Here is a 60948-nt window from a genome sequence, read left to right on the forward strand (position 1 = left end):
AGACGCCGGGCCCTGAAACATCCAAAATTTCTCAAAAAACGTTGATATTAGCCTTCTATTTTGGAATTTTTTAACTATATTTCGCCCGGAAAGTAAAATTTCCAAAATGTTTACCATGATCCCTAATACCCTCCGTGAGTCCAAATGGGTGGGTGGAACAATCCAATTTGCCTTTAAACTACCAATTTACCGATTTACAGCTTACACTGATTTCATTAATTCAAGCCAACCAGGAACATTTATGACAATAAATAATGATCATATATAGTTCCAAAAGGCATTATATGACCCCGAGATGTATCCCTGACAATATCAAGACTTTTTGACACCGGTTCCTGAAACCTCCAAAATCTCTCAAAAAGCGTGGACATTAGCCTTCAATTTTGGAATTTTTTGACTTTTTTTCGCCCTGAAATAAAATTGCTGAAATGTTTACCTTGATTTCTAATACCATATAGGAGTCTAATTGGGTGAGTGGAACCATTCAATTCTCCTTTAAACGACCAATTTACCGATTTACAACTTACACCGATTTCATTAATTCAAGCAAACCACGAACATTTATGACAAAAAATAATGATCATATATGGTTCCAAACGACATTATATGACCTCAAGATATATCCCATAGAATTTCAAGACTTTTCGACACCGCGCCCTTAAACCTCCAAAATTTCTTAAAAAGTGTGGATATAACCTTCAATTTTGGAATTTTTTTGACTATTTTTCGCCCTTAAATAAAAATTTCTGAAATGTTTACCATGATCTCTAATACCCTCCGGGAGTCCAAATGGGTGGGTGGAACCATGCAATCTACTTTTAAACGACCAATTTATCGATCTACAACTTACACTGATTTCATAAATTCAAGCCAACCACGAACATTTATGCAACAAATAATGATCATATATGGTTCCAAACGGCATTATATGACCTCAAGATATATCCCATAAAATATCAAGACTTTTCGACACCGCGCCCTGAAACCTTAAAAATTTCTCAAAAAGCGTGATATTAGCCTTTAATTTTGGATTTTTATTACTATTCTTTGCCCGGAAATAAAAATTTTCGAAATGTTTACCATGATCCCTAAGCTACTCCGGGAGTCTAATTGGGTGGGTTGAACCATTCAATTCGCCTTTAAACGACCAATTTACTGATTTAAAATTTACACCGATTTCATTAATTCAAGCCAACCACGAACATTTATGACAATAAATAATGATGATATATGGTTCCAAACAGCATTATATGACCTCAAGATGTATCCCATAAAATTTCAAGACTTTTCGACACCGGGCCCTTAAACCTCCAAAATTTCTCAAAAAGCGTGATATTAGCCTTTAATTTTGGATTTTTTTTACGACTCTTGGCCCGGAAAAAAAAAATTGCCGAAATGGTTACCATGATCCCTAAGATACTCCGGGAGTCTAATTGGGTGGATGGAACCATTCAATTCGCCTTCAAACGACCAATTTACCGATTTAAAACTTACACCGATTTTAATTATTCAAGCCAACCACGAACATTTATGACAATAAATAATGATCATATATGGTTCCAAACGGCATAATATGACCCAAAGATGTATCTCATAGAATTTCAATACTTTTACACACCGGGCCCTGAAACTTACAAACTTTCTCAAAAAGCGTTTATATTAGCCTTCAATTTTGGAATTTTTTAACTATTTTTCGCCCGAAATGAAAAATTTCCAAAAATTTTACCATGATCCTAATACTCTCCGAGAGTCCAATTGGGTGGGTGGAACCAATCACTTCGCCTTTAAACGACCAATTTACCGATTTACAACTTACACTGATTTCATTAATTCAAGCCAACCAGGAACATTTACGTCAATAAATAATGATCATACATGGTTCCAAACGGCATTATATGTCACCGAGATTTTTCCCAGAGAATATCAAGACTTTTCGACACTAGGTCCTGAAACCTCCAAAATTTCTCAAAAAGCATGGATATTAGCCTTCAATTTTGGAATTTTTTGACTTTTTTTCGCCCGGAAATAAAAATTGTCGAAATGGTTACGATGATCTCTAAGATACTCCGGGAGTCTAATAGGGTTGGTGGAACCATTCAATTCGCCTTAAAACGACCAATTTACCGATCTCCAACTTACACCGATTTTTTTAATTCAAGCCAACCACGATTATTTACGACAATAAATAATGATCATATATGGTTCCAAAAGGCATTATATGTCCTCGAGATGTATCCCTTAAAATATCAAGACTTTTCGACACCGGGTCCTGAAACCTCCAAAATTTCTCAAAAAGCGTGGATATTAGTCTTTAATTTTGGAATTTTTTGACTTTTTTTCACCCGTAAATAAAAATTGGTGAAATGTTTACCATGATCCCTAATTCCCTCCGTGAGTCCAATTGGGTGGGTGGACCCATTCAATTCGCCTTTAAACGACCATTTTACCGATTTAGAACTTACTATGATTTCATTAATTCAAGCCAACCAGGAACATTTATGACAACAAATAATGATCATATATGATTTCAAACGGCATTATATGACTTCAAGATGTATTCCATAGAATTTCAAGACTTTTCGACACCAGGCTCTGAAACCTCTAAAATTTCTCAAAAAGTTTGGATGCCTTCAATTTTGAAATTTTTTTGACTACTTTTCGCCCGTAAATAAAAATTGCCGAAATTTTTACCATGATCCCCAATACCCTCCAGGAATCCAAATGGGTGGGTGGAACCATCCAATCTACTTTTAAACGACTAATTTACCGATTTACAAATTACACAGATTTCATTAATTCAAGACAATCATGAACATTTATGACAATAAATAATGATCATATATGGTTCCAAACGACATTATATGACCCCGATATGTATCCCAGAGAATTTCAAGACTTTTCGACAACGGGCCCTAAAACCTCCAAAATTTCTCAAAAAGCTTGGATATTAGCCTTCAATTTTGAAATTTTTTGACTATATTTTACCCGGAAATAATAATTGCCGAAATTCTTACCACGATCCCTAATACCCTCCGGGAATCCAATTGGGATGGTGGAACCATTCAATTCTCCTTTAAACGACCAATTTACCGATTTACAACTTACATCGATTTCCTTAATTCAAGCCAACCGGGAACATTTATGACAACAAATAATGATCATTTATGGTTCCAAACGGAATTATATGACCCCAAGATGTATCCCATAGAATTTCAAGATTTTTCGACACCGGACCCTAAACCTCCAAAAATTTTCAAAAAGTGTGGATATCAGTCTTCAATTTTGGAATTTTTTGACTATTTTTCGCACATAAATAAAAATTGACGAAATGTTTACCATTATCCCTAATACCCTTCGGGAGTCAAAATGGGTGGTTGGAAATATTCAATTCGACTTTAAACGACCAATTACCGATTTACAACTTACACAGATTTCATTAATTCAAGCCAACCACGAACATTTATGACAACAAATAATGACAATATATGGTTCCAAACGACATTATATGACTTCAAGATGTATCCCATAAAATTTCAAGACTTTTAGACACCGTGCCTCGAAACCTCCAAAATTTCTCAAAAAGTGTGGATATTAGCCTTTAATTTTGGTATTTTTTTTACTGTTTTTCGCCTGTAAAAAATAATTGTTGAAATGTTTATCATGAACCCTAATACCCACCAGGAGTCCAAATGGGTGGGTGGAACAATCCAATTTTACTTTAAACGAACAATTTATTGATTTACAACTTACACCGATTTCATTAATTAAAGCCAACCACGAACATTTATGACGATAAATAATGATCATATATGGTTCTAAACGGCATTATACGACCCCGAGATGTATCTCATAGAATTTCAAGACTTTTAGACACCGGGCCCTAAAACTTCCAAAACTTCTCAAAAAGCGTTGATATTAGACTTCAATTTTGGAATTTTTTGACTATTTTTCGCCTGAAAATAAAAATTTCTGAAATTTTAACCATGATCCCTAATGTCCTGCGGGAGTCTAATTGGGTGGGTGGAACCATTCAATTCGCCATGAAACGACCAATTTATCGATTTACAACTTACACCGATTTCATTAATTCAAGCAAACCACGAACATTTATGAAAACAAATAATGATCATATATAGTTCCAAACGACATTATATGACCTCGATATGTATCTCATAGAATTTCAAGACTTTTCGACACAGGGTCTTGAAACTTCCAAAATTTCTCCAAAATCGTTGATTTTAGCCTTCAATTTTGGAATTTTTTGACTATTTTTCGCCCAGAAATGAAAATTGCCAAAATGTTTACCATGATCCCTAATACCCTCCGGGAGTCCAATTAGGTTGGTGGAACCATTCAATTTGCCTTTAAATGACCAATTTACCGATTTACAACTTACTCTTATTTCATTAATTCAAGTCAACCACGAATATTTATGGCAACAAATAATGATCATAAATGGTTTCAAACGGTATTATATGACCTCAAGATAAATCCCATAGAATTTCAATACTTTTCGACACCGGGCCCTGAAACCTCCAAAATTTCTCAAAAAGCGTGGATATTAGCCTTCAATTTTGGAATTTTTTGACTATTTTATCCCGGAAATAAAAATTGCAGAAATGTTTACCATGATCCCTAATACACTCCGAGAGTCTAATTGGGTGTGTGGAACCATTTAATTCTCCTTTAAACAACCAATTTACCAATTTACAATTTACACTGATTTCATTAATTCAAGCCAACCACGAACATTTATGACAAAAAATAATGATCATATATGGTTCCAAACGGCATTATATGACTTCAAGATATATCCCATAGAATTTAAAGACTTTTCTATACCGGGCCCTGAAACCTCCAAAATTTCTAAAAAAATGTGGATTTTAGCCTTTAATTTTGGAATTTTTAGACTATTTTTCGCCAGGAAATAAAAATTGTCGAAATATTTACCATGATCCCTAATACCCTCCGGGAGTCTAATTGGGTGGGTGGATCCATTCAATTCGCCTTTAAACAACCAATTTACCGATTTACAACTTACACTAATTTCATTAATTCTAGCCAATCACGAACATTTATGACAACAAATAATGATCATATATGGTTTTAAACGGCATTATATCACCTCAAGATGTATCCCATAGAATTTCAAGACTTTTCGACACCGGGCCTTGAAACCTCCAAAATTTCTCAAAAAGCGTGGATAGCCTTCAATTTTGAAATTTTTTTGACTATTTTTCACCCTTAAATAAAAATTTCCTAAATGTTTACCATGATCCCTAATACCCTCCGGGATTCCAAATGGGTGGGTGGAACCATCCAATCTACATTTAAACGACTAACGATTTACAACTTACACCGATTTCATTAATTCAAGCCAACCAGGAACATTTATGACTACAAATAATGATCATATATGGTTTCAAACGGCATTTTATGACCCCGAGATGTATACTAGAGAATTTCTAGAATTTTCGACACCGAGCCCTTAAACCTCCAAAATTTCTCAAAAAGCGTGGATGTTATCCTTCAATTTTGGAATTTTTTGACAATTTTTCGCCTCGAATTAAAAATCGCCGAAATTTTTTATCATGATCCCTAATACCCACCTGGAGTCCAAATGGGTGGGTGCAACCATCCAATTTGCCTTTAAACGATCAATTTACAACTTACAACGATTTTATTCATTCAAACCAACCACGAACATTTTTGACGATAAAACATGATCATATATGGTTCCAAATGGCATTATATGACCCCGAGATGTATCCCATAAAATTTCAAGAGTTTTCGACACCAGGCCCTGAAACCTCCAAAATTTCTCAAAATGCGTGGATATTAGCCTTCAATTTTAAAAATTTTTGACTATTTTTCGCCTAGAAATAAAAATTGCCGAAATTTTACCATGATCTATAATACCCTCCGGGAATCCAATTGGTTGGGTGGAACCATTCAATTCGCCTTTAAACGACCAATTTACCGATTTACAACTTACCCCGATTTCATTAATTCAAGCCAACCACGAACATTTATGACAAAAAATAATGATCATATATGGTTCCAAACGACATTAAATGACCCCAAGATGTATCCCATATAATTTCAAGAATTTTTGACACCGGGCCTCGAAACCTTCAAAATTTCTCAAAAAGCGTGGATATTAGCCTTTTATTTTGGAATTTTTTTACTATTTTTCGCCCGGATATAAAAATTGCCGAAACGATAACCATGGTCCCTAATACCCTCCAGGAGTACAATTGGGTGGGTGAAACCATCCAATTTGCCTTTAAACGACCACTTTATCGGTTTACAATTTTTACTGATTTCATTAATTCAAGCCTACCACGAACATTTATGACAACAAATTATGATCATATATGGTTCCAAACAACATTATATGATTCCGAGATTTATTACCTAAAATTTCAAGAATTTTCAAAACCGAACCCTGAAAACTCAAAAAATTCTCAAAAACCATGGATATTAGCCTTCAATATTGGATTTTTTTGACTATTTTTGCCCGGAAATAAAAATTGCCGAAATGTTTACCATGATCCCTAAAACCCTCCTGGAGTCCAAATGGTTGGGTGGAACCATTCAATTTACCTTTAAACGACCAATTTAGCGGTTTACAACTTGCACCGATTTCATTTATTCAAGCCAACCACGAACATTTATGATAACAAATAATGATCATATATGGTTCCAAACGGAATTATATGACCCCGAGATTTATTCCCTTGAATTTTAAAAACTTTTCGACACCGGGACCCGAAACCTCCAAAATTTTTCAAAAAACGTGGATATTAGCCTCTAATTTTGGAAGTTTTTGACTAATTTTCGCCCGAAAATAAAAATTTCTGAAATGTTTACCATAGTCCCTAATACCCTCCGGGAATCTAATTACATGGTTGGAACCATCCAATTTGGCTTAAAACGACAAATTTACCGATTTACAACTTGCACCTATTTAATTAATTCTAGCCTAAAACGAACAAATAATGATCATATATGGTTCCAAATGGCATTATATGACCCCAATGTATATCTATAGAATTTCAAGACTTTTCGACACCGTGCCTCGAAACCTCAAAAATTTCTCAAAAAGCTTGGATATTAGCCTTTAATTTTGGTATTTTTTTTACTATTTTTCGCCCGGAGATAAAAATTGCCGAAACATTAATCATGGCCCCTAATACCCTCCGAGAGAAAAATTGGGTGGGTGGAACCATCCAATTTGCCTTTAAACGGCCAATTTACCGGTTTACAACTTGCACCGATTTCATAAATTCAAGCCTACCACGAACATTTATGACAACAAATTATGATCATATATGGTTCCAAACAACATTATATAACTCCGAGATTTATTCCCTAAAATTTGAAGAATTTTCGAAACCGAGTCCTGAAAACTAAAAAAACTCTCAAAAAGTGTGGATATTAGCCTTCAATTTTAAATTTTTTTACTATTTTTCGCCCGGAAATAAAAATTTCCGTAATGTTTACCATGGTCCCTAATAATCTCTAGGAGTCGAATTGGGTGGGTGGAACCATCCAATTTGCCTTTAAATGATAAATTTACTGGTTTACAATTTTCACCGATTTCATTAATTCAAGCCTACCACGAACATTTATGATAACAAATAATGATCTTATATGATTCCAAACAACATTATATGACCCCAAAAAGTATCCCATAAAATTTCAATGCTTTTCGACACTAGCCCCCGAAACCTCCAAAATTTCTCAAATAGCGTGGATATTAGCCTTCAATTTTAGAATTTTTTGACTATTTTTCGCCCGGAAATAAAAATTTCCGTGATGATTACCATGGTCCCTAATACCCTCCGGGAGTCCCATTGGGTGGGTGGAACCATCCAATTTGCCTTTAAACGATAAATTTACCGGTTTACAGCTTTCACGGATTTCATTAATTCAAGCCAACCACGAACATTTATGACAATAAATAATGATCATATATGATTCCAAACAGCATTATATGACCTCGAAATTTATTCCCTAGAATTTCAAGACTTTTCGACACCGAGCCCTAAAATCTTCAAAATTTCTCAAAAAGCTTGGATATTAGCCTCCAATTTTGGAATTTTTTGACTATTTTTCGCCCGAAAATCATAATTGCCGAAATGTTTCTACGGTTCTGAATATCCTCCGGGAGTCCAATTAGGTGGTTGGAACCATCCAAATTTCCTTTAAACGACCAATTTACCGGTTTGCAACTTTCACCGATTTCATTATTTCAAGCCAACCACGAACATTTATGACAACAAATAATGATCATATATGATTCCAAACGACATTATATGACCTCAATATTTATGCCCTAGAATTTCAATACATTTCGACACCGCCCCTAAAACCTCAAAAATTTCTCAAAAAGCGTGGATATTAACCTTCAATTTTGGAATTTTTTTGACTATTTTTCGCCCGTAAATAAAAATTGCCGAAATGATTACCATGATCCCTAATACCCTCAGGGAGTTCAATTGGGTGGGTGGAACTATCCAATTTGCCTTTAAACAAACTATTTACAGGTTTAAAACTTACACCGATTTCATTAATTCAAGCCAACCACGAACATTTATGACAACAAATAATGATCATATATGGTTCCAAACGAAATTATATGACCTCGAGAAGTATCCCATAGAATTTAAAAACTTTTCGACACAGGGCCCGAAACTTTCAAAATTTCTCAAAAAGCGTGGATATAATCTTCAATTTTGAAATTTTTATAACTTTTTCACTCGGGTATAAAAATTTCCGAAATGTTTACCATGGTCCCAATTACCCTCCGGGAGTCCAATTGGGTGGGTGGAACCATCCAATTTTCCTTTAAACGACCAATTTACCGTTTTACAACTTGCATCGATTTCATTAACTCAAGCCTACCACGAACATTTATGACCACAAATTATTATCATATATGGTTCCAAACAACATTATATGACCTCGAGATTTATTCCCTAAAATTTCGAGAATTTTTGAAACCGAGCCTAAAAACTCAAACAATGCTAAAAAAGCGTGGATATAGCCTTTAATTTTGGATTTTTGACTATTTTTCGCCCGGAAGTAAAAATTGCCGAAATGTTTACCATGGTCCCTAATACCCTCTAGGAGTCCAATTGGTGGGTGGAACCATCCAATTTTCCTTTAAACGACAAATTTACTAGTTTACAACTTACACCGATTTCATTAATTATTCATGCCTACCGCGAACATTTATGACAACAAATAATGATCATATATGGTTCTAAAGGGCATTATATAACCCCAATATGTATCCCATAGAATTTGAAGACTTTTCGACACTGGGCCCCGAACACTCAAAAAATTTCTCAAAAAGCGTGAATATTAGCCTTCAATTTTGGAATTTTTTGATTTTTTTCGCCTCGAAATAAAAATGCCAAAATATTTACCATGGTCCCTAATACCCTCCAGGAGTTCAATTGGGTGGGTGGAACTATCCAATTTACCTTTAACGACCAATTTAGTATTTTACAACTTACACTGATTTCATTAATTTAAGCTTACCACGAGCATTTATGAAAACAAATAATAATCATATATTATTTCAAATGGCATTATATGATCCCAAGATTTATTCCCTTGAATTTCAAGAATTTTCGAAACCAGACCTTGAATACTCCAAAAATTCTCAAAAAGCGTGGATATAAATTTTGGGAATTTTTTTACTTTTCTTCGCCCGGAAATAAAAATTGGCGAAATGTTTACTATGGTCCCTAATACCCTACAAGAGTCCAATTGGGTGGGTGGAACCAACCAATTTTCCTTTAAACGATCAATTTACCGGTTTACAAGTTACACTGATTTCATTAATTCAAGCCTGCCATGAACATTATTGACAACAAATAATGATCATATATGGTTTCAAATGACATTATATGACCCCGAGATGTAATCCCTAAAATTTCAAGAATTTTCGAAACCAGGCCCTGAGACTCCAAAAATTCTCAATAAACGTGGATATTAGCTTTCAATTTTGGAATTTTTTGACTTTTTTTTCACCTGGATATAAAAATTTCCGAAATTTTTACTATGGTCCCAAATACCCTTCGGAAGTCCAATTGGGTGGGTGGAACCATCCAATTTTCCTTTAACGACCAATTTACCGGTTTACAACTTGCACCGATTTCATTAATTCAAGCCAACCACGAACATTTATGAGAACAAATAATTATCATATATATAAGGTTCCAAACGGCATTAAATGACCCCGATATGTATCCCATAGAATTTCAAGACTTTTTGACACTGGGTTCCGAAACCTCCAAAATTTCTCAAAAAGCGTGGATTTTGGGATTTTTTGACTTTTTTTTTGCCCGAAAATAAAAATTTATGAAATGTTTATCGTGGTCTCTAATACCCTCCGGGAGTCCAATTGGGTGGGTGGAACCATCCAATTTATTTTTAAACGATCAATTTACTAGTTTACAACTTACACCGATTTCATTAATTCAAGCATACCATGAATATTTATGACAACAAATAATGATCATATATGGTTCCAAACGACATTATATGACCCTTAGATGTATTTCCTAGAATTTTCGAAACCGGGCAATGAAGACTCCAAAAATTCTCAAAGTGCGTGAATATTAGCCTTCAATTTTGAGATTGTTTTTGCTTTTGTTTATAATATTCCCTAATACTCTCCGAGGGTCCAATTGAATGGGTGAAACCATCCAATTTGCCTTTAAACGACCAATTTACCGGTTTGCAACTTGCAAAGATTTTATTAATTCAAGTCTACCACGAACATTTATGACAACAAATAATGATCATAGATGGTTACAAACGGCATTATATGACCCCGAAATGTATCTCATAGAATTTCAAGACTTTTCGAAATAGGGCCCCGAAACCTCAAAAATTTCTCAAAAAGTGTGGATATATTAGCCTTCAATTTTAGAATTTTTTGACATTTTTTTTGTCCGAAAATAAAAATTGTTGAAATGTTTACCATGGTCCCTAATACCCTTCGGGGGTCCAATTGGGTATGTGGATCCATTCAATTTGCTTTTAAACTCCCAATTTACTGGTATACAACTTCCACGATTTACCGGTTTACAACGGTCAATTTAATTAACTAGCATCGAACCCGACTTGAAACGAAATTGACCCAAACCCGTTTTAACCTGTCAAAACCTGAATTTATCCAGACTTGTAACTAACCTGACCTGAATTCAACCCGACCTGTTCCTAATAACCTGACCCGAATTTAACCCAACCTGTTACAAACCGACCCAAAATCAACCCGACTTTTTATTAACTTGACCCAAATTTAACCCAATTTGTTATTGACCCAACCCAAATTTTACCATACCTATTACTTACCCAACCCAAAAATTCAACCCGATCTGTTACTAACCCGACTAGAAATTAACACGACTTGTTATTGATCCGACCTAAATTCAACCCAAATTGTTCCTGACCCAATTTCAAATCACCTTAAATGCAATTTAGATCATGCCTTATTATTGTCGATCAAAGTATTTTTCTTGGGAGACCTAGTCGGTCCAGGCTAGCAAATGAAAGGAGCGTCATCCTCAAATTTAAGAGTTAAATATAGTGTATATTTGTTGTATGGTCAAAGGAGATAATTATCATCTTAAATTATAGACTACAGTTCCCTAGTATATTGCCATATATATTATAGTCAAAGGAAATAATTAGCTTGATAAAAATGATAATTATCTATTTATAGTTAGTTGAGCCCGAATATGACCTGACTTGAAAATGACCCGACCTGATTGTAACCTGCAAATTTTTTACTTGAACATAACCCGACTTGAATCCGAGAATGACCCGACTTGGAAATGACCCAACCTGATTATAACTTGAAAATTATTGACTTGAACCGAACCCGACTTGAACCCGAGATTGACCCGACTTGAAAATGACCCTACCTGATTATAACCCGCAAATTATTGACTTGAACTGAACCCGACTCAAACCCGAGAATGACCCAACCTGATTCTAACCCGCAAATTATTGACTTGAACCGAACCCGACTCGAACTTGAGAATTACCCTAACCCGTTTCAACCTGTGAAAACCCGAATTAAACTTGGCCTATTGTTCACCTGACCCGAATGTAACCCAACCTAAACCCGACCCAAACCCAATAAGAAGTATGACCCGACGTGACCCGACTCAAGCATGAACCAACCCAAACCCGACTCTCTTATGTTATGGAATTAATCTGAATTGACCCGACCCACTCTTACCCTATCCAAACTCGACTCGTTTACCCGAATTAACAGCTGTACTTAATATACTATTGATAAGCCAAAACACATATATCGTTCAACCTCAAATGATAAAACGCTATTGAAAAAAAGGCAGTACAAAGAATAAGTAATACAAAGTATCCAATAGATAAAACAGTAGTAATCAGAGCGTTTCCCTTAAATAAGTCATTCTTCAACTTGCGAATCAAGATCCACAAGGAGTGATGGGCCGCTATCAGGTATGGTCTATACTAAGGAACAAAAACAGTAAAAATCAATTAACATAATAAAATTAATAATAATAGTATAATAAAAACTACACTCTTTTCTTTACCCTCTTTCTTCGTCGAAAATCTCGCTGAAATAATAACAGTATAGAATAAAAAAATAATAGTATAAAATTAACAATTACAGTATATTTATCATAAGCAAAAAACAAAAAAAGTATTGGTATGAACCATATCAGATATGGGCTTATAATTTACTGAAGATCCACCATACCAAATGACAACCAAACACATCCTCTCCAACTTAACCATCCTCCTATGCCTTTCCATTTTCACTCTGCAGTAAGTTCATTTGGACTTAGTCATACTACCTCAATTTCATATTATTTGCGACGATTAGATATTTTTTCTCTCTAGTTTATGTTAAATCGTTGTAAATAATATGAAATAGAAGTAGTATATTGCTTGATAATAGTTTTTTCAATGCCTCCTAAAGCTAAGGCCAAATCAAAATTTCACAATGTTGCCTATTTTATGAATTAAAGTTATGTACAATTCTAATTTCTAAAGCACGATGTATGACTTATTTGACTTGGTAATTGGTTTGAATGGTTTCCATTGTTTGTTTGGATGCTAATTGTAGTAGACTTGTCTTCTTTCATTCAGACAAATCTCTTCATGTGAATGTGTGATCCACATGATCCTATTTGGATCGAGATCTTTCTTATTAATAGAGTAGATAATCATGGTGAGCATGACTATTTTATTTAATACGAGTACTAATTATAATTAGAGGATAGTCTCAAATAATAATTGTAATACTCGTGTCAGCTCTCACGTGATGATGCCGGCCTTTCTACTGATTTGTTCAGATTCCCTTCGTCGTTTACCATCTCTATTGACACGTAGTATTATTGTTATAAAAACAGTTGTTTAAAAACGTGTTTTGAAACCGTAAAAAGTTAAATAAGATAAGGTATAGGGATGGAGGGAGTATCATTATATACTTAACCCACCAAATAGAGAAAAACTGTAATAGGCATATCTTCTTTGGTGTAATTGATTTGTTTCTACAATTGGTGTAAATATTAGAGATGGAAAGAGTATCATTTACACTTATCTTAACCCAACAAATTGGGGTTGGAAAAATTGTAATACACATTTCTTTTGTTATTTACCATTTGTGTAGTTCTTTTGTCCTCACTAAAAGTTTTAAAAAGAAAGAAAACATGTTGACAGTGATGCATTTGTTAACAAGACAATAATTTAAGAGAAAATGTGTTAATTGCATCCATTTAAAGTTTGTATTTTGTAAATTGTAAATTGTATTTTAATTCAATTTTTTCATCGTTTTACATGTCAAAAAATATTCGGCCAATATTTTAGCGGCCATTTTAGTTTTCAAGGTTACGAAATGTGCTCGGAATTTGCAAAAAAATAACATAAGTACCTCGTTTTGCGTAACAAAAATATATCGATATGTGGGAAACTATTTTTTGATGTATAAACGAGACACTTACGTTATTTTTCTGCTGATTCTGAGCTCAATTCGGAACTTTTAGAAGTAAAATGACCTTTAACAGCTTAACCGAATATTTTTTCGACACATAACCTGATGAAAAAATTGAATCGGACTACAATTTAGGATTTATAAGAATTTTTGGGCTGCAATTTGCAATTTTTTTAAAATAAATGCAATTTGCAAAATATTAACTTTAACTGAATGCAATTTGAGTAAAATGAATACGAAGTAGCATATTTAATTATGAGGTGCGAAAACAATGTCTCTTTTATTTCCGATTATATAAAAATACTGGAGTACTTTATTATTTTGATCGGTTCTCTACCAATTATCTAGGTCCAACATTAAAAAAACAATAAAATTAGAAAAGATCTATTCTCCTTATTAAAGTGTTGCAATTATCACGAAAACACAATATCCCACTAAATAATAAAAGGTGCTATAATTAACCCGTCAGTATCCATATCACAAGGAGCTAAAACTGATCCATCAAAATAACATCAATCGCACCTCTATTCCCACCAACGAAGAGAGAGAAATTAACAGCCAACACTCATCAGCAACAATGGCGAGAAACCCTGCGTTGTTAAACGCAATAATCTTCTTATCCTTAGCTCTGATCGCTCGATCTGTATCGGTAAGTCTAAATCCAATCACACATTTTACATTTGATAAATTTCTCCAAAACATTTCTAATCAAAAATTAAATTCATTTCTTTTGCACAACAGGCTGGCGACGAATCAGAATGCGTGTACACCATATACGTCAGGACAGGTTCCGTCATAAAAGCAGGGACGGACTCTAAGATCAGCCTCGAATTGTGGGGTCAAAAAGGCGACGGAGTTAGAATTACCGACATCCAAAGCTGGGGCGGGCTAATGGGCCAAAACTACGACTACTTCGAGAGGGGTAACTTGGACGTGTTCAGTGGGCGCGGCCCATGTCTGAATGCACCAGTTTGTGGCATGAGGGTGATCTCCGATGGGTCGGGCCCACACCATGGTTGGTACTGTAACTATGTTGAGGTTACAACTACTGGGCCCCATGTTAAGTGCGCACAACAGAAGTTTGATGTTGAGCAATGGCTTAAATCTGATTCTTATCCTTATGAACTTTCTGCTACTAGAAATTATTGTCCTGTTTCTTTGTCTAACCAAGCTGTTGTTCCTGCTTTGAGATCTGTTGCTTCATCTTGAATAAGATTTGTGGTTTGTGATGAGATTGAGAGTTTGAGGTAAGATTAACTTGGTTTTGTAAGTTATTTGTGATATTAATAAAAGTTTTGTTGAGGGGTTTTTGTGTGAATTTGTTGATTATTTGCTTGATTTCATTATAATGTTGTATAGTTGGATGGGTCAAAAAAAAAAAAAAAAAAAAATGTTGTATAGTTGGAAAGACTTACCATGTTACTTGCTGCTTCTATTCAAATTTGTCGTCTATTTTGATGTATTTTTAAGATTATTGATTTTATCTTTAAGATTGAACAACCAAACTTGATTAGACAATGTGTAATTAAGCAAGTTAAAACAGAGTAATTGAGTATTGACATTTCACATCTGAAATCAGGTTAACTACTACATCCAACTATCCAAGAACAATGATAAATTTGGCGAAAACAAATAAAATGAGGTGGATCATCTCAAGTGACAACTCAGGTTAATCATGATGTATCTTTGACTAATAGTGTAATAGGAATGGGTCCATTGAAAAACATGATCAATTGTCTGATTTGTTAGCTTGAAGAGAAGCGGAAAATGGGTCGGACAAAACTTTAATTCAAGTAATTGTATAATGGTGGGACTAATATACTCCGTAATAAAGTTTTAAGTCCATTTTACGAATTCTTGTTCAACAGTGAGGATGCCTCAGATTGTTGTTTCATCTATAACGACTTAGGAGTATGAACTGGTGAACTAATCTGTAGTCTGAACTCTGAACTCTGAACAACTCTTGTAATCTACGAGTAATAATTAGATAAATAGATACGCGTCATACCGGTCATACGAAGGAACACATAAGAGTGCGAGAAGTGGTAAGCCTTACAATATCTGAAGTTATTACATGAAGAGTGCAATTCAACTACAAAACAAAGTAATTTAGTCCAATATAATGTAATCAAATTCTGTTTGGAAATTAGGCAAGTAACCAATCAGCCTATCACGATCAAGAATTCAAGATGGTTATTGATATCAGTATCCATCTAAAATTTTTAATGAGCAACGATCCATGATTTTTTACAAAAAACTGACCGAAAAGGATGAAATTTCACATCAAATCCAGGATATTATACAAGTAAAGGACATAATGTCATAATTTATACTTGTATTAGTACTTTAGTAGTAACCCTTCAATCTTTTCTTGGCACTTGGCATTACAATATCTACATAACCATCAAAAACTTCACTATCCAATTCTTATGGCCTATGGTTGCTCTAGCCCAGAGTCCAGACCCATTAGAAAATGACAATAGAGACTCAATGAAGATTGAACACCATGGCCCATGGGTAAGTTCTATACAAATTACTTCGTATTATTCTTTTGTCAACATGTCTCATGTTAGGTTTTTATAAGACCGCCTCATACTAAGTTTTGCCATTTTTAAATCATACTAATCCCGCCTTCTAATTCCTTTAGGAATTACTTTTTATAAGAGCACTCGTGACATTCTGTGTCTCGCAATATGATTAATATAAGATGGTTTTACACTTTACCCTAAACTTCATCTTACAAAATACATGGAGTTCACAAAGTATATCTTTTTTATTTTCTGCAAAAGTCATCCCACAAAATGAACTGATACAGATATTTGCTGTGTAAGCTGGCAAATTAACAGGATCAAATCTAAATTGAAACAAAATGATTCAGATTGCCCTGCAGTTCCCTCCTTTCTTTTCCTTCCTGCCATATTTGTTACCCTAGTCATGGAAAGCTGTATCTTAAGAAACTAAACTTTTCTTGACACTCCAACCAGGCACTATAATATAGCCAGAAAAAAAGAAAAATTATAAATTAATGAAAGAATGACGAACTTTCTCTACAATGCTTTTCTCATGTATGCTAGCTTGTATACTCTTTGATTGAGCACTCTAAGGACTCATGCTCTTCTCCACGGATTTCTTTAACCCTCGAACCACTTTGGTATATCTTGAAGGCTGGCAATGAGCCAACAACCTCGGATTTCACCAAGCTTTGGTAATCTTCAACTTCGACCTGAATGTAAAGCAAAGATTGAAATTCAGATGATCATTGGCAGTTTGTGCAATATGGCCTATATGGGCGCATACTTTAACTAATAAAAACTGAGTGTCTGACTTGGCCCTAAGTTTCAAAAGAGTAACATCAACCAATCAAAATTTGAGACCGACCTTGAGAAATTTTACGGTTTGGTATATCTTGCAGAGTTGTTCAATGAATTGCAGTGTTTGTCTCTCGCCTGGCTTATTGCAGAACAAGGCCACTGAAAGACCTGCATAATGATCCATCATATATACAAATTGTTAAGCATATATTATGAACTTCAATATATAATCAGGAACACTAAATAATAGTTAGTTTACCAACCAGGCCAGGATGTCACACTTTTGAAGTGTTCGTCACTTTGGATTTTAACTAGACTGTCATTTCCAAATTTCAAGTTTGACACATCTTCTCCCTGCTGTTTCTTGAGCTGCACCTCTACCTTAAAAAACGCCTTTGCCATGTCCTCGTCTCCCGGTGATTCTTGGAATAGGATTTCATAATCCCTTACAGCAGCTTCCCATTTTTGCAACTGACAATATTTGCAGAAAACAAAATTTAATCATGTATGCACAGCCTTTGTCCTTTGATATGTAACACTCAAGTACTCAAACACCAAAAAGATGTCTTCTTGTGTTGGAATGAAACATGGTAAATTCCATATGACTGGATTACGTGAGCATTATTCTTCTTCAATGTGTCAATTATTCAACTAATCAGGCAAGTGTTAAAACAAAACAGGTAGTATGCATCATCTATTAAGGATAAACGACAATAGCAACCAGTTAAGGGATTGCCAGGAAAGAGCCTTTCCCAAACTAATCTAGAACAGTTTTTATGCCCAAAGGAAGACAATCAATAAAAAGGATTGCTGAAAGTAAAAAGTGGACGAAAGTATGCAAACATTTGCTACTTTTTCATTATTCTTGAACATAACATTAAAAAAAAAAGGAAGCATAGTTAACTAGCACTCTAATGGGATTGCATCAGAAAAGAAAAACCATATACCTTGATATTACAGTCGGCTCTTCTTAGTCTAGCCTTGGTATAAGAGGGACGTGCGTTAAGTGCAGCAGTACAGTCCTCTATTGCTTTCTCAAACTGCCTGAGTTTGGCACGACAAGCTGCTCGGTTGCAAAGCAAGACTGAATTTTGTGGGTCATGCTCAAGTCCTTGACCATAAGCAACACAAGCTTCTGAGAACCTGCCCTCTTTGAACAAGTCATTCCCACGAGCTCGAGCATTGGACACAGCTCGAGCCCTTCGAGTCACTACACCCACCTCTCTGTTGGACGGGTCTAATCTACCTGCATGTTGAATTGCTTCCATTGCATCATCAAACCTGCAATCCCCTTTAAGAGTTTAAAAACTACTCTTTCTTACACTATGAAGATTAAGAATTTCCCATAAATACAGTCTGAATTCAGAAATGAAGAAAAACTTGTCGTGTGCCTGTATTAACAGCCAAATCAGGCTGTATTATGAAACATTAAAATAATGACAAAATTCCACAGAAATGAGAAATTTTGAGTTTGTGCCCACAACCTAATATGACATTATAACTAAAAGTTTGATCCTTCAAGGTTATCAGGAGAGCTTAGATCATACATGTCACATAACATGAGAGCCATTCTTTAACAAGTGTTCAATAAGAATAGTCAATTAAGATTAATTTGCAAAGAGTCCAACCATAGCCAAGCATGATTGTAGGCCCTGCTTATATATCATAAAAATGGCACACTATTAGACTTTTTACTTAACTTAGAAAAGAATCAGTGAAATTAACTTCTTGGTATAGTGGTGGACTAGAGAGTAAATAATCTCAAAAAAAGAAAAGCAAAAGAATAGTATATCAGCACGCAAATGGTAAGACATGACTGGATGTTTATTTAAGTTAACAATATCTAAGATTAGGACAGGAGTGAATATTGGATTAAAACAATAGTAACAAAGATTAACCGCCCCCAGTATGACAGAAAGTTCTACAGCACTAATGCACTATCAAAAGAAAAAAAATGATTTGACAATGACGAATTTATTTATTTATTTTGAATTAGAAGCTTGCTAATCTTGGTTGACAAGTTTGTAAGTAGAACACATTAAATAAGAAATAATGCACACGACGAATTCACCTAAAGCAGTTTTTAAAAGCATAGTTGGTGTAATTGGTTGGGATTACTAGAGTAATGTACAGTTAACCCCCTATCTTCAACCAACATTTTGAGCTGTCTTACAGTACATTTTTAGCAAAATCATCATGCTATCAACTAATTAATGCTACTAATTGACTTTTATGGTTAAATTAAATCATTCTTTTACCCCTCGTTTGTAATTACATTTACTTATATACTAGCAATGCCTGAAGAGGGAAACAAAAAACGACAATCAAGATTTGACAATATTTTTTAATGGGACAGACTAACCTTCCTGCAACCATGTCAACCTGAGCCCTGATCAACAATAACATAGCATTCCCTGCAGAGCCATAGAACTTAGTACACTGATCCATATCAAAATCTGGACCGTTTTCCCATGTTGTTACGGCATCTTGAGGCCGATGGAGCTTTAGATATGCCTCAGCTTGTAACGCAAATATCTTTGTTCAAGTAAACAAAAAAACATCAGCAATGTCAATAACTTAAATAGCAGTATTTGAAATTTGTATATATTACGCTTATGTTGAACAAATAACTAGTCACACAATGCAAAAGATACTAACCATAGGTGCAGAATCTGCTCCTGCAGCTATGGTATTCCCAGATTCTCTGAGCACGGTGTGCCAATCCTTCAACCTCTTAGCCTCCTCACACTTCTTCATGTGTCCTAGAACAAGCTTTGCTTTACTCATTGTATCTGGGTCGGCTTCTGGCCCGGCTCGTTTGAAGTGATAAGTAGCCTTTTCTGCTTCTCCTAATCTGAAAAAAATCGTACAGGTTTTTACATGAAAACATATCCAAGAGTAGAATAGAACCAATCTTATGGCTGATGTAGTTCGGTGAATAAAGTGACATTGTAATTATGTACCTTAGATAAAGATTAGCCAAACGATGGTGAGCCCTGTGGTAATTGGGCTCTATAACAATGGCTTCTCTGCACTCAAAAACAGCCTCAAGAAGCCGCCCTAGGGCTGTCAAAGCAGCACTCTTATTACTCCTGTAGGAAGCCTTGGAGGGGTCCAAATCAATGGCTCGCTCATACAAAGCTAAGGCTTCTGCAAAGTTGCCATTCTTATAATCTTCATTCCCCAATATCTTTAACTCCTCAGGGTCCATCCTACAAGACAATGCTCGACATAGAGAAGTCCCACCTGTTGCTTTCTCCCCGTTTTCTATCTGCTTCTTGTTCACAATGTTCCCCATCCCACTATTCGAATATTTTGATGAAAAGTTTATAACATTTTTAGGTGCTTGATGTTCTTCTGGCTTGCCATTGGAGGCTGGTTTTGTATATGTATAAGGGGATCCCCCAGGCTGCCTCAAGTTACCTAAACTACTATGGACCATCACATTGCCAGATGAAGCTCGGACAAGATTAATACCTCCTCTACCCTTCTGGTGCTCGGCTATCATCATCTCTAACTCACCGGATATCCCCAATGCTTCCTTTGGAGGCATCTTCTTTGTATTATGACCATTACTTCGATTCTGATTCTGTGTTGGTGTCAGGCTTCTTGAAGCTTGCACTACACTTGTGTCATTTGAGGATGGTCTTCTAACATGATGTTGCTGTTGCTGTTGCTGCTGATGTTGCTGCTGTTGCAATCGAACAGGAGGGCATTTTTGTTGAGGTTTAGGGCCACCGCGGCTAGAGGAAGGTTGAGAGGAGACGCTGCTGTTAGCATCAAGGTCATCAAAACTGCCTCGTCTCTTCTTGGAATTGTGGCCAACACTCGGAATTCTCTTGGGGCTGTCTACGTCATTGAGGCTACCATGTTGGCTAGGAAGGGAACCCGTTGACGTAGTTCTTCTAGGCCAAAACTTTTTTGTTCCTCCAAAAACAGCCCCCAGCAGCCCACACCCTGATTTCTTCTGATCTGGTGATGACGCGCCACTGCTCATGTTTTCCCTTGATTTTTTGCCAAACAACATGTAACAACGATGACTTATTCCCGACGATTTTCCGAATCAAACACCATCTATTTCAGCCTACTCCAGGAAGAATTTCCAGCATCCATGCATGTGAAATTGTAAAAACGAAATTGAAAGTTTCAAAAATGAAAAGGATGAGGGAAAAAAAAAAAAAAAAAAAAAAAACCCACCCTCCCTTACAAAGCAGGGCTGTTCATTTTATGTTATCATCAATCATCTCATTTTATCATACAAAAAAGAGATGAGACCAAAAATGCCAAACTTATTACCTTTGATTTTCTCCTAATTTGATCACCCTTTTTATTCTTTGTTCAAGATATTCAACCAAACATTGACAATGCAATGCTGGAGAGAGAAAGAAAGAGGAGGGGGAAAAGAAGGTGGGAGCCAACTTATGTTTTGAATAAATAATAAAATAATTATTTCAAAGATTTTGCTAAAAAAGTTTTTTACTTGAAGGATTTTTTTTAATATAAAATGTTTATTTTATTTTTCCTTTTTTTCCAAATTATTTTTCCTCACTTGTCAACTTAATTTCCATTTGGAAAAAAAAAAAAATTTGGAGTTGGTGGATGGGAAGGAGAAAAGCTAGGAGACCAGGTCATTTGGGGATAATCAGGATCTCTAGATTTTTAGAAACCAATGTATATTTCTTTTAAATTTAATAAACAAATTAAGAAAAAACAACCCCATAATTTTTGGCATTGAGTCCTTGTTGTCCTCAAATTACACACAGAAAATATAGGAAAATACTTTATTAAAAAAGATTGGAGGGAGAAAAAGGAAGACGTAATTACGTAAATTTTATATTAACTCCAGATATGATTACTAGCTCCTTTACTATATGATTTCTCTCAAAGAGCTGTCAAATACAAGTAAAAATAATTTTTAAAAACCTACAGCAGTTTTTTTTTATGGCTCATTTTCAATAAAAAATATACTCGGTACTTTGTAATAATTTTTGCCGTAATACAAAGTATATTAAAGTCATTAGTAATTTTTGAACCATAAATTAATGTGCAAGAACATACGGAGTAGCATTATTTTTTTTTTAAGGACACATAGCAGTTTCAGACTGTACTACTTCAGTAAAAGGCAATAAAATCCTAGTTAATGTTCTATTTTTATTTTCCAGCTGGAAATTCAAATCCCAATCAAATATGACGTGTATTACCTTATAAAAAAAATTTCTTATCACATATGACGTGTAATCAGCTAATCTGATAATTATCTTCACCTGGCCACATACTTAACAATTTCAAGATTAGAGCACACGAGATTTCACACTACTCCACTGCTATTTGTCGCTCCCAAATTACCAGGTAACGCTCCCTTTTTAACTTGAATGGACCACTATGCCCTTTATGCAATTTGGGTTATAAAAATGACCTTGTTCCCCATTTGGACACAATACATGAAACGGTCCCCTCACTTCACGACATTGCTGTCCCGAGCTTCCCAAAATCGGTCCCCACGACCTTGCAACCAAATCGGTCCCCACAACCACCTAAATTTTCTATTTTCAAAAATCGTTAAATTTTCCGACGGGTCTTGGGCCATGGACGGCGAGTGGAACATACGTACGCCGGAGAATGCGTCGGATCATTCTGTAAGTTTTTTTTTTTATTTTCGGTAATTAGGACATCCGCCTAAAATTTCCGGATGTCCTAGGTACATCCGCCTAAAATTTCCGGATGTACCATGGAACATCCGGAAATTTCAAGCGGAAGATGGGATCCGCCTAAAAAATCCGGATGTTCCATGGTACATCCGGAAATTTTAGGCGGATGTCCCTATTAATTTTTTTTTAAAAATGTTAAGTACGTTTATTTAATTTTTTATGTTTATTAAGTTTTTTTTTTTTATGTATTTTTTTTTCGTGGTCTTGTGATTATTGTTGTGATTTAGTATTTGATAATTAATGTAATTTTGTTGTATTAATATGATTATTAGTAATATGTTTATTTTTTGTTTCATTATTATTATTATTATTATTGTTATTATTAGTAATACGTTGATATTATTGTTGTTGTTGTTGTAGTTGATATTATTATTGTTGTTGTTGTTATTTTTATTGTTGTTGTTGATATTGTTATTATTAATTAGTAGAAATATAATTTTAATTTTAATATTATTATTATTATTATTGTTATTATTATTATTTTTTATTTATTAATTAATGTTATGGTCTTATAAATTGTTTTGTAGTTGTTGTTATAATTTTTTATTATCATTAATATTGTTATTGTTTTGTATTTGTTGTTATTATTATTAGTATTGTTATTAGTATTGTTATTATTATTATTATTAGTAGTAGTAGTAGTATTGTTTTTATTATTTTTATTATAATTATTATTATTATTTTTGTTTTTATTATTATTATTTTGACATAAAGCATGTTTTGTTTAATTTGTATAGGATATGGAATCTGAGGAAGGCGGTGACGGTGTGAATTATAGTGAGAATTTTGTCACCGATACGTTTTTCCCTACATTTGACGATGCTGTTACATGGGCTGATGGTTTTTCCATAAAATTGGGATTTATATTGGTGAAATCGTCTTATACCAAAAACCAGAGATGGTCGGACGTATCGGTATTTGCGATGTGATCGGTCACGAAGGAGCAAGCCGAGAGATTTGGAGAACGCAATAAGGAAGGACACCAAAACCAAAGCTAATGGTTGTCCATTCTACATCAAGATATATTATGATGTCAGCACCGAAAGTTGGAAGATCATTGCGAAAAATGATCACACCGGGACACATAACCACCCAATGATTGTGTACCCAGAGGGTCACCGTAAAGTGAGCGGATTGAGTCCGGGTGCAAAACAGGTTGTGCGGGACATGACAAAGTCCAAGGTTGCTCCCCGTAACATCATGTCCACTATTGCCGAGCAATTTCCTGATGATCATCCAAACATCCGACACATTTACAATTGCCGAAATGACTTCAGGATGGAAATGTCCGAAGGAAGAGGAGTTGTTCAGCAATTTCTTCATCTGGCGAGAGAGAGTAAATACATTTACTGGTTCACGAACGATGATCACAACGTTTTGCAACATGCATTTATGGTGCACCCGATCATGGTCAACATACTCCGCACATACCCACATGTCATAGGTATGGATTCTACTTACAAGACCAATCGATATAACATGCCTTTCTTAGTAGGCGTGACACCGACAAACCAGAATTTTCTAGTTGGATATGTTTTCATGCGCGACGAGTGCACGGCTAGCTATCGGTGGGTGTTGCAGAGATTAAGGGAGTTGATTGGGATTGATAAAGAGCCATCTGTATTTATTTCAGACCGTGATCTTGGGCTATGTGCGGCTTTGAGAGAAGTCTTTCCAGGGACGTCACATTTACTCTGTCTATGGCACATCAACAGAGATGTGGAGGCTAAGGTGACGAAGATGTTTGCAAACAAGACGGTTGGTGTCAGTTTTAGAGCTGGGAGATGGTTCAAAATCGTGAATGCAACAACACAGGCGGAGTATGATCGTGCTCTAACTGCCATGCAAGTGAGGTGGGGAAAATATCCGGAAGTGATTCAGTATGTTCAGAGAACTTGGCTTTGTCATAAGGAGAAATTTGTGAAATTTTGGACGAACCAGGTTCTTCATTTTGGTAACACCACCAACTGCAGAGTTGAGAGTCAACATTCAGTAGTGAAAACTTGGTTAGAATCATCCACAGGTTAGTTGTATTATTTTATTAGTTGTTCTCGTTGTTACATAATTGTAATTATAATTGTATTTGAATTTACTAATTAGAATCACTGGCAGGTGCTTTGGATACCGTATGGGCCCGAGTCCATTGTCATATCGATAATCGCATCATACAAATTCGTAATGACTTGGAGGCATCAAGGTCTAAAATTGGTCAGATGTACAGACAGTTGCCACTGTCACGTATAAATGGCAAAGTGTCTCAACATTGCTTGAAAGTTCTGGATAACGAGACGAAAAGGATGCGGGATTTGAGTTACCAGGTCCATGAACGGTGTGGATGTGCTATGCGTCTGACCCATGGTCTTCCATGTGCTTGCCAGATACATGATTCGATAGTTGCACAGACAGGATTGTATAGCAGCCAAATTCATTCTTTCTGGAAGATACTGGTTATTGGTGATGGTGTTAACATTCCTGAAGTGGTAAATGATTCGACCGAGGAGGCTGCACATTTTCGGTCCCTAATCGACGAAGTCATGGAAAGTGACCCGGCCGTACGCCGAAATGTAACGCGAATCATTGAAGAGGAGCTACATCCAGATCATTCACACCTTGAAGAACCACATATCAACCTTAACACTCGTGGTCGACCGAAAAGAAATAACACCAAGCGTGATCGTAGCTATTTCGAGCATGCGAATCGTCAACACACTCAACGTGATGGTGACCCAAAACCAGGTAATACTAAAATTCTATATTTAATATAAAAATATGTAAACTTAATACTTATAGCTTTACTAATAATTTATCTTTTAATTTTGTGTTGTAGATCCGGAAATTCCAGGCGGATCCTCCATGGAACTTCCGGAAATTTTGGGCGGAAGTTCCAAAAGATCCGAAATTAAAAAAATAAAAAATACCTCGTCTCCACCATCGCCGCCGCCGCCACCACCAGCGCCGCCGAAGGTCCTCCCTCCGAATCTCAGCCTAATCCGCCTCGAATCACCCATTTTCTTTTGTGTTTATGATGATTGTTGTTTTTTTAAAAAATGAAGAACAATTTTTGAATTTTTTTTTTTTAAAAAAAATTGTTTTAGAGAGTTAGAGAGAGAAGTAAAGAAGTGAGAAATGTTGGTCGGGAAGGAAAAAACCGTATTTATATATTAGGGGTAAAATTGGAATTTCAAGAAAAAAAGGGAGCGTTACCCGGTAAAATGGGAGCGACAAATAACAACACCCAGAAACCTTCACACTATGGAGAGTATCTGTGCAATTAGTGCAATATGATTTCTTACCATTTTCATCATTTGCTCACGAGAATAATTCTCTTTAGTTGTATATGGCATAAGGTAAGAAAACACCTATACTAAAAAATTACTCCATATTTGCAAGATATAAATGTTGCACCTTAAGAAAGGTACATTCCAACATTGTCAAGGTGAAGCGTATAAAATACACGACTAATATTATGTAAGTTTAAACTATCAACAATCGGCAACAAAATGTTGGCTCACTTGGATGGAAATCTCAATCAATCAATCAAAGTCTTAATCCCAAAAGTGGGATTGGCTCACTTGGATGGAAACCTCACCAAGCTTTTTTTTTAAAAAAAAAAAAAGAAATAAAGTACTTTGTATGTCACTTTAACAAGCCTGAAAATAAATCAGCCTAGCTCGCTGAACTCAACTTGGGTAGGAGATTGGTTCAAACACAATGGGGCAAACCTGATGCTACTCATGCTATCAAAACAAGCCTATAGTTTAAATACCGAATCACATTGCATCAATTCAACCTACAATCGCCTCTACTTCTAAGAACTCTGACGATTAGAAATGTCTAAATTTAAATTTTCATGATAAGATAATCATTTGTATTTGACAACATCAATCATTTCATTTGCAATTAAACATTACTCCATTTGATAAAGACTAGAGACTAGTCAAGTGAGTGATTACACAAAAATTGGTAAAACCACGAGGATTAAAAAACTCTACAATTGAGTCAATGACGTAAAGGGAAGTTCTCTATAATATTAAAGCAAATCAAATCACATTTGATTTGTCTTAGGCTACTTATTCAATGCTCAACCTACGTTAATGAAATGGCAAAATAAAAAATGCCAGCTTGGGTAACAATCAGTCTTAAAATCCAAATAACAGGAACACACAATCCATAAGACTCAGCCATGTCCTCCAAAGTAGGTCCAATCTGAGAAGTTTCCAAGAAGCTAAAAATCAGAAGGTAATTTGGCGTCGTGTATCTTCCCACCTAACTACGAGCCTGAGATATCCAAAATACTTGATTCCATCAGAAATGGGACCTTTGCATCCTAAACCAACAAGGAATAAGTGGATTAAAAGAAAAAAAAATAAAAAAAATTGAATGTGTTTATATACTTTATAATCATTACATAACAAGAAGATTATTATACAATTAGGGAAGGTATATATAATACTTAATTACTATATACTACAGAGTAGTAAATAAATTATTCCTCATTATATACCTTTGTCATCCATCCCTAGGCTGAAAAGACATCTTACCAAAATTGACTTTGTATCACAATAATGATGGGAATTAATTCAGGACCAGGTCGTACACTATTTTGCAACAACGTGCAGGTCAACAATATACCATAAGCAGATAATCCATACTTTAAAGAAAGTACAGAGATATCTAGTTACCTACATTGTGTTGAAAAAAGTTCCAACTTGCATTCCGACACCAAGATACCCCAGAACTTTATTCTGGAAATGATTGAGACACACAAACAAACATCCTTTATGGTAAGGTCAACTGCATCGGCAGTTCGCCATATATAGTTGCTACCCTAATATCCAGAAAGGATTCATGCCACAGAACAATAGTAGGGACGTAGTAATTACGGATGTTTATAGGCTATTATACTTTTGTAATTCCAGTAAATGACTTGCAGCTCCTCAACTGTCATCATAAAAAAATGTCAACCTGCTTTACACGAGTTGCATTTTTCCGAGTCTGGAAACACGTTTTTTTACTAAAACTCTGTAAAATTCTTCAAGTAATTGAATCATAGTATCAGACCTAGAGTTCTTTCATCCTTAAGATCCCTACTTTTCCATAGCTGGCTATGCTTTCTAAAAATCATTCCTACAGAAATGAAAATGACATGATAGCCAACAAGCCTGCCTCACGTCATCTATAGTGAAAATTGAAAATGTTGCTGAAATCGATTTCTATATTAATTGGTAATTAGAAGTAGTATTTTGTTTTATATATTTTGGATTTCATAATCTAGATCTGCTTGCTACCTACCAAATCATTTTACTGCTCCCAGGCCATATATTTATGTGACATAGTTCCAAGTCTTGTGAAAATAATGAAATCACTAGCCTATAAAGCTTTCATCTTTCATACTTCCTTTGTTCATCATTAGTTGCAAGACTTGCAACAATTTCGCAAATGCAGGACTTGAACCACTAATATATTAAAAATTATTTTTTGGTCAAACATTAAAAGTTGATACTAAAAAGATATGTACTTCGACAAATCCAAAAAGATCTGTCATTGCTATATATTTTACTAAGCATAAATCACCATATATGGTCAAATTGTTGCATATAAATAGTGTGAAAGTCATATTGTTGCAACTTATATAAATATTATGATTTTGTATATAAATTAAACCAAAACTATAGAAAGCTGGGATAGTCCTCTAGCTTTGATTCCCCATCCCCCCCTCTAAAGTCACTCTCAAAGAATGGTAAGTAGCTAGGCAACGGATGACATTATTTGTTTTATACTTTTGCATATAGAATATGTTGGTAAGAAAAGAAAAGTGATGTGTTATTTGTGACTGTTCCTAAGGACTTCAATCACCCGTCCACCTAATATATACCTCCTTACTCCGTCCTCCCACCCTGTACAACAAACGTAAGATAGAGATATCATTGTATACTAGACAATCCTAATAATTGTGATGTATCTCTCATTATAAAACTTGCCATGTGGGTTCAATTATGCTTTGAGTTCAGCTTTAGTCTAATTTCTAATCCAGAATAAATACTCCAACACTTCCTTGATCCAAGATACTAGTAGGTTAAATAACATGTCTCTCACACATGTAAACTCAAAGGTTAAATTAAGACCTTTAGTATCACAAAATTACAAGACTTCAATTGCAATTTACACACTTGATGTCAAAACCTCCAGTACTTAAGAGCAAAACACAGTTATCAACTCATAAATGTAGCTGGCTAGCTGCATATCATCCAGACAAGGTACAGACAGCGCCAAACAAGTGGATGAAGATCTTAAAAAAAAAAAAAAAAAAAAAAAAAAAAAAAAAAAAAAAAAAAAAAAAAAAAAAAAAAAAAAAGGCTACAGTACAGCAATTCAAAATCATTACCTTTCTACAAAGGTTTTAACATATGGTATCATTATACTTCGTATTACTTATAGAGGGCCAAGGCTGCTTGCTTTTTATCGAAATGGATAACCTAAAATTTCGTGAATCTTAAAGTTACAAGACACATGTACGGATGTACCTATACCACAAAATGCATATAATAGAGAATTTTGGAGATGGGCAGGCTTACGCTACAATGAAAGATGAACCAAATAACCCCCCCCCCCCCCCCCAAAAAAAAAAAAAAAAAAGCATCTCTCTTACCTCTAGGAAGATCCAGATTGCATCTTCAACTCTTTGCCTATAGCATCTGCCAGCTCTGTTGCATTATACTCTACCCCAAAACATCTCATTATTTCCATATTTGGGCTTATCAAGTACCTAAACAATCCATCACATCCATGAAAATGCAAACTCACAGGACAGAAAGTGGAATAAAAGGTTTCAGAGGGAATAAGGTTTACATATTATGGGATGATTCAATTAGATAGTCACTCCCGTCCTCTTCAACCTTCTTAAAAAAAATCCGATATTCTTGTGCTATTTGCCTTATAGAGTTAACAGATCCAGTTAACCCCACTATTCTTGGATCAAACTCTGCATTCTTGAAGGAGTCGAAATGAGGCATCAATTGTAAGTTAATTTCAGCTCTCAACACATAATATAATAAATTAATAAGTAAGAATGAAGACACTTATATGGAATATGAAACCCACCTCCAAGATACCTTTTTAGCTGTTGAGGAGAGTCACGCTGGGGATCAATTGTGACAAAAACAGGTAGAAGCTTAACATTATGTTTTGACTCTAGTGACAACAAATAGAAAATGTCAGAGATTTATCACAATCAAGAACAAAAAAGTATTGATGAATTAAGGTGAATGCATTGAACCTAATATGTCAATGGCCTTGGCCATTTTCTGCACTTCCTCTGGCCCAATATCAGGTGATGATGTATAACCAAAGTATAAGAGTACCCAATGTCCATGAAGATCCCGCTCAGTAACTATTTGGTGATCAGTATTAATCAATTCAAAAGGACCACCAATAATAGGCCCCTTGACAGTCATTCCTTCCCTTGATCCTTCACCTGATGAATTGGAATAGGGAAATGACAGACATGTCAATCAAAAACATATAATTTCACTGCTCCAGCTATCATGATTGTATAACTAATTGCTTGAAGAAAGGGATTGGTCAATTATCAAAAGTGTTAAGCCACCCGAGCTAACTTGCAGACTCTCAAAGAGGATACTTCCCAAAAAAAAAAAAAAAAAAAAAAATTAGGTGACCGCACATGTGTTAAAAATTAGAAACTTGACGATTATTGCACCAGTATCCAAATGTGATCATCAATATTCCTTTTACATTCTAAATAGCAAATTCGGTTCCACTAAGGAAAACTGCATTAGTATTTTTTTTTTTTTTTGAATAGCCATTAGAATTAAAAAATGACAAGTAATAAAAAAATCATAAATAAATAAGCTACATCCATTAAAGAGGAGAAAAAAAAAAAAAAAAAAAAAGATACGCAGGGAGCATAATTTGTGAGATTCAACAAATTATTTTTCAAGTCGAAAAAATCCAAAGTACTAGTAAATTGACCAGGAAATCCAGGGACAAGCTTAAATCCTCTTTCATTATCAGGCTAAGGATTTAACAAAGGAATTCTCTATATCCCAAAGATATCAAAGAAGCATAATTCAATGAAATTTACTGGCCTCAAACATTGAGTGATTAGGTTTTCCAGCATAAATAAAAGAAATAGAGCATTCATCAAAATAAAATACAATTAAAGCAATTGCTTGTGTGTGAATCAATGTACCTTTTTGGATGGCTCTTCTCTCATCATTGTAACGAGCATAACCAGCCAGTCCAAGCAAAGCAACAGGCTGAATATTTTAATTAATTGGGCACGATGAGAAACCTTTAAACACAAGAAAGAAAGAAAGAAAGAAAGAAAGGAAAAAAAAAAAAAAAAAAAGACAGCAAAATACAGCAATCTAACAGAAAAAATTAGAATGATAAAGATCTGCGAAAAATAAAACCCATGTTTTGGACTGGACATTGGAGTTTAAGATACATACAATAGCAAGAGCCATCAATGGCTTATAATTTGTAGTCTTGGTACTTGGATGCATCTCTGACTGTAATTCATGGCTATTTGATCTCTCAGAAGACTGTCTCGTTGATTTAGCATAACCACGATACAGGCACCTTTTTGATGGATCGAGCCTAAGAGGAAAAGGAAACATCCTAGTTAATTGAAGATATATTCAGAAGTAGAGCATTAAATACATAGCTAAATTCAATCTTTTGATATTTTGAATCACAGCATCAGACATAAGAACTTAAGATGATATCAACACCAAGGAAGAATCTGTGGCTTTAGTAAAATTCAGAAAGGCCACAGATACAGGACATGTCGTTTGATATTGATGAGCTCTCATGAGTTTGCACTATATTGAAGGGAAAAATTAAAATTTCTGATGCCTGGACCAAAAGATATCCTTGATACATAGAGTAATTTCAAGTTTTCAACTAATAAAGCCGAAATTCGCTAAATAGAGAGCAGTTAGTCTAGAAACAGAGCAGGCACCACCTAACAACCTTGTAGAACATTAATAATTGGTCATGCACAAATTTCTTGTTAGTATGAAAAAAAAAAAGAAAAAAAAAAAACTCTAACAAAAATCTGCAACTTAAATCACCAATAAGAAGGTATACATATCCTTTGTCATAGAATTATCTAGACTGTGCATTCATTGTCTGTCAATGGCAAAGGATGCACATCGACATAATAAGACAGAAGATAAGGAAAACACCCAAACCCTGAAGTTGGGCTTCTAGTGCAAAATTTATTAATGGCTTGATAGAGGAATTAAACTGTATACAACCAAACCGGAGTAGATGATTTCTGCTGTTCTGCAGGCACAATATTAACTAATGCCAAAAAGAGCAAGGTCCTCTGCAAGACACCTAAATCGTTCCTCTGCAAGACCCCTGAATCTCGAAGATGAGAAAATATTCCAATCTCTTTCACATACCAAAAAATACAGGGTTCCCTCTAGTCTACTTGAAGGCCTGAAGGGAGATCATGTAACAGACAATTATTTTCACATATACGGCCATTGTAAACTTATGATTTATAATAACAATAGATTATGAGCATAATGTTGTTGATTTGTCGACTACCTCACCAAATATCCATATTTCAGTCAAAATTAAAAACTAAACCATTAAGTGATCACGTGGAAGTACAATGGAGAGAGTTCATCCCACATTGAATGATGATACAGCCTAGAACACATAGGCCTTGTGAGTTACACTAGCCACTAGCAAATAGCAACTATATGGTTGAAGATGGAGCCCAACTTGGACATGTATGCACTTCAGCGAGTTGAGACAAGGTCGATTTATGCTCATTATCTATTTCTTCGGCCTATATTAGCAACAGAAACAAGCACAACGTTTCAAATTATTTACTCCTACATCATAGTATGATTCCAGCTATTTTTAAAACCGCAATATTAGGCCGATTACTTCTTACTACATGCTAATTGATCATAGCTAATCCATTGCAAAATAATTACCTCAACACTTAAACAACAAATTCCGAGTGACAGAAAAAATGGAATAATCAACAACAATATCAAAACCTCTACAATATTGACCAAACTCGTGGAATCGGCTTTCCGAATTAAGAAAATCAACGAATTACTTTCTTAGAAACTTCAATCAATCATAAACCCTAATTCTGAACCCAATTTACACAAAATTACCTTAAATTGTAGCATAAAAGCATGTAAATAAGCATCAGTAACTCAACCCTAATATCAAAGAACTCTCCATAAAAAATAAAAAAATAAAAAAAAAACTAAAAATATTAATTCGATTACGAAATTGAAGAAGAATGCTGCATATTATCATAATTAATTAAGAATTTAAATCAAAAACTGAACTGAAAAAAACAAAAGGAGAAAGATATAACAATGACAAACCGTTGAAGTTGATTGACCGCCGGCTTAGAGCGTCCTCGAATAGAGAGAAATGCTGACCTAAACATTGATCAACGAACTAGTCGCACGAAATTTTGAATCGATTGAATAGGGTTTTACAGAAGAAAATGAGAAGAAATTGGAATTTTCATGGAAAAATTGTTGGCAGCTAATCGGAGTGCTCAATACGCTAAGCTTCGTTTCAGTTGGCTCACTTGTTTGCTGTGTTGAAGAAACTGGCAATTTAGGCGTATTTTGTTGGATTTTTCTTGAGAAAGGAGTCACCTCATGATTTGGCGGCAATTTCTTTTTATCAATTTGATAATAACCCCCTCTAGGATTGCACTTTAAAATTTCTCCCATTGTTTTCATTTAGTTGCGGGTATGGCTCGTTTGGTTGAATGTAGTAAATGTAAATTCCTTAGAGATTTAGGGTTTGTTTGGTTGACATTGTAAAATGGAGGAATTGAAAATTAATGAAAATTGATAAAATGAGTACTTGTTTGGTTGACACAAAAAAGGTTAAAATAAGAGAAGTGGAACTTCTTACAAAACATGGAAAATAAAGTACCTACCCCCAGGTAAACCAAAATTAATGAAAATTTCAATTTCCTTTATTACCAACCAAACACATTTAAACAAATTATCTTCATATGAATTATAAATTCCTATGGGAATTAAATTCCTACATCAACCAAGCAACACCTTATATTTAAGAAATTAACTTCCCATGAACGTGTTTCTCTGGGTCTTTTCCCTCAAAGCTTGACAACTTTGGCGGAAATTGATCTCATGATAATTCGTAGCTTTGTTTAAAAAAAAAACCTAATATTTAGGCCTCGTCCATGTCCTAAGCCCAATTTACCTAAAATGACGAAAATACCCCTCCATGATCCAACCCATCATTGGTCATCACAAAGTGCAGATTTACCCTTAATCTGTCCACTCAAATATAAATTTTGCCACCAGAAAAGTACATCTATAAATAGCTCATCATTTATTAATGATAGGTTTTTTTTTTTTAATTCTCTCTCTAAGTACACTCTCTCTACTTTCTCTCTCTACAATTGCTGATTTAAGCATCGGAGGGGCTTTCCCGGGTCACACCCCGAGGCAGCTAACCTTCTCTATTTTGCAGGCTGAGCTCTCGGACATCAAGGCAGAGCCCTCAGACATACCTTTGCTAGGCGGAGCAGAAGGACACTTGGACAATCAGACACAAGCTCTAGGACATCTTGATACCTTACTACCCTAAGACTCTCTGGAGCATTCTGTTTTCAGAAACACCTTATATTTCCATTAATTATGAAAAGTGAAAATTTTCATGAAAAGTTCCACTTATTCATGTCTTCTTAGGTAATTAAATACCTCTAATTTGTAGGAAGTGAAAATTCATGAAAAATCCTACTTCCCCTAGAAATTTCAACTTCTCATATTTTTCTTTGTCAACCAAACGACACCTTAAAGTTCAGATAAGATAACGACGTGTGTTTTAATAATTTAATAATTTAATAATTTCATTAGCTTACGACGGAGTACTCCAGTACATTATTTATCATTCTTGTTGCATTTCTAATGAAATTTTAGCTTTAAAAGCTTCTGATAACTTATGGAATAATAATAAAAAAAAATTACATTACAAAATGTATGATACCTACTAGATCTGTCCCTTTCATTTGATTATTTCTCCGTCCTACAAAATTATTTTACCCTTGCACCCCAAGTCATTTAGTCATTGATCTCAATTCAAGTCATTTGATTATGTACCTTTCATGATTGTATGGTAAACAACATTGTACAGTCGAACTCTATCTTACCAATTACCAATTTAATTACAATTGCAAGAAAAAACTAGATGATTTCTAAACGAACGGCTAAACTTAGAGAGAGTACCTTAGAGCCTTAGAGAAAGATGGTACAATAGCAAATGGACATACATAATTTTGCTACTTATTTTCGTCATAGTTAGAAAACCTATCCATCATCTTCATTTTGTCAATGGCAGAAGCAGGATCTAAGCTCTTAGGACATGCTGCAGTGCAATTCTTGATAATCCTGCAGCTGTACAATTTCATATCATCATCTGTTATAGCCTGTAATCTCTCCTTGGTATAATCGTCTCGAGTGTCCGAAATCCATCGATATGCATTAATCAAAGCTGCTGGACCCAAGTACTTCTCTGGATTCCACCAATATGCAGGGCATGCAGCGGTGCAACATGCACACAATATGCACTCATACAATCCATCAAGCTTCTTCCTATCTTTAGGCGATTGCCTATGTTCACGCCCATCCTCCGCTCCCTTCTTCGTCTTTAGCCACGGCTCAATCGACCTACACAATTTCATGTGTTTAACTAGTTATTAAGATCATCAAGAACATTGTACTTGTACAAAAAATCGGAATGTGTTAATAATATATATACTTGTATTGATTATAGAAATTGGTGAGATCGACGACGAGATCCTTGATAACGAACATATGAGGAAGGGGAGTGATTGTGGTAGGCTTAGTAATATCGGAATCAATGGGCTTAAGGCAAGCCACAGTGTTAAGGCCATCAATATTCATAGAACAGGACCCACAAATTCCTTCCCTGCATGATCTTCTATAGCTCAAACTTGAGTCATCCTCTGCCTTTATCTTTTGCAATGCATCCAATACCTATCCAGTATCCACATTAGCTCAATGCTAGATAAATAATTAGTATAACATTCTTACAAATTAAGTCAGATTATTATAATGTTCGTTTGAAATATGACTATTAGAGTTGCGAATACAAAAATGTATGTACCATGGGGCCACAGGTAGAGAGGTCGACGAAGAAAGACTGAAGAAAGGGTTTTTGGTTGGGCAAGTCAGGGTTCCAACGGTATATTTGGAACTCTTTTGTCAGCGGTTGAGCCTGAGTCGTCGTTGTCGTTGTTGCCGTTGCGTGTTGCTGCACTCTCCTTTGTGATGTTGCGGCTTCCTCTGCATGAGTTTGGGCAGCAGGGTGGCCTTCAAGTGTAGGAAAATCGTCCCTTTTAGTAGAGTATCCTCTTACTTTGTGTACTTGCCCTATTGCTAATCTCTTCAGCCCCTGATTCCCTCCAATAATCCACCTTTTCCACATCTTTAATGTCTTTCTCTCCAAACTCACACGACCGTGTTGTGTATGACCTTTTTTCACGGCCGTTTGATATATTTTGTAATGAAAGGAATGAAAGATAGTCAAGGATAAAGCATGTATGCGGTTGATTTGATCATGATATGTATGTGAGTATGTGACACATGGTTTGTTGCATGCTTAAGTGAAGCCTACGTGTACCATTTTGGCCGCTCTTCAATCCATTCCTCATTGCACTTCTAATCTGTTTGATTTTTTTTTACTACATGAACTGATGTTTAAGCGGGTAAGATTTTGGTAAGAAGAGCAAGAGCAAGCTCTTTGAAAAAAAAAATTGAGTAGGTGTTTCTTATATTTATCAAAAAATAAAAAAAACCTAGTTAAATTTGGTAAAATTTAATAACACTAAAGAACGAAGTTAAATTAGCTAAAAAAAAGGCGCAAACAATTAATTGCCAAACAAGATCTATTTTCTGAAGTACAGAGTGAATTGAACCGATCATAGCTTACAGAGTATATAAGATTAAACTTAAACTAACTGGCTAACCAGTTTTGAGTCGATTGAGATCCAATTAAACCATATAATGGTGGTGGGCTATACTGTACAATTAAAGCCAGTTAGTTTAAGTCTTTAGCCAGTTAGCCTAGTGAAGTGAAGTGGTGGGCTATACTGTACAATTAAATCATATAAGCCAGAAGTTAAATTGGGTCTCAAGTACTGTACAAGTAAAACGAGTCTTTAAAAAAAAGGGAAAAAAAACGAAGAATTGGAGAAAGCAGAACAACCGCAGCAACAACAGTAACACCGAACGGCGGCATCCGAAGGAGAGAGAGAGAGCAGGCGGCGGGTGTTGAGCTGTATTCTGCGGTCTGGAACTCTCAAGACCAGATCCCTTATTTGAAGGGATGATGGTTGCACTTTAGTTCTTTCAATTAGCCGCTACTACTAATCGGACGCTGAAGCTTTCAAAGATCTCTTACTCGTCTTTACGGTACGTGATTTACTCAATTTCTAATTAGTTTTAATGCTCAATGGAATTGCAAATGTGTAGAAAATGTTGAATTTTTGTCTAATTAAAGATTAGGGCGTAACCTAGTTAATTTGGTGGAGTAGTAATTTCTCTTCTATTTTTCCAATTACATCTATTTTCTTCATATGCACTTTTTCGTCCAGTAAATTAGAGAATTGGGTGTGTTTTAGTGTAGTATAGTGGTGTATTTAGTTTTGGGGGCTCTTATGAGTTGTTGACATACTTGATGCTGCTGAGATTGCATTGAGCTATTATGTTTGGGGCTGTTTCATTTCCAAGACAAATCAAGAGTATAATAAGTTTATAACTTGTAAACCGCGATTTCATTCTGCTTTGGTCCTACCAAATGTCCATTAATTGCCAGTGTTCATGTCATTGTAAGGAATCTGAAGTTGCTGTATGAGGTTTTGGTGAGGATTCTTGGTAATTCATGAGATAATTTACTCATTTTATCAAGAGTCTATTGCTTTAGAGGCCAACTAAGGGGCTAATTTGACGATTTTGTTGCTAGTTACTCCATATAATGTACTCTGTACGATATATCTTTAATTGAATTAGGGCTAATGCTGCTGCATTCTTTTGAAACTGTTGTTAATAATCTTGATATATGTGCAGTACATCTGATGTGTGTGGTTCATGGGATTAATGTGTGGGAATTGGGACTGAATTTGTCAAAACAAAAAAAATGGTCATGTTGGAGAAATACTAAGGCGTTAACTTGAACGTTTTAAAGCTTGTAATTTTAAGATATTTATTCATGAATCTGAGAAAATACAAGTTTATCTTTGTGATAAACAAATCTGAGAGGCAAAAATAGGCAAAACCTTTGCTCTCCGTGATAAAACAAGTATCACTGAAATTAATTGGGGTGGCCTCAATGAATCCATGGTTATTGTGCTCTTCCCTTGTGATAATTGATAAAAGGTAAACAGCATATTAGGCAATTAGGGAATTTACAGAGCTTGATAGGGTTTGTCTTATCTCTGAAGTTATCAACAGTACAACAATGGAAGACCAGGTAATGAGCGATGAAACCATGAAATCAGCAAAGGAGCTTGCATCAGAAGGTCAGAAGCATCTAGAAGAGACAGTTGAGGCAGCATTTCAGATATTGTCTGCAATGAATGATGAGCTTTGCAACCCAACCTTGTGGTCTACAACTACCTCTTCTCCTGTTGCCATTCCTGATACTAGTACTGCCGCTACTATCAGTGCTAATGGGCATAGTGAGGGTTCAAATGGTGATGTTTCATTAGATTCAGCCCACCACTTCGATATGGGTGGTGGTGCTCTTGAAGAATCTCGTCTTCGTTATAAGTCCTCTGTTGCTTCTCTTCGTGCTGTTCTCAATGCCTTACCTCAGGGAAACAAGGTAATTTCCTCTTTTATTGCAAGTATCTATTCATCTATAGAATTTGGCGGTTAGTTTTTCCATTAATGTGATGTGCACCACCCCCTAGCTGATGATTGAAGTTTTTTTCTTACATTGTTTATTCTGAAAAGTGAATGACAATTGTTTAATAGAATCTTAGGATTCTGAATTTTGTATCAAGTATTTTCAGAATGTGAGAGCTATAAATGGAATCGAGTTTAAAACTCTATTTGTACTGGACAAAGGTTTAGATGAAAGTAGTATCAATCCCAGGTAATCACGTTTTCAAAATGTCTTCGGTTGGTTTGTTAAAGCAGAAAATAATGCAAGTTAAATATTTTCTTTGGTGGCTATAAAAATAAAATGATGCATTATCCTTCACATGATGAGGGGAGTGATTCTGTTGTTAGGAGTTACTTTGTAGGCCATAGCTCATAGGGGTTGACTTTGATGTCGATCGTAGTTATCATTTATTCTTGTTTGCTTAATATTTTGCCCCTTCAATCAAAAATCAATTATTGGATTTTCAAACAATAGGGTTACTGCTGCCGTCTGTCTGCAGGTGTCTGATTTGTTTAATTGTTTTCCTTTTGTTCAGGAAGAAATGGATGATTCTGCCTCAGTTGAAGATGAGGCTGAAATCGGGAAGTTAGAAGAGCAAGTATCTAATTTAAAGACGGTAATGTTAAAGCTAAATTACTTTTGTTTTTATTTTGGAAAAAAATTATTGTTACAAGTCAATCTCTTGTGAATGATTTCCATTTCAATGGATGCATGGATGTTGAGTGCTTGTGTGAGGTCACAGAGTTTATTGTGGTGTAGTAAAGAATAGTGTTAAAATAGCACAATCGGTCCTCGTGATTGTTAATCAATGGCTAGTGACTAATGTGGCTGATGGGATGGGAGGATGGGATTTGTTTAAGAGTGAGTCCTTTTTAGCTATTTTGGTTTGCAGATGATTGTGCTGGTTTGGAAGAAGAAAAACCTATATTTATTTTCTACTTTTGTAATTGCAGGATCTGGCTAATAAGAATAAGCACCTCAAACATCTGATAGATCAATTTCGAGATCTTATAACGGATATATCAACATGGCAAAGTCCTTGTTCTGTTGCTAGATAGCTTGTTTTGAAACAATGGAAATGCACCAGCAAGTTCCGTACTTGTTCTGTCTAAAGAGAGCCTCCATCATAATCTTGGCAGTAATTAGAGGAAATAGACTTCGCCTGTCAACTTCATAGCCATCTATTGACGGGATATAGTGATTGATGCATTTGTTATTTTTTGTCGGCAATAATTTTGATCACAGATTCCCCTTATCATAGCAGCAGAGCTTTCATTCTATTGCATTTTGTTGGTTTGACACCAGGCTTGGGAAAATTTACCAAACCCGAAGCAAAATATGTCCCGTACAATTATTTGATACATGGTAGACGGGTTGGCTCAAAATGACACGTACCGCTATCCACTGAATTCGAACTAACTGGACTGTGGACTCCGGTAACCAAGTTGTTTATGGGGTCTGTTCATAAATTGTTTCAGCTCAGGTAACTGTTTTGAATCGTTGACATTACTCAGAAATTCAATGAGAATGAAAAGTAATAAAGGGGGGAGAAAAAACTCAAAAAGTTGCTCCATCTACCGACCAATAATCATCACAACACGGTTACTGCTACAAGCACCAATTGCCGGTGTCCCCGACAATAAATTGAACTGTAACATCACCAACAGCATGAAATTGAGTGGCTTTTGTAAAAAAAAAAAAAAAAAAAAAAAAAACTACCACAGATTGTGACGCTTTCCTATTCTAGCAACTAAGTACTATACTAAGATAATAAACTCTGCCATTGAAATTAAGTGAACAACTTAATTCGATATAATGTGAACATTTACATATTTTAAGATTACATTAGGATGATATGCTATGTGTTGAGCTTTTTAGGAGTTAATGAGAATCGAACCCTACACACCGACACGGGTGGATAGAGAAATGGCATGTTAAGGTTTTTTTTTTTAATTACTCCGTAGTATGCCATCCCAGCTTCTCTTTTAAAATGCATTTCATGACAATGCTACCTATGTCAATTTAAATATTTAATACATCGTATTGTTTATAAATATGTATCCGGCATGACTTGGTTCTCTATAATTATTATACTCAATTATATCGTATTAGGAATTCCCCCATGTGAGGAGGGTTTCCTAATGTTTACTTTTTTCTTATTATTATAAAAAAAATAATAATAATAAAAAAATTAAAAAATTATACTCAATTATATGTACTATGTATATCGATTCCCAATGGAAGTAGGGAATAACGGCAAAGGAAAAACAAACATAATGAAAGAAAAAACAAAAAATATATATATTCTGATTTGAAGAATATTTTTTAAAGTTGCAATTATAATGGGCAATCGTTTCTTGCATAAGCTTTAATAAGCACTTAATCAAGATAAGTATATCATAAATTCATAATTAAGCAAATCTTGCTCGGGTTTTGAATCCCCCAATCAATTTGGAGAGAATTATTGGATCTTTTACCAAAATGGCTAATTTGACAAAAATATTTACCAAAACGGCTAATTATGTAATTTAATTCCCAAACTAGCTAAATTTATTGATTTGAAAGGATACCATAATTTTATATTTTCCTTTGAACCGGTCACTTTATGTTTTTTTTATTTTAAAAGAATTTTTTTTTTTTTGGTTTTATTTAAATTTTAATGCCATAATTTAAAATAACTCATTAATTTGAACAATAACAATCACATAATACGTATGCAGCAATTATTCTCAATTTTTTAAAAAATTGCACAAAATAAACTACCACTCAAAATATTCATATTAGTCGACATTAACAAAGAGTATACAATTCATAGACATGAAAAGGATGAACAATACCTTAAAATCCCTTATCGTCGTATAAATTTGCGGTAGTCTTGATAGAACAATATAACTTGAAATTCCAAATTTTTGTGATAGGTATAATCAAGATGAAAAATTAGGACTTTTAATTATTTATTTATTCATTTTTATCGAAATTAGGGTTCTGCGAGTTTGCAACTGTTTACGTTTTTCGTAGTTTTTGAGACTCTGAAACATAAATACGAAGTTTTTTTTTTTTTGAAACCAGCAAACAAAATATTTATTTCACAGTACCCTACCAAGAGCAATGTCGATCAACGTTTTAACACACATATTTGATGCATTACACTGAATGCAGAAAAACTAGTTCCCTACCTCTTCTCTTGCGTATATGTTATTCCTTAAATTTTCCAACTTAAAAAAATCTATAAGGAAATAAAAACAAAACCAAAAAAACAAAATTTTTTAAAAAAATAATAATAAAGTAAACCAAACCGGTTCCAAAAAAAAAAAGTAGATAAATTCCTTCCAAGTTAATAAATTTAGGGATCTTTAAAAAAAAAGTTAATAAATTAGCTAGTTTGGGAATTAAATTTTATAATTAGCCGTTTTGATAAATACTTTTGTCAAAGTAGCCGTTTTGGTAAAAGATCCAGAATTATTATGAATTCCTTTTTCATGATCATTCAATATCATAGTGCTTAGGACAATCTTTCTTTTTACACATGCACCCCATGAATACTTGAGATTAAAGATCTGCTATCTACTCCATTTCCCGTAAATTACCGACATTTACTTTTTAGTTAAATGACTAAGGGTCTATTCTTTTCAGCTTAATTTTAATTCAATTCAATTTAGTTCAGTTCACTTCAATTCAGCTCCAATCAGTTCAGTATAGCTTAGTTCTTAATTACCTTCTCTCATAAACAAATCATTTTAGCTCTATTCAGTTCAGTTCAATTCAATTCAGCCTCAATCAGTTCAATATAGTTGTTTTCAATAAATGAAAAACAGGCCCTAATTCATTTGTTCCACTCACTAGTCTCCACTTTCAAAATAATAGACGGGGTCAAGATCTAAACATTCAACCTCTAACTAATATAATAAATACTCGGGTACTTAACTTTTGGCAACAAATCTTAATGTAGAAGATCCTCCTTGTTTCCATAGGATCTAAGCATTTAACAAAAATTAACAACAATGGTTTAAACCCGAGACGAGATAAATTTTGTCCACATTATTGTTTTTTTGTGTTTCTTTTTAGATAATTTTTGTAAATTATTAAATGTAAACTCATGTAATGCTCAAGATTATAAATTTTAACATAAAGTACTTACCTCTAGAATTAGGATTAACCAAGAGAATTTTTTGTTCTTTTGCCTACATTTAGCTCATTATGGATCCTAGTACTTGACTAACTTTATTAGCTTAGAATCAAATTTTAGGATTATTAATTGGATACAGTTTGAATTACACCTGCATTGATAACGCGTTTTAGCTTTACATAAAAAATGACAAAACAAAAACACAAACAAACGAAATAATGTTGTGAAGCCAAAACTAAAAGAAGTTGAAAAGGAATATAATTATGAATTTATGGGATACATTGCATTACGGAAATAAAATAATGATGAGTAGGCCCACTTACCAGCCCATTGTTTAGCAAAGCCCATATACGGCTTTAGTCAATAATTTTGGTGCGAGCGTGCATCAAACACTTCTAGGTGGTACACTCGTACATTGCTAACATAAGTAAATAGTAAAGCGTTTTCCTTTGGTTGATAATAGGTGCACCCAACTTTAGATTGCTTCTTGTTCTACTGATGAGATGATAAGAGGTATTGAAAGTTGTCTTTAAATATGGTATTCGTAAGAGGTCATTTCCTCCCTACGATCATATATTATGAGACCGTCTCATACAAGATTTTGTCTTCACAAAAAGGTAGAGTTATATGAAGAAAATAAATACTTTGATATTTCTCTGTCTTTCATCACTTACTTGAAAAGTTACATAGTATCTTATTTGGCCCCCTTATCCTACGATAAATTACTAATAAATCTTTGGAATTGATAAAAATGCAATTCCCATTCTTAATTGCCCATAAGAACAAAAAAGGCATATACGTAGTAGATCCCTAAAAGGACCTTATGTTGTCAATAATAAGTTTATTTTCTCCTACTTTGATATATACTTTGAGTTAGTGACTACATAAATTCCTCTAAAATTTATAAGTATATACGTACATATGACATGTGATGATATCAGTTAAAGATGAGTGATTAAGTGATTAATGTGCATGGAAAACAAAGATTCGAGCTCAAAGGCATGACTAGATCACTATAAGGATTTGTTAAGCTGAATTCTTTGCTTTGTCAATATTAGATATTGAGGTAATTTTATTTTCCTGATTAGTGAGAGATGTAGAACCTAATCACATTAGATTAATTAAGTATAATTAATGTCAAAACTGAAGTTCTTGATATTGACTCATATCTACTACACCCTACTATGGCACTATGCTACTATTAACTATTTTGAACAAGACAAATGTGGAGTAATTACTAATTATCAACCATAAGTTTTTATTTTTTATTATTATTATTTTTTATTAATTAAGATATTTAAATTAAATGGAGAGGGGAAGGGTTTTGAAGGATCTCCAATGGTAATAGAGAATATCAGATGGTTAAGTGTGCAAATATTTCAAGTCATGCCTTGCCATTAATATTAATGACCTCTATGCATAACATTTTAAAGTGTTCTTATTGTATTAATTTTTATTTTTATTTTTATCTATATCAAATAATCTTATAAACTTGTCAATCTTATATTACACTATGTAAACATAAATTCAAAAAACTTGTACATAACCTTAAAAGTTGGCTAATAAGAGGTTTGTGATACTGATTCTAATTGGAGGGAGAACGGGAATTTGATCACAACTTGTTAGTTCCTAGCTAGTTTGATTACCAAATTACATGTGTTTTGCTTGTTTGATCATCTTATCTAATCGAAAATTCTAAAAGGTATTAGATGTACTCTTTAAATTAAAATTTATTCTTAGTCCGAAATTCGATTTAATCTATTATCCTGAAATATAACGTCGTTATTCTCTATGCTTCCATATAAAGTAACCTATTGGTGGAGGTCGTTCTGCCAAATAAAGTTGCAAAATTGAGGATTACTAAAGTTCAGGAATCTTCTATGCTAAGTTGCTAACTAGTTTATGAGAATAGCCTTGGAATGTTACTTTGTATAGTTTAAAATTGTGACTAAAAGTAGAAAAACGGTTTTACCTAATTTTCAATAGTAGTTATGAGTGAAAAATAACTAGAATTGAGTATTTATTTGTTTGTTAGTTTGACTAGAAATTCAAATATTAGCTATTATTGATGAAATTACATGTTTGTGGCTCTTTTTGGTGCTTTCTACCTAGCAAATTAGAACTACTAACTTGTGGGTTTTTATGAGGATATTATAAAAGTCATCTGAGCCACACCAGGCATTAATAGAGTGATTAATTCGTTTGACCAAAAGAAATTATAATTTTATATCTCAACATCATACGAGAATATGACAATAGAAAAAAAAAAATAAAAATAAATAACCCTTTAACCTTAATAAGTGAATCTCTCTTAGCTTTCATGTTACTTTCCATGAAGATACAATATTAAGCTTCGATTCGAGTCAACAAGTCAAGTCAACCTTTTCCATCTATAAATGCAGAGACCATTGAGGCTTTGAGGGAGTAGTTAAAGCTGTAAAAATACTCCCTTCATTTTTTAAATGTTACTTTCCATGAAGATACAATATTAAGGTTCATTTTTTTTTTAAAGTGACATACTTTCTTAAATAAACTTCCAAGACATGAAAAACACACTACAAAGTAATATTTTAAATTACCTCTCTCCTCCATTAACAAACTAATAAATCCACTCTTTCTTTCTCACCACATATATTTCACTTTTTATCTAATTAAACTATATATTTTAGTCATCTTATACAATTTTCTTAAAAATTTACAAAAATTATACTTTCAAAGTGCATGGAAAAAAAATTACTTCTTTAGTTTTTAATTATTTAAACAACATTTTTTTTTGAAATCAATCATTTTTTTTTTATTACAACACCCCCTTCATTAAAAATATTCAATAATATTTTATTATTTATCTCTATTGATCTCGTAATTGTACTCGCACATTTTTATTATTTCTATTCTATTACAATGCTTATTGTTACATAAACTATTTACCCATTTTCACTTTTTTTTTTTACTCGTATTAGTTTTTAATTATTCAATAAATTCAACTTATTTTAACAAATTCAACTCAACTATATAAAACTTTGTAATTGAAGAGAGAAAGGGTAAAGAGTAGTGTCATCATTCACTAAAAAAATAAATAAAAAAATAAAAAAAAAATTATTAAGTTGAAACGTGGGAAAGAGTCCCTTGTTTAGTTGCCTCCTCCTCACTTTTTATGTTCTCAACTTTTATTTATTGTTATTATTAATTTACCTTCTGTTTCGGGGTTTTCTGATGTCCTGCGGGAGAGTTACAATTCCGAGACTGGAACCGGACGCCTGTACCTGCAAAACAACGGAGACTCCTGGTGGTGGGAGCTCCGCCTCCAACGGTCAAGTTAGTACTTGATTAAGGAGTAATTAATGCGGAAATTAAAGTGAGTGGGTCTCTCTAGGTGAGAGTGTTTAATGTGAGTTTTTAGCGTAATCAGTGTGTTTTTTCCGTCATCCCCCTTAATGAGGATTAAGGGAGGTATTTATAACCTTGGGAAACGTGCCAATCCTAGGTTTAGGTTAACCTAGGACCGATTGGGCTTCCCTCGGAAGTTGGGCCTGGGTGGCCGGTTTCTCCAGTAGGCATGGAGTATACCACGTGTCATGACATAACAGGTCCAAGGTGGACGAATAAGCGTGTGCCACGTGGCAAGCCCTGACAGTTCCAACTGGGGGACACTTGGCAGGACCTGATTGCCCCACGTGGCGCATTCTGATTGGTGGGAGCAAAATCCCCTAATCATTTGCCCCTCACAGGTGGCACGTGACTGGTCACGTGTTACCTGTGACAGGTGCCGCACTGTAACAGGCGACGGCCTGCTACAGGTGTCAGTCGGCGAAAGGCCGAGAGATTTTTCTGCCCAAATTTTGAATTCTAAAAGTGACCCTTCGCCTTCTCACTTCGCCTATATAAGGGAGAGTTGTCTTGAGTCATTTTCACACTTGAGAACTTTGTGAGAGAACATTCGGACCCCTGAACTTGCTCTGACATTTTGGACCTTTTCTGCCTACCGCCTGTTCTGACAAGCCGACTGCAAAGGATTTTCAGAACTTCATCAACCGTCACTCGTTCAGGTAACTGTCGGTTCTCTTACTCTTAATTTTCTTTTTATTTTTTTGAAATGGCACCACGGAAGCACACGACACGACCTAGGTTAGTGATCAGCCGGTCACCGGGGACGGCTGAATCTAGGACTAGGAGTGCCGCCTGCCCTTTTCCGGATCCATCTCTGCCCTTTTCCGGATCCATCTTTGCCCTTTATACAAAGTCCGACTGTATCTGTGTCTATGCAGAGCAGGATGGCCAGAACGAAAAAGACTGCTAGGATCTCAAATTCAGACGGCTCCTCCCACAGGGTGCCGATTAGTGAAATATCTGACCAGGCGCCAGATGTGGAAGTGAAACAAGGCGGCCTGAAAGCCGGCAATTCTGAGGGAGGAGTCATAGTGACCCCTTCCCATTTAACAGTTAACAATTCTGCTCTTTTTCAAAGAGAGGAGGCGGGCCCCTCCGGAAGAGGGGAGGAGTCGTCCTCTTCGGACTCGTCAGAGGGCGATTCCGAGTCTAGCTCTTCTGGCCATGCCTCTCTGGACACAAAAGAGAAAAACAGCCGCCTGCAAGAGGCGAGGCTTTCTCACGCAGTTGAGAAGGGGGACAATTGGGCGGAGCCATCCGCCTCTTACCGAGAGCAAAATACCCCCTACTACTGCACGGTACCTCGGGGCCGGATCACAGTCATGCAAGAGAAAGTGGAGAGCTTTATCGCAAACCACACAATGGGCCCCGACTTTTTAGTGTTTGTGCCGGATCCAGAAGACACAGTCGTCTGGCCGGCTGGTACCAGTTATGATAGCGCCTGCTTTGGCTGCTACGAGGCGGCCATCAAGGCTGGGCTGCGCTTCCCATTACATCCGGCTGTTCAGCGGATATTGGATGGGTATGAGTTGGGGTTATGGAAGTTAGCCCCAAACTCCTGGGTCAACGTACTCGGCTATGTGGCCGGGTGCGAACTGCACGGGGTGGAGCCGAGCTTCGAGGCTTTCGCCCATATGAACTATCTCTGCCGGACCCCTAAGGCAGGCGGTACCGGCTGGTATCAATTGACAAGCCACAGGGGCTACCTCATGACGAGAGGTAAAGCAAACAAGTGGAAGGACTGGCGGAGCACCTTCCTCATCATTGAGAGTTCAGACACTGAGCTGAACAAGCGCTTCAATAGGTGGAGCAGGAATCCGCCCCTTCTTGCAGGCGGCCGTAGCATGCCGCCTGTTCCCCCCAAGGCTAAGAAAGAGATCCTTGATAAAGGACTCTTTAAAGTAGAGTCGAGGGTCGACTCTACTTCAGGGGTACGAGAGCAAGTACCCCTGCACTGCGTCCCGAGCTTCAAATGGCTCTACGACGAGTACTTTTTGGCCGCCTGTGGCCTCAGCAGTCGGTGCTCAAGAGGTAGCCAGCCTGTCGAATACTCTGCTGTTCCGTGCATTTCTTGTTATGACTTTTATTAACTTTGCTATTTGTTTTTGCAGCGGACGCCATGAGCAAAATTACCGCCTCCAAGACTGCGGCGGCCATGTTGCGGGCCTCCATCATGCAACAGTCTTCAACCGACTCCCCCAACAAGGGGGCACCCTTGGTGGGCTTCGAACCTTTCACCCTCTTTTTGGAGTTGTGTTTATGCATATACTGACTCTTCTTCTTTTTTAGACGGGCGCTCCAAGAGCTTCTTCTTCCCAACAGCCGGACCCCAAGGCCCGGAGGACGACTGTTGCGAGCTCTCCTGGTTCTGCCAGGAAACATGCGGCGGCTGAGAAACAGCCGACCACTTCTTCTAAAACTCCAGCTGGGCCACCTAGAAGTATGAAATTGTCCTTGTAAATTTTAGACTTGCTCCCTTCTTTACTAGGTCTAATCCGTTTGTTTATGCTTGATGCAGCCGGCCCTCAGGAGCCTGACTTGGTCGAGGTGGCCAAGTCTATGATCAAGGTCATTCCTCCAGCTGAAAGGGAGGCGGTCAGGGGTGTCGGCACCCTTGACCTAGACGGGATTGCAGGGGTCCTTGCTGAGGTATACTTAGCATATTTTTGAGTATTTGAATTCCAGGACGCCTGTTTTCTTTTTGTTTGGAAACTGACGCCTGTTCCCCTTTTTACTTAGGCCCTGCTCCGAGTGAACGGTCTTCGCAAGCCGCTTGACCGGAAGAACAAAGAGGTAAAGGCTGCAAAAGCTATGGTCGCCTCTGATTGTGATAAGGCAATGTTTCAAATTGCCCAAAATGAAGTTCTGACCATTGATATTCTTTATTATCAGACGCAGGCTACCGCCGCTATCCGGGCTCAGTTAGAGGCGGCCCAGAAGAGGAATAGTGAGCTGGAGGCGACCATCAACAACCTCAAGGCCGAGCTGAGACCTCTTCGCCAAAAGATGTCCTCATACGAAACCTTGGAGATATCCTTGGCGAGCGTAAAGGAACGCCTGGTGACCCAGGAGAAGAGTCTTACTCAGGAGCTCTCGGAAAAGGCCGAGCAAGAGAAGAAAGAGCTGGTCCGGGAGATGATGGAAGACTCCGCTCAAATCCAGCGCATGACTTGGGGCCGCCTCTTCCCCAATGCCGACTTTGCCTCTTGGGAAAAAACGTACCGCCAGTGTTCTGATACATATAATCAAGAGATCCTGGCGGATGCTGAGGAAGAGGCGTTGGAGGAAGCGTTGGAGGAGGAGGAGCCGGTAGTGGCGCTTGTGCCGCTTGGGGGTAATGCATCAAAAAAGGATGCAGCTGAAGCCGAGTCCAGCAAGAAGAGTGCTGACCAGGCGTCAGCTGCTAATATTGAAGATCTGCCCCCTTCTTAAGCTTTATGTATTCTTTCCACGGCCTGCGTGCCGTTTGTTTTGTATTTACCCAGCCAGGGGGCCGGGGCTTTGAATATTTTGCCGGTCTTTAATGACCGGCTTCTTTTTAATGAATTTTTGTTTTGCTTCACATTTGTCTAAGTATTGAATATTCTAATATCCAATTGTTCACTAGACCGACTGTTTTACATGGCCGATAGTTGCAGACAGGTACGGATAGTTAGTCACGCCGCCTATGCCCCTGGACGACTGGTTGTCTGTTTCCAGGATAGACGATCAGTCGACCATTTACCCAATCGGTATTCGAACCATTTTAAAGACTGGATCCCCTTTAGGCAGGCGGTCCTGTCATTTGTAAAATTAACCAAGTAGGAAAGTGGTCTGACCAAGTAAACATGACTGTTACCTAGTTGCCAAGGAACTTAGTAGAGGTATCAAGCGGTGGGTACCGGTTGTTCCCCTTTATTCGCCAATGTTTGTTGGCTTTTAACTCATAAGTTGTTAACCTAGCAGGAGTAGTGGTTGAGAGCCTCTGTTTACGAAAAACAGGCGGTCTACTCAAACCTTTTAGGTTCCATACCAAGTTTGAGGGAGTGACTATGAGTTAACGTTGGTGTTACTCAGTCGCCGTCACTCTTGTTTGAGTAGTAAAGGTACCAGGCGGCGGAGGCCGGCTAGACCCCTTGATTCGCCAATATTTGTTGGCTATTAACTCGAGGTTACCTAGTAGGAATAGGGGTTTGAGTGCCGATGTTTGCCAAAAAACAGGTGGTCTACTCAAACCTTTTAAGTTCCATACCAAGTTTGAGGGAGTGACTATGAGTTAACGTTGGTGTTACTCAGTCGCCGTCACTCTTGCTTGAGTATTAGAGGTACCAGACGGCGGAGGCCGGCTAGACCCCTTGATTCGCCAATGTTTGTTGGCTATTAACTCAAGAGGTACCCCCTGCATTTATCCCAAGTAATACAGGCGGTCATCTGACTCAGATGTCAACTGCTACCACTGGTTTGGTTAGTGATAGAGTTATCCTTGTCTCAAAAACGGCTACGTGGTTGCCCTTGGGGGCAGTCGTATAGGTGCCGTGTAATTAGTTTATAGAGCAATGTTCCACCCAAAAGGGAGCTGCTCTCTGCGACGAATTTCATCCGGAGGGATGCCGCCGGACGCCTGCTATGATGTTGGGACAGGTCGTATTAGTTTTGAAGATTTGATCAGTTGGCTTGGCGCCTGGTCTGATCATTCGGCCTGTGGCCTTGGTAAGTTCCTGGTGAACGTAGGTGCTAAGTAAGAGGAGGGTAGCCGCCTGTTTAGGCACAGGGTCGGCCAGGCCCTGATCATTTTTAGCTAAGTATAAGGGGGGTGGCTGTGTGTTTGGAACCAGTCGGCCCTCTTCTATGGAGAGTAGTCGACTATATGTCCAGACGGCATGCCCCTATGGTGATAGAGTAAAATACTCAATGGAGAGTAGCCGACTGTAAAGGTACAGACGACATGCCCCTCTGAAGATAGAGTAAATATACTCAATGGAGAGTAGCCGACTGTAGAGGTACAGACGGCATGCCCCTCTTAAGATAGAGTAAAATACTCAATGGAGAGTAGCCGACTGTAAAGGTACAGACGGCATGCCCCTCTTAAATAAAAATTAAACATGGAGAGTAGCCGACTGTTTTTCAGCAGGCATGCCCCTCTTAGTACAAAATTGAATAGTAAGTATGCAAACTTTTATTAAGTAGCTCTTGACTATTTACATCATTCAAAAGAAATATTTCTTAAGATTATCTACATTCCAAGTTCGAGGCAACGGTTGTCCGTCTGGTGTTTCCAGACGGTAGGTACCATCCCTGACTTCTTCACAGATTCGGTAGGGTCCTTCCCAGTTGGGAGTTAGTTTGCCAGACTCATTAGCCCTACCAACTTCTTCCATTTTTCTAAGTACAAAGTCCCCTACTTTGAGAGGACGCCTGTGTACTTTTTTGTTGTATGATCTAGTCATTCTCAGGCGGTAGATTTCATGGCGCAAGACAGCATTGCCTCTCCTTTCAGGAAGTGAGTCTAATGCCAAGCGCATGGCTTCCCAGTTTGCCTCTTCGTCATATAGCATTACTCGAAGAGTCGGCTCGTAGTGTTCTATTAGAAGAACAGCTTCCTCACCATAAGTTAGGAGGAATGGAGTTTCTCCAGTCGCCCCTTTTTCAGTCGTCCTAATGGCCCAGAGAACATGTGGTAGTTCATCCGCCCATAGGCCGCCTGCTCGTTCAATCTTTTTCTTGAGACCGTCTGAGATGATTTTATTAAAGGCTTCTACCTGGCCGTTTGCTTGTGGACGGCCGACAGATGCAAAGTAGTGTGCAATTCCTTGGTCACCCAACCAGCTTTTGAGAACAGGCGTCTCAAATTGGGGACCATTATCAAAAACCATAGACATGGGAACCCCAAACCGAGTGATGACATTTTTCCAAATGAATGAAATTACATCCTTCGTCTTGATTCCCTTTACAGCCTCCGCCTCTACCCATTTAGTGAAGTAGTCGACGGCAACAAGTATGTACCTCCTTCCGCCTGTAGAAGGCGTATATGGACCCAGAATATCCATGCCCCACTTAGCAAACGGTAGTGGGCTATGAATGGTAGTGAGGTCAGTAGCCGGACGGTGAATTAGCTTGCCAAACCTTTGGCACTTGTCACATTTTTTCACCATCTCCATTGCATCTGCTTCCAAAGTAGGCCAAAAGTAGCCCTGCCGCCTTGCCCTTTGAGCAAGCGTCCTACCGCCTATATGAGAAGCACAGTAACCAGAGTGAAGATCGTCTAGTATCTCTCGTCCCTTTTCTGGAGTAACACACTTTAAGAAAGGTTGAAGGTACCCCTTTTTGTGAATTTCTCCCTTTATTATTTCAAAACAGGTGGCTCGTTTTTTCAGTGCTGCCGCCTGTTGATGATCATCCGGCAGTGTACCGTTTGTCAGATATGCCCTGATTGGATCCATCCAGGTTGAGCTTCTGTCTAGGATTCCAATAGGGTCTTCCTCGATGCTTCTCTTCTCCATTACTTCCCAAAAAACAGTTCGAGGAGTATCAGAGGAGGCGGATGATGCTAATTTTGACAGTGCATCCGCCTGGTTGTTTTCTGATCTCGGCACTTGGATCAGATGGAAATCCTCAAGGGAGCCGACTGCTTGTCGGACCGCCTGTAAATACTTGATCATGGCCGGATGGGTTGCTTCGTATTCGCCATTGAACTGACTCACTATCAATTGTGAATCGGAACAGGCGTCTATTTTTCTTGCCCCTGCCGCCTTGCACATGCGGATCCCGGCTAGTAAAGCTTCATATTCTGCCTCATTGTTTGAGGCCTGAAAACTGAAGCGTAAAGCATACTCGTACCTGTCTCCCTCTGGCGACTGACATATGACGCCTGCTCCACAACCATTTGAAGTAGAGCTTCCGTCCACATATACCTTCCACAATGACCGCCTGCACCTTCTCAGGGTTCGCCTCTATTCCTCTCTGATTGATAAGGAATCCGAGAAATTTCCCAGACTCAACCCCAAATACACATTTCTTGGGATTGAGCATGACATGGTGCCGCCTGAGTGTGGCGAAAGTTTCTCGGAGGTCCGACAGATGATCTTTCTGAAGTTTAGTCTTGACAATCATATCATCAATGTATGCCTCGACATTTCTCCCAATCTGGTCAAAGAACACAGTGTTTATCATTCGCTGGAAGGTAGCCGGAGCATTCTTAAGACCAAACGGCATAACCGTGTAACAGTATAACCCCTGATCAGTGACGAAGGCCGTCTTCTCCTGATCTTTCTTCCATAAAGGAATTTGATGGAAACCAGAGTAGGCGTCCATAAAGCTCATCAAAGCATGGCCGGCTGTTGAGTCGACCAGATTATCAATTTTAGGCAGAGGGTAACTGTCTTTGGGGCACGCCTTGTTTAAGTCTGTGTAGTCTATACACATTCGCCAGGTGCCATTCGGCTTTTTAACAAGCACCACATTTGCAACCCAGTCTGGGAAGTAACATTGCCGAATGAACCCTGCATCAAGTAATTTTTTCACTTCGGCGGCTGCCGCCTGACTTCTTTCTTCGCCATGGTTCCGTTTCTTCTGCCGTACCGGCTTCTTTTTTGGATCCACGGCCAGTTTATGTACCGCTAGATCAGGACTAATGCCTGGCATTTCATGGACTTCAAATGCAAAGATGTCCTTGTATTCTTTCAATAGTTTGTGAAAGTCGTCACCAAGGTCTCTCAGAGCAGTCGTCCTAACTTTGACTGTTCGATCAGGACGTGAGTCGTCTAAGATCAGGTCCGTATGCTCACCAGCCGGCTGAGGGCGGAACTCATCCGACCGCTCCTCTGCCAATGATTGCTATTTTCTTTCTTTTTTTGCGGCCCCTGTCTGGGATGCCTTTCTCTTCTTGCCGCCTGCTTCTTGAACAGGCGCAATCTTCTTGACATTGTCAAGGTCTGTTTTTTCACCACTTGACCCAGTGGCCATAACAGTGGGCCTGGACATCCGAGAGATAGCACTCTCGGGCCATCCTCTGATCTCCCCTTAGGGAGCCGACTGTTCCATTATCCCTCTCAAACTTGAGCAACATAAGAGATGGGATTATAACAGCCTTGGAATTATTCAGGGTTGGACGACCCAGAATCATGTTGTAGGCCGAGAGTTCTTCTACTACCAGGAAACGGACTACCATGTGTCGTCCTTCCCCTTTTTCGCCCAGACGGATGGGTAAATCCACTCGTCCCACTGGGTGGACGACTCCTCCTCCAAACCCTACTAAAGGGTGGGAGGCCGGACGTATGCAATCAGTCTGATATTTTAGTTTCGACAGACATTTGCTACTGATGAGATCTGAGGAGCTTCCGGTATCTATGAGGATTCGGCCAACCCTCTGGTTGGCCACTTTACATTCAATAACGATAGGGTCGTCATGCGGCCCTCTTACCCCTCCTAGATCTTCTTCAGTGATGACAATCTCAGGAAATGAATATTTGGACGGCCGTTTTTGGTGAACGGAATTTACATCTAACCGCCTGATATTGTCTTTGTTGCCCCTAATAGTGGGGCCGCCTCCTGAGAAGCCGCCTGCAATGGTGTAGACGACTGCATCATCTGTATCGGAGCTGTCGGCCTGTTGATTCTTTTTGGCCGACTGCTTTTTTGAGGAAGTGTTCCCCGTGGATTTCTTGACATAAGTGTCAAGATTACCTTGCTCAGCCAGGCGGTCCAGATACCGCATGAGACTGATGCAGTCATTGGTGTGATGACCAACATCATCATGATAAGCACATAATTTATCTTGGTTCCGGTTGTTTGCGGAACCCTTCATGGGGACCGGCTTCTCAATTGAGATCCGTCCCTTGATTTCTTTCAGGATAAACTGGTTATCCTTGTTAAACGCATACTTTGGGGAATATGGTTTGAATTCTTTTTTCTTTTTCTGGGCCGGCTGTTTGGAGGAATCAGCCGCCCAGACCTCTTTTCTTTTCTCGTCTTTGTTGAACGACTGCTTCTGTCGTCCTTCTTTTTTGTCGGACCTTTTACCGTCCGACTGTCTTCCCGTACTACAAAGATCAGTCGCCTGTATATAGGCTTCCGCTTCAATCAAGGCCTCTTGAAGAGTCGCCACCCTCTTTCGGACCAAGTCAAATTTGAAGGTCGACCCGTCCTTGAGACCTCTGAAAAAGTCAGTATAGGCTACCTCATCCGGTAACCCTTGAATCTGTATTCTCATCAGGTTAAACCGCCTGATGTAAGAACGAAGACCCTCCTTCTCGCCCTGCTGAATTGTTCCTAAATCAAGGGTCGTTTTCTTCGCAGGGATGTTCATGGCGAAGTTGGAGGTGAATAAGTAAGCAAGCGTCCTGAAACTATTTACACAACCAGTCGGCAGGTTGTCGAACCATTGTTGTGCGATTCCTTTGAGAGTCGCTGGGAAACACTTGCACCAGGTGGGATCATCCAACCCTTGAAGGTACATCAGGTTGGTGAAGGCCATAAGATGGTCTTCTGGGTTAGTAGTGCCGTCATAGGCGCCTACTAATACATTTTTCACTTTGGCCGGCTGAGCGGCTTCAGTAATTTCCTTGGAGAAGGCCGACGGCTGTTCACCAAGTCTAAGCAACCGTAGCTGCCAGTCCATAGGTTGGACGTTTTTTGCTGCAGGTCCACCAAACGGAGGTGGCTGCAAAAAATACTGTTGTTGCGGCACAAATGGTAAGTTTGGTACCGCCTGGTCGCTATGAAAGCCGGACTGACGGGAGGTGCCGCCTGACTGACTCTCATGATACGACTGAGTATGCCTCATCGAGGCATTTCGCAGACTGTCTTGAAAGTTTAAAGTAGAGGCCAACTCTGACAATCAGTCACTCTTCTTCTGCTCTAGCAGTAGCCGAGCGTCTGTGAATGTTTGCTTCGACCCGTCCGCCTGAATATGACGAACAGGTTTCCTATTTCCTGTAGGAAAACGGAATTTTGTGAAATCAAGGGCAGGTGGCTCCCGCTTCCTGGATTTAGGATGAGGAGTCGCCTCTCGCCCTTGAACTGGCTTCCTCTTCAGTGAAGTGGAGGGCTTCTTAGCCGACTGCTCCTTGACTAGAGCAGGCGGCTTCTTGTTGATCAACTCTTGAATCTCTCCCTTGAAGTCCCTCATGAAGGTCATGAGTTCGTTCCTTGTGATGGGAGCAGACCCATCAGTCGGCTGCTGCCGAACAGGCGGTGCGCCTGCTGGCTCGCTTCCTGTTTGAAGATGTTCCCGTTCCCTTCTTTCGGTATGAGGGGTACGTCGGGCCCTTAGGGTCCCGTCTGAAGCTGTGTGAGCTTCAACTTCAAATTCACTCTCAGTATCATGGTCCGACTGAACTTGAGGGTCGTCTAGGGGACGCCTCTCTTCAGGAGTCGGTACAGACTTGGATGCCATCTCAGAAGTACACTCCCCACAGACGGCGCCAAATGTTTCGGGGTTTTCTGATGTCCTGCGGGAGTGTTACAATTCCGAGATTGGAACCGGACGCCTGTACCTGCAAAACAACGGAGACTCCTGGTGGTGGGAGCTCCGCCTCCAACGGTCAAGTTAGTACTTGATTAAGGAGTAATTAATGCGGAAATTAGGATGAGGAGTCGCCTCTCGCCCTTGAACTGGCTTCCTCTTCAGTGAAGTGGAGGGCTTCTTAGCCGACTGCTCCTTGACTAGAGCAGGCGGCTTCTTGTTGATCAACTCTTGAATCTCTCCCTTGAAGTCCCTCATGAAGGTCATGAGTTCGTTCCTTGTGATGGGAGCAGACCCATCAGTCGGCTGCTGCCGAACAAGCGGTGCGCCTGCTGGCTCGCTTCCTGTTTGAAGATGTCCCCGTTCCCTTCTTTCGGTATGAGGGGTACGTCGGGCCCTTAGGGTCCCGTCTGAAGCTGTGTGAGCTTCAACTTCAAATTCACTCTCAGTATCATGGTCCGACTGAACTTGAGGGTCGTCTAGGGGACGCCTCTCTTCAGGAGTCGGTACAGACTTGGATGCCATCTCAGAAGTACTCTCCCCACAGACGGCGCCAAATGTTTCGGGGTTTTCTGATGTCCTGCGGGAGATTTACAATTCCGAGACTGGAACCGGACGCCTGTACCTGCAAAATAACGGAGACTCCTGGTGGTGGGAGCTCCGCCTCCAACGGTCAAGTTAGTACTTGATTAAGGAGTAATTAATGCGGAAATTAAAGTGAGTGGGTCTCTCTAGGTGAGAGTGTTTAATGTGAGTTTTTAGCGTAATCAGTGTGTTTTTTTCCGTCATCCCCCTTAATGAGGATTAAGGGAGGTATTTATAACCTTGGGAAACGTGCCAATCCTAGGTTTAGGTTAACCTAGGACCGATTGGGCTTTCCTCGGAAGTTGGGCCTGGGTGGCCGGTTTCTCCAGTAGGCATGGAGTATGCCACGTGTCATGACATAACAGGTCCAAGGTGGACGAATAAGTGTGTGCCACGTGACAAGCCCTGACAGTTCCAACTGGGGACACTTGGCAGGACCTGATTGGCCCACGTGGCGCATTCTGATTGGTGGGAGCAAAATCCCCTAATCACCTTCCATCATGGTAAAAAAAAAAAAAGGGAAATAAGTCAATAAGTAGTCCCTTGTCTACTCGAACCCTTTCCTTTTCTCCTTTTTCATCCCTTTGTTTGTTTTTCTCTCTCTTAATATTCATCTTCTTTTCTTTCGGAATACGAAATCCCTAATTCAGGCCATTGCCAATGGACCTGGTTTTTCCACTCTAAAGCCACCACTATCACCTCCCCAAACTAACCAAACCCATTTCTATCTATTCTTTATTATTATTTTTCTTGACAATTTTTGCTACCTGAAAAGCTCAACTTGGACATATATCTTCTGCTGCTTTTACAACCACCCTTTTTGCTTGTTTTAAAATAAAAAGCTTAATTACTCGATCAATACCCACTTTACTCGATCACCCAGATCGTCTTTTTCCAGATCTTCGTTAAAAGCTTCATGGGTAACTTTCTCTAACCCCTGATTTCTTTGTCTCCTTACTTTCTACTGATCGAGTCAACGAATCTTATGCTGTTGATCATATACTATATTACTAGTACTATATATATATATTTTTTTTGAATAACTACTCATCTATCTGAAATTATATATCAGGAGACATGGATTCAGGGAATAGTGGAAGTATACAGTCTTCGAGCACAGGCGGCGGCGGCGGCGGCGGTGGTTGTGGAGATGATCAAGAATACGACTCACGTAGCGGCGGCGGCGGTGAGTGTATCTCCGCGTTTTTTAACTCCTTCAGCAATATGGGTGGTGGTGGTGGTGGTGGTGGTGTTCCGCTTCAACTTTACTCTTTGAGTAATGGATCATCTTCGTTTACTAATAACAACAACAATCAAGTATCCAACTATTTTGATCAACCACCTACTTTATCACAATCTTCTTCACTTGAGTGTCCAAACTTTATGATTAACTATAATACTACTATTATTAATAATAATAATAATGGTACCAATAATAATGATAATAATAATAATAATAATAATAATAATAATAATAATAATCAGCTAGACATGGTGTGGCCCAACAAATTCTCTTCAATTCGACCGTCTTTGTCAACCGATGATGCCAATTGCACCGAGGGTCCTTTTGGCTACACCATACCCAACAACAACCACCAACAACAAAACCCACCTCGCCCACTTCCTTTACCTATACCATCCCCGCCCGTGACCTCGCCACTGTCCTCAACAGCACCAACTATTACCGGATCAGGTCGAAACCCCAAGAAGAGGTCCAGAGCTTCTAGGAGAGCGCCTACTACTGTGCTGACTACCGACACCAACAATTTCAGACAAATGGTCCAGGAGTTTACTGGCATCCCTTCACCTCCCTTCACCGCCTTCTCCACTCGAGGCCGATTCGATCTTTTTGGTGGCTTAGGTGGTCTTACTAGCTCCGCAGTGCCTCCCCCTAGTTACCTTTTAAGGCCTTTTCCACAAAAGATACCTTCTCTTCAACAACCACCGTATTTAGCCAATCATAATCCCTCTCTTCCTTCACATACTAGTAATAATACTAGTACTACTATTGATGGTCTAGGATTGTCCGCGACTCCAAGTTCTACTACGGCTAGCACTAGTATTAGCACCAGTGGTATAGCAGCAGCACCAGCTTCTGCCAATTTTCATATGTGTGATCCTCAACAGTTTCTTAGCACCAACCCTCAGCTCAGCTTCCAGTCTCTCCTCGAACAAACTTCTTCTGCATTAACTGATCATCATCACCAAGATTCGAGCATGAGTCTCGGGTGTACTACTGTCACACCTCTTCAGACTAGCTGCTCTGTTAATCCTGCAGCTGGTAACTACCGCGGCATCAGTGCTATTACTTCTGCTGCTGCTGCTGCTGCTGTCAATGGCGCCTCTGATAATAATGTAGGTGCCACTAAGGGTGAAGGTATGGTAGATTCATGGATTTGTTCATCTGATTAATTTATTAATTAATTAGTCGATCTTTGTTATATTTTGTGTATTTAATTGATTATATATGTAGCAAATTAAACTGTAAGTTCTAAAAAAATGATTATTAACTAGCACTAATTGGGGCGGGTTAATAGTTTTTAGCTAACTAAGCTAGTACGAATTATTGAAGTATAGTATTGTATGTAACTTATTAACCATTTGAGGATCTACAATCATCTGTACTGTGTATATATTGCTAATATACATGAGTTCTGCTTCATTTGTTATACTATTATATGAATTCTATCTCAATTTTATTTACTAAATTATTTGATCTCAAAACACACATCACTAGCTTAGGTTATATTTAATCACATAATTAGTGGTAGGAAATTAGGGGTTATATGCATATTTGTTTACTGTGTTTTACACTTAACTCTTATATCATATGCGTTAAAGAAATACACATACTCTATACTTTTGTATGACTGTATATTTAAAGTTTATCAACTTTTTGTCTAATATATTCGAGTAAATACAGGTAAAAATCTATTTGTAAGAAAGTCGAAAGGATTACGTACCTAGCTAATTAGGTGTGTTTGTTTTTTCAGTTACTGTTGTTTTTCTACAAACACATTTTTAATTGTTTATAGTTTTTTATTTTAATACATTAGCTTCATATGTAATTCAATTAGTAGTGCTACTAATTTTCATATTAATATCTTCACTCTTATATATCGGACTAGTTACAAAATATTCAAATTTATTAAACATATTTGTACGTCAAAACAATATCTAAAGTACTTGCAACAATGAGTATTGCTATACTACCCCATTTTTCAAAATTCTAATACATATCCAATATTTCATTTTTTTGTCAATGATAGTTCCTAAGGAGTTAGACTTCCTTTGTAATTATTTTTGCTTTTTTTTTAAACACTATTTCATATATTTTTACTCATTTTCTTATACTTTATCTAATATATTTTTATTAATACAATCATTAATCATATGAAGTACTCCGTATTAGATATTTTGTATTA

The 60948-nt window shown here is 37.3% G+C and overlaps 7 protein-coding genes across 10 annotated transcripts; 4 read left to right on the forward strand and 3 right to left on the reverse strand.

Annotated features, from left to right (window-relative positions):
• The first annotated feature begins 14451 nt into the window (after positions 1 to 14451).
• On the forward strand, positions 14452 to 15449 carry LOC110682196 (PLAT domain-containing protein 3-like). Its single transcript, XM_021858461.1, has 2 exons — positions 14452 to 14657; positions 14750 to 15449. Exons 1-2 carry the CDS (start codon positions 14586 to 14588, stop codon positions 15215 to 15217), a joined length of 540 nt encoding a protein of 179 aa, XP_021714153.1. The 5' UTR covers positions 14452 to 14585; the 3' UTR covers positions 15218 to 15449.
• A 1340-nt stretch (positions 15450 to 16789) lies between these two features.
• LOC110682197 (TPR repeat-containing thioredoxin TTL1-like) lies at positions 16790 to 22040 on the reverse strand. Its single transcript, XM_021858462.1, has 7 exons — positions 20283 to 22040; positions 19978 to 20173; positions 19682 to 19854; positions 18267 to 18600; positions 17583 to 17790; positions 17387 to 17487; positions 16790 to 17231 (listed from the first exon to the last, which is right to left on the reverse strand). Exons 1-7 carry the CDS (start codon positions 21344 to 21346, stop codon positions 17079 to 17081), a joined length of 2229 nt encoding a protein of 742 aa, XP_021714154.1. The 5' UTR covers positions 21347 to 22040; the 3' UTR covers positions 16790 to 17078.
• A 1727-nt stretch (positions 22041 to 23767) lies between these two features.
• Positions 23768 to 25948, forward strand: LOC110682565 (PKS-NRPS hybrid synthetase CHGG_01239-like). The gene is made up of 3 exons (XM_021858921.1): positions 23768 to 23952; positions 24065 to 25050; positions 25140 to 25948. Exons 1-3 carry the CDS (start codon positions 23768 to 23770, stop codon positions 25790 to 25792), a joined length of 1824 nt encoding a protein of 607 aa, XP_021714613.1. The 3' UTR covers positions 25793 to 25948.
• Positions 25949 to 26920: 972 nt separating this feature from the next.
• LOC110682198 (protein SCO1 homolog 2, mitochondrial-like) lies at positions 26921 to 33756 on the reverse strand. 3 transcript variants are annotated; one of them, XM_021858464.1, is made up of 8 exons: positions 33413 to 33756; positions 31499 to 31646; positions 31237 to 31303; positions 30304 to 30501; positions 30129 to 30218; positions 29877 to 30009; positions 29677 to 29793; positions 26921 to 27305 (listed from the first exon to the last, which is right to left on the reverse strand). In XM_021858464.1, exons 1-7 carry the CDS (start codon positions 33475 to 33477, stop codon positions 29679 to 29681), a joined length of 816 nt encoding a protein of 271 aa, XP_021714156.1. In that variant the 5' UTR covers positions 33478 to 33756; the 3' UTR covers positions 26921 to 27305; positions 29677 to 29678. The 3 variants fall into 3 exon arrangements, with proteins under 3 accessions (XP_021714156.1, XP_021714155.1, XP_021714158.1); XM_021858463.1 differs by having other exon boundaries at positions 26921 to 27354; positions 33413 to 33755; XM_021858466.1 differs by having other exon boundaries at positions 26921 to 27354; positions 31499 to 32495; positions 33413 to 33755.
• Positions 33757 to 34925: 1169 nt separating this feature from the next.
• Positions 34926 to 36621, reverse strand: LOC110681710 (succinate dehydrogenase [ubiquinone] iron-sulfur subunit 3, mitochondrial-like). Its single transcript, XM_021857841.1, has 3 exons — positions 36204 to 36621; positions 35835 to 36073; positions 34926 to 35743 (listed from the first exon to the last, which is right to left on the reverse strand). The coding sequence occupies exons 1-3, from the start codon at positions 36522 to 36524 to the stop codon at positions 35356 to 35358; spliced, it is 948 nt and encodes a 315-aa protein (XP_021713533.1). The 5' UTR covers positions 36525 to 36621; the 3' UTR covers positions 34926 to 35355.
• Positions 36622 to 37148: 527 nt separating this feature from the next.
• LOC110682199 (mediator of RNA polymerase II transcription subunit 30-like) lies at positions 37149 to 40264 on the forward strand. Of its 2 annotated transcripts, none has more exons than XM_021858468.1 (4): positions 37149 to 37510; positions 38549 to 38921; positions 39520 to 39600; positions 39938 to 40264. In XM_021858468.1, exons 2-4 carry the CDS (start codon positions 38556 to 38558, stop codon positions 40040 to 40042), a joined length of 552 nt encoding a protein of 183 aa, XP_021714160.1. In that variant the 5' UTR covers positions 37149 to 37510; positions 38549 to 38555; the 3' UTR covers positions 40043 to 40264. The 2 variants fall into 2 exon arrangements, with proteins under 2 accessions (XP_021714160.1, XP_021714159.1); XM_021858467.1 differs by having other exon boundaries at positions 37158 to 37510; positions 38539 to 38921.
• Positions 40265 to 58029: 17765 nt separating this feature from the next.
• Positions 58030 to 60217, forward strand: LOC110682200 (homeobox protein 5-like). Its single transcript, XM_021858469.1, has 2 exons — positions 58030 to 58443; positions 58596 to 60217. The coding sequence occupies exons 1-2, from the start codon at positions 58440 to 58442 to the stop codon at positions 59933 to 59935; spliced, it is 1344 nt and encodes a 447-aa protein (XP_021714161.1). The 5' UTR covers positions 58030 to 58439; the 3' UTR covers positions 59936 to 60217.
• The last annotated feature ends 731 nt before the right edge of the window (positions 60218 to 60948 follow it).

The sequence above is a fragment of the Chenopodium quinoa genome, unplaced genomic scaffold, assembly GCF_001683475.1.
Source record: "Chenopodium quinoa cultivar QQ74 unplaced genomic scaffold, ASM168347v1, whole genome shotgun sequence".
NCBI lineage: Eukaryota > Viridiplantae > Streptophyta > Magnoliopsida > Caryophyllales > Amaranthaceae > Chenopodium > Chenopodium quinoa.

Bases quoted from the DNA above. Each gene is read 5' to 3' on its own strand.
- LOC110682199 (XM_021858468.1), top strand. From the start codon at position 38,556: ATGGAAGACCAGGTAATGAGCGATGAAACCATGAAATCAGCAAAGGAG. The intron at 38,922-39,519 runs GTAATTTCCTCT...CCTTTTGTTCAG, and splicing joins CCTTACCTCAGGGAAACAAG to GAAGAAATGGATGATTCTGC. The intron at 39,601-39,937 runs GTAATGTTAAAG...TTGTAATTGCAG, and splicing joins AAGTATCTAATTTAAAGACG to GATCTGGCTAATAAGAATAA.
- LOC110682198 (XM_021858464.1), bottom strand. From the start codon at position 33,477: ATGTTTAGGTCAGCATTTCTCTCTATTCGAGGACGCTCTAAGCCGGCG. The intron at 31,647-33,412 runs GTTTGTCATTGT...TTTTCCTCTTAG, and splicing joins GCGGTCAATCAACTTCAACG to GCTCGATCCATCAAAAAGGT. The intron at 30,219-30,303 runs GTTCAATGCATT...TGTTGTCACTAG, and splicing joins CAAGGCCATTGACATATTAG to AGTCAAAACATAATGTTAAG.
- LOC110682197 (XM_021858462.1), bottom strand. From the start codon at position 21,346: ATGTTGTTTGGCAAAAAATCAAGGGAAAACATGAGCAGTGGCGCGTCA. The intron at 18,601-19,681 runs GTTAGTCTGTCC...AGGGGATTGCAG, and splicing joins GTTGACATGGTTGCAGGAAG to GTTTGATGATGCAATGGAAG. The intron at 17,232-17,386 runs GTCGGTCTCAAA...CTTTACATTCAG, and splicing joins AAACCGTAAAATTTCTCAAG to GTCGAAGTTGAAGATTACCA.
- LOC110682196 (XM_021858461.1), top strand. From the start codon at position 14,586: ATGGCGAGAAACCCTGCGTTGTTAAACGCAATAATCTTCTTATCCTTA. The intron at 14,658-14,749 runs GTAAGTCTAAAT...TTTGCACAACAG, and splicing joins TGATCGCTCGATCTGTATCG to GCTGGCGACGAATCAGAATG.
- LOC110681710 (XM_021857841.1), bottom strand. From the start codon at position 36,524: ATGTGGAAAAGGTGGATTATTGGAGGGAATCAGGGGCTGAAGAGATTA. The intron at 36,074-36,203 runs GTACATACATTT...GATACTGGATAG, and splicing joins TCTCTACCTGTGGCCCCATG to GTATTGGATGCATTGCAAAA. The intron at 35,744-35,834 runs GTATATATATTA...GAAATTGTGTAG, and splicing joins AATTTCTATAATCAATACAA to GTCGATTGAGCCGTGGCTAA.
- LOC110682565 (XM_021858921.1), top strand. From the start codon at position 23,768: ATGGAATCTGAGGAAGGCGGTGACGGTGTGAATTATAGTGAGAATTTT. The intron at 23,953-24,064 runs GTGATCGGTCAC...TTATGATGTCAG, and splicing joins GACGTATCGGTATTTGCGAT to CACCGAAAGTTGGAAGATCA. The intron at 25,051-25,139 runs GTTAGTTGTATT...AATCACTGGCAG, and splicing joins TTGGTTAGAATCATCCACAG to GTGCTTTGGATACCGTATGG.